The sequence below is a fragment of the Centruroides vittatus genome, unplaced genomic scaffold (genome assembly GCF_030686945.1).
Source record: "Centruroides vittatus isolate TY-2023 unplaced genomic scaffold, ASM3068694v2 contig_628, whole genome shotgun sequence".
Taxonomy (NCBI): Eukaryota; Metazoa; Arthropoda; class Arachnida; order Scorpiones; family Buthidae; genus Centruroides; species Centruroides vittatus.
In genome coordinates, this window is record NW_027122385.1 from 3,988,031 (window position 1) to 4,047,850 (window position 59,820).

General features: G+C 30.8%; 2 protein-coding genes across 2 annotated transcripts; one reads left to right on the forward strand and one right to left on the reverse strand.

Annotated features, from left to right (window-relative positions):
- The first annotated feature begins 10,230 nt into the window (after positions 1–10,230).
- mlt (tubulin folding cofactor E like protein mlt) lies at positions 10,231–40,953 on the forward strand. The gene is made up of 6 exons (XM_067275565.1): positions 10,231–10,393; positions 19,862–20,136; positions 27,471–27,646; positions 33,988–34,330; positions 35,463–35,614; positions 39,474–40,953. The coding sequence occupies exons 2-6, from the start codon at positions 19,873–19,875 to the stop codon at positions 39,787–39,789; spliced, it is 1,251 nt and encodes a 416-aa protein (XP_067131666.1). The 5' UTR covers positions 10,231–10,393; positions 19,862–19,872; the 3' UTR covers positions 39,790–40,953.
- A 5,780-nt stretch (positions 40,954–46,733) lies between these two features.
- LOC136979521 (U5 small nuclear ribonucleoprotein 40 kDa protein) lies at positions 46,734–47,948 on the reverse strand. The gene has a single exon (XM_067275524.1). It carries the CDS (start codon positions 47,865–47,867, stop codon positions 46,833–46,835), a length of 1,035 nt encoding a protein of 344 aa, XP_067131625.1. The 5' UTR covers positions 47,868–47,948; the 3' UTR covers positions 46,734–46,832.
- Between the last annotated feature and the right edge of the window lie 11,872 nt (positions 47,949–59,820).

Below are 59,820 nucleotides of genomic sequence, written 5' to 3' on the forward strand. Positions count from 1 at the left end.
ATAAATATACGTTTTAAATTTCACAAAAAAACTAAATTACTTTTATCTTTAGAGAAGATACATACTTAAGCCTCCACAATTACATTACTTATATGTTATTTACAGGGAAAAAGTCAAGGTATGGTAAAAATTTTAAGTGAATATATAAGAAGTCATCCGGAAGAAAGCTTTTCTACTTTCCAACAAGGAATTCAACACACGCTACATCACAAATATGCATATATTACGTCAAAATATTTTTTCGCTACCTTAAAAATGAGAGAAAATTCATTTATCGTTTCAGAAGATGTATTCATGTCTTATTCAATTGCATTTCCAATGAAGAAGAAATTCAAGTTTAAAAACAAATTTAATAAAATGTAAGCATACTTTTCTCATCGAAGGTGCTTGAAGTGCTTGAATGCTTACATTATTAATAATATTTCAGTACAATAGCGAGGTTAAGGCAGAAGTTTTAAACTCGAAAACGTGTACGTCGGACGTTCAGCGCCGCCTTCCAGTAAGCCTAGAAGTTTGACAATGGCGTTTGGAATGTCGAGCATGATTCCACCGACTGTCCAAACACCATTGTCACATTTTCGCGTTTAAAACTTCTGCCTCAACCTCGCTAATATATCTTTGATTTAATGGAAATTAATTTAACGAACAAAATTCCTGATTATTTAGCCTTAAGTATAAATTTGTTTTTTTTTTAACTTTAAAAATGCTGTTTATATGTAATTAATATGTATGTAATGGACTTTCGGCTTTTACAGAAACTTTCTCGCGCGAATTAATTTTTTAAATGGAGATTTTACTGTACTCTGCAGAAAAGACCCAGCAAGTTATGTATTTCTAAACGTTTATTTTATAACAGATGCAGAATACCATCACGCAAATTTGATTTCAAATTTATTATGAACTTCTAAAGTAGCCATTACGAAGTGTAAATTTATAAAATGTAAAAATTTCTGTATACAGCGCAAATATATTGTCTTCAATCGCCAGTTTTTCATGAATCTATTGATGGTCAATGCTTTGCGTTTGAGGTGTTGTATGTTTGAGAACTTCATCAAATAGTTTTATGTCTTTTGCAGAACTAAAATACCGCTTTAATTATGAACTTATTACATATAAAAACAACTAGTTGTAGTTTAGAAGAGACAAACGGTTTGACTCAGAAATGAACCTTAAAGTTATAGTTTTAAATAAACTAAATTATGTATGCATATATAATATATATATATCTATATATATATAAATATATATATATATGTTCAAAATAAAAAGCACTGTTAGAAATTTAAGACAAACGTCATACTTCAACAGAAAGTAGAAGGGTTTAAGACATAGGATATGAAGACGTGCCAGTGATCTGTTTTAAGACGTGTTACAGTTTCTTATACTGTGGATTTCACATATGCACTGTAAATTACGATAGCTATATTAATCTCTATGTAAAATTGTCAAAATTTTCTACTTTATATATTTCTTTATAATTATTTCTTTCTGTTTATTTATTCAGGTTGCGAAGATTAGTGGATGCTGGAATTTACGAAAAATTGTTGAAAGAAGTAAAACAGGCTCCAGGGATCGATTACACTGACATTCCTCATCCTCTTTCTATTGACAATAGCATGAGTGCTTTCATTCTGTTAGTTTCTGGCTATGTAATTTCAATTTTAATTTTCTTTGTTGAATTGCTAAGAAAACAACGTAATTTTTTGAATGAAGTTTTTAAATAATTGAATCTGTACCATGAACAGCAATTATATTATACCGTTATTCACAGATACTTACATATATTTCATTAGTTAATTTCTATTTTGATAATGTTAAGCATGTGATGTAAGATATTACTTACTTGTTAGTTAAATATTTAGCTAAATTCTTATGACACGATAAGCATTTCAGCATAGAATTTCACATATGAATTAAACTTGTGAACAGTACTTTTATACAGTATAGTAATTATCAACTACAATAAAATCTATGTTTGTTATTTCACAAATTAATAAAGCTGTCACCTTGACCGATAAGTTATTTGCGTCGTTTCGTCTTTAAACTTAATCTACAATTTGTACACGAGTGAATTTAGAAATATAGGGTGTTTCGCTCAAAAGTACTCTTTTATTAAATGACGAATTAAAATAATGGTTTAAGATATATAAAAGCAACAAGCAACATCTGATGGAAAAAGTTTTACACAGTTTTTTCGTACTGCAAGACGACGCAGAAGTCGAATCGTGAACATTACGAGTATTGTCCACTCATGGCTCTGCCACAGGAGAAAGGGTAGGTCGTGATCCGGTATGTTCGATAGCGTGACCTCCAAGATCTCATGATCTGGGGACCTATTCTGAGCTCTTCCGATAACTGAACGAGAGCGATACACGGGACATTCGATAAGTCCCCTTAGCGAAAAGCAGTTAACGAACCTTAGACAAATCGCTATTCTGTGCTCCACGTTAAGTGGGTTTCGCTACGGGTAGTCGGTCGAGATGCGTCTGGGTTCCATGCTATCGACAGCTATTACGCTTTAACCAATCACAGTTTAGTTAACATTGTATTTTTGTCACGTGATCTCAACCCGCCATTTTCTAAGCGAAGCACGTGGTTTTAGCATTGTCGTGTATCAGCGCTAGTGAAATAGTTTTGTTTTAAAATGTCGAAGAAAGGACAACGAAGCCAGCGAACTACAAGTCGCCAGTTCGAGATGCTCGTTAATTTTATGGAAGACAACCCTAAATTAATGTCAGGGAAGTTAGATGCTCCCTTTACCGTAAAAGATCGCCAGAAATTGTGGCAAGAAATAGCCGACCGTCTGAATTCCGATGGAGTCGGCTCACAAAAAGATCCAGAAAGATGGCGAAAAGTAACTGATAGTTTTGAATATAAATGTAAAAATATATGACTATCATTTTAATTTATACATATGCGAATGAAACCTATTTCAGAAATAATGTTCATGCTATAGCTACTTACTTTAAATTTTAACAAGAAGGCAATTACCATATTCATAAACAATTGAGGTAATTATTTTTAAGTAATACAACAACATAGTTTATTAACTCTCTCTCCAATTGCTCGTGAAGTAAAATCATTCTTACACCAAAAGACGCCATGTTGTTTTCACTTTCGTTACGTTCCTAACGGAAGCTCGAGAGTGACCGATAACAAAAGCTTAGTTATCGCAAGTGGCTATCGGAATCGAAAACGAAACGTACGGCTCGGAATAGCATTTTCACGATTGATTAAACGCGAATCACGTGGTTCCGATAGAAACTGGTTTTTATCGTATTCGTTAGCTTAACGATATAACTCAGAATAGGTCCCCTGGTCCACTTAGATTTCTTTGTAGGATTACGTGAAAGATATGGTTTATGCAACTTCGGTCAGACTTCAGATCTTCGGGAGCGCATCATCGCCACTATGAGACATGATGCTAAGACGCACATAGCAAAAAATTGACCGAGCGTAAAGTTGGCAGCCTACCGCTCTGGGGGACCCGGGATCGAATACGAACGGGTCGAATAATCCCAGGAATTTTTTCGGGGGGTGGTCCGTTCGGATATGTCGGGCCCCGTCCCTCACCACCCGGTCGCCCCATTGTGGGCCTGGCCGAACCCATAATGGGCCTACTAAAAAGAGGCCCTCTTAGTGCCCACAGGGCGGAAAGAGTTAAAAAAAAAAAAAAAAAAAAAAAAAAAAAAAAAAAGAAGACATGATGCTGCGCACATAGCAAAAAATTACCTACCGTCTAGTTGTCGTCACAGACTGCTGGACCGCACATAATATGTGATTATTTCACATCTCTATGTTATCTGCGTATTTTATCAATCAAAATAATTTTAAAATTTAGCGACCATTTTCAAGAAGACGAGGAAAAAGTTTAGTGAGAACGTGTAATTATTCGACGAATTCAATTCATATTAAAACAAGATTGGTCAAGCCGATCTGATAACACGCTTCACAAAAGCAAATCAAATATTAATTTTATTTAAAATAAATTTTATAAATTCTTGGAATCAAGTAGTTGTTCAGATGAATTTTTCACTTAATATACAGTAAGGCATGTGGTTTAGAGACATATACGTTTAAATATTACTTTCTAAACTAATGGTTTAGAACAGCGATGAGCAACCTTTCACTATGTAAGGGTCACATTTTAAAACTTTTGAACTGATGCGGGCCGCATACAAGAGAAAAGAAAAAAAAATGTCGATATATCACAATTATTTATTCATATATAATTATAAATTAGCATTTATATACTTAATTTAGCTTTGGAACTGATGTAAACGTAATATACCGGAAATATTCGGTTAAATATCGGTCACTGTTAGTTTTAAGTTAGTTTCTATGTTCCTGTTACCCGGTTTCTTGTTTTAATTTTTACTAAATTCATTGCAGAAAAACAATTCACATACATAAGTCCTAGAAATAACGTTTGTATTTTTGCTGCATACTTCCTTAAGCTGGGAAATTGATATACAGTAATACCCCGACTTACGCGAACTCGGAGTTAGGCCAGCAAGGCCAGGAACACACATGCGTAAAATTCGGCATAAAATCTAGCATAAAACAGAAAGCGTAAAAATTTTTCTGAAATTTTGGCTGAAACAGAACTGAAAAAAGAGTGGAGTATGTCTACTTTTTACGCCAAAATTCCTCCAATAAAGAGAAGTCTTTTCTGTGACGTCAAAGTAGACACGTGGCTTTTATTCTAACAATGGCGGCAATGAGAGTTAACCCTATAATTGTGACGGTCTCAAAAAAAAACGAAAAATAAATGAAATAAAGGGGTTTATTGAATCCGTTCGACCACGTCAGTGTCATGTATAAAGACACTGTATTGCGGCCGGATGGCCGAGCGGTCAAGGTTAGCAGCCTGCCGCCCTGGGGGACCAGGGATCGAATCCGGACGGGTCGAAAAATCCTCAGGAATATTTCAGGGGGTGGTCCGTCCGGATATGTCGGTCCCCGTCCCTCACCACCCGGCCGCCCCATTGTGGGCTTGGCCGAACCCATAATGGGCTTGCTATAAGAGGCCCTCTTAGTGCCCACAGGGCGGAAAGAGTTACAAAAAAAAAAAAAAAAAACACACTGTATTTAAACAACGTTTATGGATGCAAAATTTCAAATAACAGGTAGGTCTAGTAGAATCGATATATAGGCCTAGTATTTAGATAACACGTTCTTTATTTGAATTCGGAATACAAGTGTATTAATTTAAATTTTCTATATTATAGCAGAGGAAGCGGAGAAAAAATGGAAGGTACAGTACAAAGGGACAGATATATGAGAGGAAAAAATTAATAAAATTAGCACTGTTAGTGGCAGTGGTGTTTCCTATTTGGCCAGAATTTTTACGTATGTGTGTTCTGGCATAAAAGCGTAAAACAGAAACAAACTGAAAGCTGATATCTGATTCAGTTCTCTACCACACAATTTTACGCATGTGTGTTCCTGGCCTTACGCGATTTTTAAATCTCGTCGATTCGTCTTTTGTTTGAGCGCCACGCAAGTCTTGATTACTCACTCCCCCACACTATTGTTCAGCTTACATGTTCGGACATGTCGCACGGAATCGACGAATAGTTACAATTTATTTTGTGTTACTTATTTCTGTGTTTGTTATATCCACGGAGACTTGAGAGACTACTATGTCATCCAAACGAAAGTAGAACTGATACCTCTGCATCAAACACGAATAGAAAAACTTTATCTTTGGAATGTAAAGTTCGATACAAAAATGAAAATTTGTGAATTGGCAAAGAAGTTTGATCTACCGGAATCGACGCGTCGATTCCGGTAGATCAAATTGTTCTGACCGTGGCGACGGTCAGAACAATTATAAAAGGTAAAGAAAAAATTCTCGAAGCTGTGAAAACTTGACAGAAGGCCTCAATTCAATTGAAAAGGGGTTACAAATTTTAGAAAATATAGACTCCAACGAAGAGCGCATTTCTTCTACAAAACGAGAAATAAAAAAATTATTAGCAATCTACGAGGAACTTTTGAAAGAGAAAAATAATCTTTTAGCAGTCAGACGAATTTATTAGATTTTATGAAGCCTTTATTAAACATTTCTTTTCTAAATTATTGTTTTCTTTAATCTCTGGCCCCAATTAAAAATAATTTGTATGTATTTATATGGGAAATTATACCCCGACTTACGCGAATTCGACTTATGAGGTTATCGCTCGGTCTCACCTATTGCGTAAGTTCGGGTATTACTGTACAGTATTTATTCATATTTTATGCGACGCGGGCCACAAAAAATATTAAGCGGGTTGCCCATCACTGGTTTAGAACATAATATTTAAACGTTAGGGCCGAATGGCTGTGCGGTCAAGGTGGCAGCCTACCGCTCTGGGGAACCCGGGTTCGAATTCTGACGGGTCGAAAAATTTCCAGGAATTTTTTGGGGGTTGGTTTTCCGTCCAGATATGTCGGGTTCCGTCCCTCACCACTCGGCCGTCCCATTGTGGGCCTGGCCGAACCCATAATGGGCTTGCTTAAAGAGGCCTTCTTAGTGCCCACAGGGCGAAAACAGTTTAAAAAAATAACTTATTTGCGTCACACAGTAGAGTACGACTATGGAAAAATTAACCAAAAGTCGGAATTTTCGAAATGCTGTTTGAGTCACGATTTAATAACTATTTGGAATTTACAATAAAGGATTTATTCACCACCACTATAATTGACTGTTGATATTTCTCCAAAACTGTCAAAATGCGAGTGGTTGCCTTAAATCTTGGAAATGACTTTGAGTGAGCTTTGTTTCTATTATAAAACTGTGTTCATGTAGTGTAATTAGTAGTAATTATTTAACGAGAACTTGATTTCTGTAAGTAAGTAGATTACGATTCTAAATGCTGTAACTTTGAAATTCGTTTAAAACTATAACTACTAAATGAAAGTATAAAAAGATGACAACAATAATATATTATATTTCCAATGTAGTCCAGCTGAAATTTATGTAGTTTCAATTTTTATGCTATTTTTATCTGCAGAATATATTGTTTCCACACTTGTTCAGGAATCAGTTTTAACGGAATTTATTTTAATACAGTAGAATCCATTGAGTTCGACCAGGTCCACAATAGGTCCGCTGGTTGGTGAGAAACATATCCGGATGGGCCATCCCTGAAAAATTCTTGGGGTTTTTCTATCCCAGGTTTAAAGAACGGTAGTCTGCCAGCTCAACTGCTCGGCCATCGGCGTGATGATCGGTCAGCTATCCGAGGCTAACTTGTAAGTTAATACACTACATTTTTTAAAACTAATTCATAAAAGAATGTTTAAAACGTTAACAAAAACAAATGAAAGTTAACATGTATTATAAAATTACCATTTAACTTTAATAACTACAAGGTACAAAAATAACTTAAAATTAACTACAATAATACATTTTTTTTTTTTAATCTTAACAATCACATTACACTTTAACACTTTCTCAGCACTAGTTTAAGTAAAAGAAAAAAAAAAGAAAAAAAAAACGTTTCCGACCCCGTTCAGAGGTCTGCCTCAGGTTAAAACATATTAAAATACAAATTAAAGAAAATAACTCAGTTCTAATGGTAGAAATATAGCTGCTATTTTTAATTTTACAAAATTCGAAAAACAAACAATTTACGTATTTTAAAAGTTCTACAAACATATAATTTGCGTAGTTTTAAAATGAAAACATTAAATAAAAAATAAATAAATAAAAAATAAAATAATTACGCATGTTACTAACAAAAATTTTAAGTCGAGCGTATGTCGTACTCCTTCCTCATCGGGTTATCAACTAGAGACTACCATGCTTTGGATAACGTTTCTTTCTCCTTGAAATTAATGCATTCACTATTAAATTTTCTAGATGCTTGGAATATTTCAAAAGCTTCCATTCATCGTAACTTGCTGACATCAAACACCTTTTTTAATAATTTAGCCTGGTCCCAACATGCTGACACCTCCGGCTCGCTCGCAAACCGGGCAAGTACTGTGATCTGATGAATTTGAAAAATAATAAACGCCGATTTAGTGCAGAAGATATTTAGTCGCAAGCCAAGTTTAAGATCACACCAAACAAGTTCATGTCATGTTATGAGAGTTTTAATTTCTGATTTTTTTTTTTTTTTTTTTTAACTCTTTCCACCCTGTGGGCACTAAGAGGGCCTCTTTTAGAAGGCCCATTATGGGTTCGGCCAGGCCCACAATGGGGCGACCGGGTGGTGAGGGACGGGGCCCGACATATCCGAACGGACCACCCCCCGAAAAATTCCTGGGGATTTTTCGACCCGTTCGGATTCGATCCCGGGTCCCCCAGAGCGGTAGGCTGCCACCTTGACCGCTCGGCCATCCGGCCGTTGATTTTTGTTTAAAAACTGCAGCCTTCTATTGTAAGATCTTAAGAATGATGATTAAATACAGTAAGTGAAAAGAAGATACGACTGGTTCCGCTGGAAATGTAATTAATTGTAATTATTTAAATTATTTTTGGACGTAATTTTCAGTTTGGAAAAAGTCATATTTTTACTTGTAAAATGGTTATCCTATGAAACTTGTTGCTTGATACAATTTCAGACCGGGATCGAATCCGGACGGGTGGAAAAATCCCCAGGAATTTTTCGGGGGAGGGGGTTGTCCGTCCGGATATGTCGGGCCCCGTCTCTCACCAAAAGAGCCTCTTAGCGCAGGGCGGAAAGAGTTTTTTTTTTTTTTTTAAAAAAAGATACAATTTCAGATTGTTAATTAATTAAAATTTTCTCTTAAGATTGACTCAATATTTTGGTGAGTGCACAAGATTTTTTGAGTTGCAATTTTTTTATTTTTTTAAATAATATTGGTTGTATTTATAAATTATGTACTAATCTAACTCTATCCACTTCGTAATCATAATTGGATTTTAGGAATGTTTATTAAAGTTGTGATTTCTTAAACCATGAAACAATGACACAATGTTTACATTTCGAACAATGTGGAATCTGGATATTCATTTATCAAACAAGCATAATATATAGACAAATAGTATGCAAAGAGCAATAATAAATCATTAAAAACTAAAAAAAATCAATTGAAAAATTCTGCACGCATGGTAACGCAAATTTTAATAGTAAACCATGCTAAAAGAAAATGAGAGGAGAAAAAAAGTCCAGGCCTTCGAGCGGGACTCATCAGAAGGATAAAAATAAAAAAATTGTCCATTTTCTGATTTTTTTACAAATAGTGAAATAACTTAAGCCATCGGCTGACATTAAGATTTATAATGATTATTTTTCTACTTCAATATCATTATGTTATTTTGTATACACAGGATCTCCGAAAGGGGGAGAGCCCAAAATGGTTTTTGCACCGACAACTCTCTATTCTCTCGGTGTCCTGAGAAAGTCAAAATCAACTTTAAATGCATTCCTTAATCCAAAATATTTATGCAATTGTAAGGAAACTAAAGCGCAATTAAAAATTCAAAAATTCTGGTATTGAAATGTACTCAGTATATCAAATGTCTTTGTTTTGGACACTCTTGACACTTTGAGTGATTTTTTTCCACGCAATCTGACTTACAGCACATACCGTACACAAACATAAAAAGTGTATTTCAGAAAGTAAAAGTATATATGTTTTTTTTTTGTTATATTTTATTTTTTACTTTTGATTAAGAAAGCATATGTCTATAATAAGAATGATAATATAAAAGTTTAACTAAATTGATTTTGTCCCTATATAAACTTAAAAGATATTGAATTTTCATAAAGTCATTAATGTATATAAATAAATATCGTTGAAAAAATTTAATATTTTGAATTGGTTAGTTATTGTAGTGTCATTCAACTCTTGACATCGATTGAATCCAACCGGTTATCATAACCACATAAAAACTCGCTTTTCTTATACAATAATCGCATCTATATTCAACCAAGTTCTGTAAACATACATAAAAATTGTTATTTATAAAAATAACAGGAATTTTATTTTTACATCACATTTAATTTAGAAAAATCAGACAATCATTCTTAAAAATATGACATTTTTAAAATTAAAAAATTGGCTTGAGGTGCCAATAGAAAATCGAATATCACATATTTAATCACTAGAAATTTGAATCAAAAACTTTAAGCAATAATTTATAGTTTTTAATAATATTTAATTACACGTAATTAAAATTAAATTTTTCTTTATATCTTTAAAATAATTAAAAATTTAAAATTATTGGTTAGAAATTAATTTTGAAAATCAAATAGTGTCGCTTCGATCGTTTATCAGCTGGGACTGTTTACAAACAGCGAAAGGTCGATTATTAGGTCAAGGTAAACGAACGACGTTTTCGCGATTTGAAAGAGAATTCATTTGAAAACTACGAAGTAAATAAAATTTGTGACGTTATTTGACATTCTTAAATTCAAATCATTGCAAGGAACAAGTAAGTTTTTGATTTAAAATAAGATATTTTGATGTAAACGTTTGAGAGGGAAAAAGTTGCTTGCAAACAAAGGGAGCACTTTTTGTTTCAAAATACGAAGTAATTATATTTTGATGGCGAAGATATTTAATTACATACTTAGATAATTGTTAATAGCAATTAAGGTGATTAAGATAACATAACCATGCAAAAATAAAATAAATTAACCGTTAAAACTCTAAAAAATTATATTTTCATATATTATAATTTGGAGATAAAGTATGAATGTAATATAAACATATGGTTTACTTTAAATAATAATTTTAAATATTTAAATATTCATAAGGTTAGTAACAGTATGTGAAAATTGTGTTATATAAATGCGTTGATGAACTTATAAATAATGCAACTGTTACTTTTGCTTTGGGTAAAATTACTGTTTACATTTTTTTTTTTTTTAATAAATTCTCTTATTAGTGAACCTATTACTTATTTATTTATTAAATAGATATTTGATATTAGATTTCTTATTATATTTTATTCTATTTATGATATATTTTATATTAAATTAAAATTTTTCAGATATTAGGATTGTAAATATAAATTTTTAGTTTTAAAACCACACTGTTTATTATAATGCTATTGATACATTTTGTTATTTTCCATTTATAAACCTAGTTATCGGTTTAATATTAATAATGTTACTTATTTAATCTTGTTGATTATTATATCTTTTTGCTTGATTAATTTGGAACAGATAAGAGTAACTGTATATATATATATATATTTTGTATGAAATATAATTTTTCTGTTAATTAAATTGTAATTTTTTATAGAAATCAAAAGATGGCAAGGTATTTAAAAATTTCTTATATCAAATTATTTCATCTCTTTACTAGAAGTATGTTAAATTTAAATTTTGAATTAAAAAAAATATTTTTTAAATAAAATAACTGATTAATTAAAAGAATTATGAATAATTTATTATTTAATTGAGAAAATTATATGCAAAATTTAATTTTTTCAACATCAATTTTTCATCATTGGGATATCGTACTTTAATTTTTAAATTAACTTAAATTTTTTCTTAAAATTAAACAAACAAAAAAAAATCAAATTTAGGTAGTGAGTGTAATTAAATATTATGAAGGTATAATAAATTTAGAAGTAAAATTATTTTGAATTTCTAAAATAAAAAAAATAGATGATGATACTCTTTTGTTTTGAGAGTTTATTTTTATCAATACTTGATTATGTGTATTATTAATTTACTAGTAAGTATAAGTAACAATTTTCACATTTCAATTGTATTTACATATATTTGGTATTTGTTTATATTGAAGTAGAATTATTGTAATATAGCATTGAGTTTTTAAACAAAATAAATTTCTAAAATTGGAATGTTAAATATCAATACTACCTAATAGTACATTCATTTATGCCATTTATAGACTGTATCTGAAACCTGTGTGTAAAATTTTAAAATTGATTGAAGAGAGTGCCATTTTATTCATTTAATGTCAAGTATTGAAAGGCTTTGTTTTAGAAAAAATGAGCCTAAAGTATATTGACATTATTTCTTGTTTATAAAATGTATTCTTGACATATAGGCCTATTATGTAATTGTTAAGAAGATAAAATGAAAATGAAGTAATTGAATATTCAACATATATTGTGTAAGACGGAAAATCTGAAAATGAAGCTTGTAAACATTCCTTTAGTTTCAGCAAAATTATAGCAATTGTTTGAAATGATTTTTACTTGTAATGCACACTTTTGAACAGACATAATGCAAGTCTTTTGATTTATTCTGAATCTGTTGAGCATTATTTCACTCTCTCAACAATTACATAATTTACATCACCCACATATGTTTTATATTAACAGAATATGACATCACCAAACTTTTCTTAATTCTTTACAAAACAAAATTTATGTAGTAATTTGTTATTTATGGTAAATACTTGAATTGATATTTTTTGTAACTCTTATGATTTAGAAATAGATTTGAAGTCAATCTATAAATAATGTTTTAATGTTTACGTTTTAAATTATTTATATTATTTTCTTTTGCAATCTTAAAAAACACTTCACTTATTACACTGTATTTATGAATTGAAATTTACTTTACTTATTTTTTCATTACAAGTACTCTGTAGAATAAACTGAATATTAAAACATTAAACAATAAGTAAAGAGAAATCAAGATTTTAGCAAAAGCAATTAGAAATAAGAACAAAATAATTTCAAGCATTGTAACATTATTTTTCTGGTTAGTGTTGTTAGAATGGTATTAGATTTAGAATACATCTTGATATAGTCAGTATAATTAATATAACAGAATTTTATTGACTGTGGAAAAAATTGTAAAATAAGATAAATTGTCATGCTTTTAAACAGCATTAAGAACTTTGACTTAAATATTTACAATTTAATTTATTTGTGAAAAGAAATATTAAATATTAAATAATAATTCGAAAGATGGTAGAATATCTACACCGGAGAACAGTAAAGTTTCACGTATCTAAATGCCTTTTACCGGTGCGCGTATCATCCACAATACAGTACAAAGAAAATAATACTTTTAATATTCAGCATAAAATTTACAAAAGAACAAACATTTTCCACTATCTTAATAGCAGTCATCAGATTTGTAAGGATACTGTTCTATATTGTGATAGTATCTTTCTATATTTGATTGAACCTGATGATGACTAATTAAGTTATCCAAAAACAATTGTTCTTGTGTAAATTTTATAAAGTATAGTTTAAGTTAAAAAGTTTTTAAATAATGTGATATTTTGATTTTAAAAAATTTGTAATGTATACTAAATATACAAAACATCCTACAAATATCAAAATAAAAATGCAAACTTAGAAACAATTTATTGACATATTTTAATAGAGATATTATGACAAACTTAAATAATATTGCTAAGTATTGAGATCAAAGAGAAAATATTGTAATCTTTCATAATTTTTAATCATAGTATATAATTATAATCAGTAGATATTAAAATTCTATTTTGATAATTTAGATTTGCGAGAATATCTGTTCAAAAATTACATCTTAATTGCATTAATTTATTTTAATTTTAAAAATAGCATTTTATATAAACTTAATAAACTAAAGTTTACTCTTAAATAAATTTTATTTATTTTATGTCAATAAATAAAGTTTAGTTGGCAGAACAGTATTTGTTGATTGATTTGAGATTATCTGTCCTCCTTTTATTTTGAATTGATTTAATTAATTCCCTTATTGGCTTAGATCAATTTTATTTGTTATACAAATTTAGAAAGATGAATATGTTTCTGTTTTATATTTAAATAGTTTTAATGAGGTTATTTAAAATTTCTAAATCAAATACTGGTACACTTAACATTTATCACTTGCAATCTTAAGTAAGTTTATTTTGGAAAGTTAGCTAATTTCAAGTACTTAAGATAAAGCATAACGAAAAAAAATTATATTTTCTTTGTTTAATATATTTTTGATTTTGATATTTGTTTCTTTAAAGTTTTATAAAATTGGTCAGTGATTCTATTGTATAATAATTAAAATTAAATGTTTTTAAACTTATAAATATTTTAATATTTAATATCAAGAAATAGCTAATATGAAAATTTTTAGGACCAAAATTGTTTTAAAATATTATATGAAAAGATTTTTAAATATTATAATATTTAAAAATCTTATTTAAATTTAAATAATATAGCATTTAATAGATTTAAAATAAATAACAATTTTAAATAAATACAATTACATGCTAAATTATGAAACATATGATTTTTGTATTTTTGTTTTTCTTGTCATTTTTGCAATATTGTTATGAAGTCTTTCTAAAAAGTTTAAGCAATGGAATAAGATATTTAAAAAATAATTGAAATAAGAATATTTATTATATATGTGTTATATTAGTTAAATATTTTTACACCCAAAACACAAAAACTGTTTTTCTGTAGTTTATAATCCTAATGCTTTTTGGTTTTTCAGGGACAACCAACACAAAAATAGTATAACAATCAAAACAAAAAATCACACTTCAAGAATTTCAGTTGGAAAACAAAAGAACTATCTGTCTGTTTAACACAAGTCTAACATAAACACATTTTCTTTCCTACATTTATATTTTTACATATAATTTCTATACAGAGTTGATAAATTAATTATCATTGTAAATAATAGAAGAAAAACAGGGAAAACAAACCTTGTTGAAGAATTATAAGCAGAAATATGAACTACAGTATTTATGGGTATAGCTTAGGAATAATTAATGAAAATGCCTAAATTGGAAGAATTACTTCTGAAGTGAAAAATAATAATGAAAGAGATTTTTAATCAGGAGTATAATTTATAAGGAGATAATTTCTTGCTCATCAGACCATTATTATTTACAGTTTTTTATAACATAAAATAAAATAATATGGAAACTCAAATCCAAGAAAAATTATATAAGAACTACCATATATCATTATGACCAAATTGTTTAGTGCAAAGAATTTACTGAATTTTATCAAAGGGGATAACTAAAAGTCCAAATTTCAATTTAGAAGACAAATTCCAAAAAATTATAGAGAATATAGAGGATTTCGTAGGGTGGTTACAGTGCAAAAAATGTTAATAAGACATTCTGAAAAAGAAGTAGACTCTTCAATATCTAAAGATACTATTCATAAAAAAAATCAAAAACTATTTATAATTATACAGTTTTTGATTTTTTTATGAATAGTATCTTTAGATATTGAAGAGTCTACTTCTTTTTCAGAATGTCTTATTAACATTTTTTGCACTGTAACCACCCTACGAAATCCTCTATATTCTCTATAATTTTTTGGAATCTGTCTTATAAATCGAAATTTAGACTTTTAATCATCCCCTTTGATAAAATTCAGTAAATTCTTTGCACTAAACAATTTGGTCTTAATGATATATGGTAGTTCTTATATAATTTTGTCTCCCATTCTAAAGATACAATTTTGAAGTATGATAACTTTGCCTAAAATATTTAACTATTACAGTTTTAGCTTTCATCAATGAGAAACAGACAATTCAAGATTATTAAGAGATATTAATACTTCATTACTATTTTATTACACATGTGATGTTTTCTACCTTATTTAAATATGTATTGAATTTAATAAAAAATCATTTTTATAATATATTTATTTATTGTAGCTTACATATAAACACATTATTTCATGAATCATAGTAATAAAAAATATCCATAAAACCTTTGTATCTCCAGTTGTAAAGTTTTTTAATTAGCAACTAACATTTTCGATCTTAAACAGATCTGTGAACATTTTTTTATTACAATTAAACCCAGTTCATTTGTATTGACATAGAAATATGAATTGTAGTATTTATCAATTAATATTTTGCATTTATAAGATTAAACTGTAAAAAAACTATACTATCAAGTTAGAATGTATTAGTTTCACTTTTGTTTGAAGTTATAAAAAAGTAATTTGATCTTATCGAATCATACAAATTGAGAGAAAGTGATAAACTGGCAGACTATTTTTATTTAAATAATATCTTACAATAACAATTTTTTAAAAGATAAAATAACAGAAAAACTGCATACAATTTTTCCTATAAGCTTATGATACGGCCAGAATAAAAACTTAGTTTTTTTTTTTTTTTTAAACTTCTTCATTAGGAATTCATGTGATGAATTTTATGTCATAAATTCTGGTTAGAATTCATTGCTTGATTTTTGTTAAAGCAGTTTAAAATAAATGAATTTTTATTTTTATTGCATTATCTAGTAATCTAGACATGAAAAACTTAATTAGCCTTTTTTTTATTGTTATATATATATATATATGAATTTATGAATTTTATTATAATTTTTTATAGAAGACTTTGTTGGTTTATTTTAGAAATATTTATTCATTTTTCTGTTAAATAGAAAGATATAGAAACTTACAAACATAAAACTAATTTTAATAACTGTATTTTAGATATTTATTCATTTTTTATCACATTATCAACAAAATTATATAAATTACAAAGAAGGAAATTTACTCTAAAATAAAAATTCCTTAATTTTTTTATGATCAACTAAATGTGCTAGTCACCACATTTTTTAAAAATTATTTAAGTATTTTTTCCTTCAAATAAGTTAACTTCTTACTTTAATGCTTCTTTAATCAGTTAAAGTTTATATTATATTTATGAAATTTAGCATTTATTTCATTGATCTTTGAATATGTAAAATTTATAACTTAATTTAAAAACATAATTGACTGTCTACAGTTATAAAAATAATATCATTATATTGCAGTAAGTAAATAATGTTTTTTTATTATACTTATTAGATTGCTAAAATTGATAGATATCATTCATATAGTAAGTAAACAAAGCAACATATGACATAAGTTATAATTCGAATAAATGCAATATATTTTAATTTAAGAATATATGAAATATCAGTTACTTCATCATTTTATATTTGAAAGCTGTGTATAATTAATAATTTGAATATTACTTCATTGAAATATGGAGATATTTTTTGAGGATGAAGAAATAATATGCAAAAAACATTTTAGAATAACAAATATGCTATTTAAATAGTTAGTGTAATTAAATATAAATTAGTTAATTTGAATTAATATGGTTTGTAAGAAAAAAAATCTCTTTCATATCAAAAACAATTATTGAATAGTTTTTTAGTACATTATAAAATATCTTAAAATGTTCTCTGAAGAAGCAACAATAAATTTCTGAAAGCATACAGACTTTATATTGTTCTATATATTTTACATCAATTATTGTTTAAATAAGAAATGAAAAACTTTATATTCACTAAATAAAAATAACAAGTTACACTTGAAAAAATAATTCTTTGTATCTAACCATTACAAATTTTTGGCAGAGAACCAAAACAGTAAGCAAGTTATTTTGAATGAGTTCAAAAAATTCTGAAAATGATTGAAATTAAAATAGTGTTGTTTATTATATAATATTTTTTTTTCTATAAGAAATAAGTAAATATATTTTTTATTCTTTATAATAGCTCAATATCAAATTATTTGTACATCTTTATGAAAAATAACAACAATTTACTGAATAAAAATTTTATTGCAATTGTTGTTTTAATAGAAAATACTTATCACTTTAATTTTTAATTTTTATAAAGCAGACTTAGAATAAATTGTATATGTTTTAGAACAAAATATTGGATTAATGTAGCAATCAAGAAATTTTATACTTTACAAGTGACTGATAAATGCAAGCATTAATTAAAAATATGAATAATATATCACTTCATCAATATTTTTAGATTTGCAATCAGTAAGCTGTAAAACAGCCTTTATGTTGGAAATTGAACATAAAGGTTGATTTATAATAATGATAACAAAACTTGTTACTGTAATGATATGAAATTAAACAAATGAGATAAATGCTTAGTTTTGGAAGCCAAAAACTTTAATAAATGAAATTATGACAGAGCAATAACAGATCTATGAGGCCCTTAGATGTCTAGCTACATGCACATTACACTGAAGGAATCAACGTACATTTACCCATCTGGCAGGATTGGATAATCCTATATGAAATGTTTTCAGTCAATTACATGATTATCATACAACTGCATAATTTTACATCATTCAATAAAATAGAATAATGTAAAATATAATTTAAATATATAATAATTACTTGTTTAGAATTCATGTTCTAAACAAGTAATTATTGACTTAAAATTAAATTTAATAAATGTAAAATATTTTTTAAAATAAAAGGAACAAGAGTTTGAACTGATATTTAAATATTAATAATTAGTTTTAGTTTCAGCACTAAGTAGTTACCTCAATTACTGTATTTACTTACATGACAACCAACCTAAATTTGTTTGTAGATTTGATTACGATTTTTATTTTTTACATTATGAAACCAAATTTCAGGCTGATTAGTTAAAATATCAAGTAAGGGTATATAAAAAATTATCAGCAAAAGCAAAAAGTGAGCAGTTAGATCTAGCATAACATATTTAACAGTATAGATAAAAACTAGAAATCTTTTATAAAGTGAACATTCATTCAATTAATTTGGGAATACATGCAATGTATTTGAGAGAACCACATGCTTTTAATTTTGAATTTTTTAAAACTATATTCTCTGTATCTTTGAGCCAAAATTTTTGGTATTCTATTATCATTATCTTTCAAGTACATTTGTTCTTCTTAAAGCATGTTTTTGTTTAACAATGGCTTCAGGTGGAAAGTTGTTCATGGCACATAGTTAGGACTGTTTTCTGCAACATGGAGATGCATGAACAGAAATTGTACAATACTGACACTGCTTTTGATATTGTGTTGAATACTTATCGAAATAAAAAATCATTCTGTACACATGATTCAATGATCAGGAATACCTACCTATGTTGTATTATGTTTCATTCCAATTTCTTAAAAAATATTCCAGAGTAACAATAAAATACAATTCCTTGGAAATAATACTTAAAAAAGCCACAATAATTAGCAAAAATACTGAGGGTATCTGATAGATACATTATGTGCACTCACATCACATTTCCTATTGCATTCACTCCACTGTTAAAATAAGATAAAACATTTTAAAATGGATTTACTCAAGTTGATTTTTCTTTGAATAAAGCATTTTCATTAAATCATATGAACATTTATTTAAAATCAGATATATTGGCCAATGCAACAACAAACTATTAAGCTTACATTCAAAATTTTAAATAAAACTCAACAGCCAAATATCAGAAATGTTGCCAACATTCTGCATTCCCTATAGGGTTGCCAACTCTCCTGGACTTGCCAGGAGAATCCTGGAATTTGGCAAAAATTTTAAAAATTTCATACTTCTAAATTGAGTCTTATTCTTCCTGTATTTACTCAACATGATGATCAACTTTTCGGTTATATATTAAAACAGATTAAAGAATAGGCAACAGTGTTTTGTTATTGTTGAGAGTAAAGTGTCAAATCCTCAAAATTTTTTTACTTTTGGTAAAGAAAACTCCCACAATCAACTCTTTAGAAATTGGCAATTTTTTGAAATTTACTGAAGAATTTGTTTTTAGTGAACTTAGTCATGATATATTTGCAAAATTTTCAATTAATTGAAAGAAACTAGACAGTAATTTGTTGCTTATTAGAACTGACTAATCATTTCTAGTAGTAACATATTTATGGTTTAACTTACAAAATTTTGAATTTAATGCCTTATTTATTGATTTTATATCATAATCAAAATGTTCTTTGCATCATGAAGAAATGAAATAGAATCAATTATAGCATTTTATAATATTTAAACTTAAGAAGTACAATGATTTTATCTAAAAAGATGGTCATGAAAGGAGACATTCAAAGTTTGAAATGTTTATATTTAGTATATCTATAAATTGAATGTATTAAAGATTATATTTAAGTTTTCTTTCTACTTTAAAATTTTTATTAGAATTAATTTCTAATTTATAAATTTTAAAATATCATTTATGTTCATTATAGCCAATAGAGCCATGCCGTGCTGCTCCTTCACGGATGCTCTATATGCAAAGTATGGAGAAGAAGGGGACGATAAAGGATGCAATCCATGTGAAATATTTGTAGTTGGGAGTGCACCAGGTCGTTCAAGTCCAAGTGGGAGGCTAATTATACCTCGTGCATTAACATTGAATTGTTGTGGAATAGAAAATGCTGGCTCACAAAGGACAATTGAGGAACTCTGTCATGATGTTGAAGAGTTGGATTTAGCTCAGAATCAACTTAATGATTTAAAAGAAGTATGTTACTTAATTATTTATAGATATATAAATCTAAACATAAATTTTATTATTAATATATATTGAATAAATGTAGCTTATACACATTATAAAAGTATGGTTTTTTGAATTAATTGTGATGATATAATCAAAGTTGTTATAAAATGTTTATTTGAAAGAAAATATAAGTATAGAAATTATATTTTTAATATTGCTAATGTTTGTAATCTGTGTTTGCTACTTGAATTTGTTTCAGTTATAAAAACACATACTGGAACATTTTCATGTTTTTCTAAGCACTGAAATATTTTTAACAAGAAATCATTTACAGTAGAGCATCAATTATCCGACTCAATTGGGGACTGGGGTTGGTCGGATAACCGAAAAGTATGAAAAAATACATTATTAGTATAGTATGTTAGTATATCCCATGTAATTAGTATATTAGTATATTGCTATTAACCTACTTCGCGTTGAATTTTCATCAATGATAAGCCTAACAAAATTTTTTTAAAATAATAATCGTCGCTGTTGTATCGTTAAAATTATTTCTTTATTTTGCACAAAATAAATACAAAAATAAAGAAAAAATAGAAAATTAAGCCTGGTTTAAATACTGACCTCCCTTTAATGGTCGAGCCAGTGTTGCCAGCTAAAAACGCAGAAATTTAACAAAATAATATTAAAGTAGCCAAGACATAGCCAAATATTGTAGCACCATATCACTAGTGGACATTTGAAATTGCCGACTAGAACGCAGTCGGTTAACCGATGTGACAGTTGATCGGGGTCAGATAATTGATGCTCTACTGTATTTCTTTTATAAATTAAAATCAAGAACTGAATATTTCACGTGTTTATAAGGTTGAATTAAGTTAATATATGATCTTACTATATAGTGATTTGATTATCTTATAGCATAAAGAATCATGAAGGATCTGGATATAAATTTTCATCTAGTTTGTATGGATGCATAAACCATCTGTAATCCATTTTGGCTAATCCAATTGCCAATTTAGCCAGTCTATAATTGCAAAATTGAAACCATTGTATAATCTGAAGCTCTGAATATATGAGTATTTGAACCTTTTCCATAAACTTTGGTGGCAAGTATTATTTGAACTGACTAATAATAGTCACGATTTATATTTGGCCATTATTTTTACCATAGAGATATTTAGTTGTAATTTGAAGTATAATATCAAGATATTGTGGCATAACAGCCTACCTCTATCCAAATTACCTTATATCTGATCATTAAAGTAGCCTTAATATAGTCTGATAAATAATCTGACAGATTGTTTGGTGACACTAATTTGAAGTTTAGTTGAGAATTTAAGAAAGTATACAATTTTAAGGAATTTATGTGAATTAACTCAATCACATATTCTCATAAATCTAATTACTTACAAATAACTACCAGATTAAATTGGGCTACTTTTCTGCAATCAATTAATTAATTAATTAGTTATTTGGTTTATTACTAATATATTGGGTTTTAAATTGTTTGTATATATAGTTACTTATTTCTAATTCAGTTTAACTAAGAAAATGTATATAAGATGTTAAAATTAAATAATTGTCACACTAAAATGTTCAAATATTTATTAAAGTAATGATAACCTTAATTTTCTCTCCTAAATAAACATCTTCAAATGTATATAGTAGAATCTATTTGTTGTAATCTGGGACTTGCCTATACTGATTATAACCAACTAATAATATTATGTGGGACAACATTTAATGGAAATTCTAGTTTTATAGATTCTGGCATTAAAAGGACATGTTAAAACAATTCACAAATGTAACTTTAAGATTAATTAATTATAGTTATTTTTAATTCATAGTAATTTATTCATTAGGTAGTTGAACTGATAAATACCAACATTCTGAATAAAGCATTTAAATAAATTATTTTTAAACTATAGTACTTTGTACAAGTAATTATTAACATTTATACAAAAAATAAAAAAAAACTGGATGCAAATACTATAATTAAGTACAAAAAGATCAGTAATCCAGCAAAAAGTTCAAATTTATTACTGAAACAGATATTTTCTACCATATTTAATGGTCATCTTCAGATTTTTGGAATGGAACATAGAATATAGAACTTGAAATATAAATTTAAATACAGTTGAATTTAACAAGTCCCAATATAAGTAGTTCACAAGTACAGAAGAGTAGTATTAAAATACCAGACAAAAATAAAAATAAACATTAGCAAATTGATTAACATATACAAAATAAATAAAAAAAAATCATGAACTTAAATGAAGTAAGAAATACATTTAATTTAATACAAAATTAATTTTAAACTATGTGGGATGTCTTTGTAAATAGCCAGTATTATAGAAAAATTAGCTTGCCTCTAATAAATTAAATTAAAGCATCTTGCCTCTAATAAATTAAATAAAATAATTATCTCAAATAACCAATTAGTAGACATGTACGAGGCTGATCAAGCTGTAAAGGAGACTAATTTTATTTGTGAAATCCATTTCAGTTTCTCACTAGATCCTCTTCAGCCACAATTACATAAATACAGATATCTAAAACAATTGCAAAAAACATACATTTAACATTTAGCTTAACATACAGTATAAAAACAAAAATTTACAAAGGAGAAAATCAAACCTTCAATATTTAACTATTAAATTAAATATTGTGGGGTTTGTTTTTCTTACAAAGGAGAATTGCTGTTAACCAATACTACAGACCCATTTAACACTGTGTCACATGAAGAATTGTCTGTTTGCACTGTTTGTAGATTCATAGTAGAAATTGTAACCAGATTGATGTATGAACAGTAACAGTTAACAGTATATACCCATATAACCTTTAACTATTAAGTTAAATATTTCAGGATTGATTTTTCTTTTGTAAATTATTTTAATGTATATATTAAGCTAAATATTAAATGTAAGTTTTTTGCAATTGTTTTAGATATCTGTATTTATGTAATTGTGGCTGAAGAGGATCTAGTGATGACCGAAATGCATCTCACAAATAAAATTAGTCTCCTTTCTTGATGTGATCTCAATTACATTTATTGATAAGTCTTGTATATCTCTAATAATTGGTTATTTGAGATAATTATTTAAAGAAAATATTATTCAGAAATGAAAAAACCCAAGTTGTTAGATGTGGAAAACCAAATACTTATATAGTTTTTACAGTGTAACTCTTTTGACTGGATGCACATAAGTGTTATGTGCTACCTGTCACAGTAATGATATAGTGCATTTATATATATATTTTTTAAAATTATATCCTGTTTGTATGAAATTATATTTAGTTTCTTATTTTTTTTCTTTTAATTTTTTTGCCAAAAGATGCTGCTACATGTAAGGCCAGAAAGTCTGATGTAGGCAGAAATTAATTGATATATAGAAATTAAATCAATATTTCAGGGTGGTATGTATGACATTATCTAAGTTAGAAGTATTTTAACATAACTGCCGAGTTTTGTAGCAATTGGTCAGACAGCTTAGGACTGCATAGTGAACAAACAAACACTCATATATATATACATACAGTGGGTGATCGGTTGATGAACATAATCCATTCCAAGACTTTGTTCGTTAACTGATTATTGATTTACCATAGGTTTTTATGGGAATTTGATTAATTTGTTCTGGAGACTCCAAAAAATAAAAAATATATACTTTTTTACTACATTTATTTATATGTAATAATAAAAATACATATATACAGTCTTGCATTTTTATTAGTCATGTTTTCTTGTTTGTGGTTGTTAAAGAATCTGTCTAATGTTGATTGCTTTTCTTTCTTCTTCAGAATTTTTCAGAAGTAATTAATAGCATTGTAATTGTAGAGAATCCTAAGCCTATTAACCTCATTCTGGTTTGGATGCCATTTGGATGACCGTTGTTCTGACATCCTCCCACTTCTTCAAAAGATCTTTAATAGCAGATGTTAGCATTGGTCCTCTTTTGTCTTCCTCTTTTTGAAAAGAAAACACATCTTGCTGAGTTTCTTGTGTTCTTCATTTAAGAGTTCTTGGAGTTCTTCTGTCGTCAGATCAGTTTCAGGTTCCATTATGAGCGCTTCAATGCTCTTTATTTCTCAGATGTGATTTTCATTACAACTTTAGCTGCTTGAGACTTCTTGGTATATCTTTCATAGCTATGATTGTGCCTACTGTAGATCTGTTCAAGCCATACTGCCTAGCAACATCAGACATCTTGTGCCCACTTTCTACCTTGACTACTATCTCTTGCTTGGTTTCTACAGTGAGCACAGTTCTTGACACTCCACTCTTTTTAGGCTCCATAATATTATCAGTTTCTTTTTTAAATAAAAAGTTCAGAAAAGCACTTACAAAAATTCAGAGAACAGAAATCAACTAGCACACAAAAACTTATTTAAATGCAAGGCTGGATGAAATTTGAAATTTGGTATTAAAATGTTAATGAATATCTAATGGGACAGTTAAACTTCACCTTTCATAAATAAAAACCAATGCAAAACTTAACAAGTACCCGCTCGACAGTCTCGTGAAGACTATAAAAAAATTATTTGTCAGAAAGGTAAACAAAAAGCTGGAATTACAAGAGAGAATTTTAAAATTCAAGGAATAGGAATACTATCCGATCAGTATCAGGTTGAGCATTGACGTTGACATCTTCAGAGCTCCAAAAAGTTTTGAATTGTCATCTGGAGACAAGGAAAGACCAATCAGTATTCACTATTTTATGTTGCTTTTTTTTCTATTTGTTCTATGAAGTGTTCATTATCTGAACATGTATTCATTGTCCGAACATAAAAATCTTTCATGAAAGTGTTCGTTATGCAATTTGTTCTCAGTCCAAACTGTTCATTAACCAATCACCCATTGTATATTAATATATATTATATAAGGGATAAACTGTAACCCTGTCAAAGTGATGGGAGAAAAAATAAAACATGTCAGCCTTTTTGGTAAAATTGGTAAGGTTTTTAAAAAACTTAATGGTGAGCAAAATCTCTTCAAAAAGGACAAGAGAAGAAATAATAAAAATTAAATTTTACTTAAAATTATACAAACTTTATTTTTTGTCACATTTTTCATAAAGATTGTGTCTTCTCTTAATAATCTGCTCTGTTGTCCTAAACCAAAAATATAAACTTTTAAGAGTTGAGTTCCTCAAAAATCTTAAAGTTATTTCTAAAAATTAAGAAAAAGTAATTCTTATTAAATCTTTTAATTGATAAATGTATATTGTGACAATCTTTTTCAAAATTCATAAAGATACATGAAAATCATATATCAATTAAAAACTTCTAGAAACTCATACAAAATAAAGTTGATAACAGTGAATTAAAGAAAAGCTAAGAATATGATCATCACAATGTATAAAAGACTCAAATTACAAGAAACTTTTTTATATATTGATATATTCTTTAAAATGTAAACAAGTTTGTAAAATGTTAAGGATGCTATTAGTAATAAGTTATTTTATTTAAGATTAATAAAACAAAGTTTAGTATCTGTAAAAAAAACTTTAAATAGTCCATATAATATAATTTAGCAGCTAAATAGAATAAACAACTTTTAATTTGGTATTAGTTACAATTAAATAACAAGTTTTATGGTTTTATTTATTGGTTGTCTTCAGCTTCTTAGTACAGGACAAAAAATAAAATGAGTGATTACAAGCTAGATTATCAAATCTACACATAAATATGAAGATAGCTGATAATTTCAGTTGAAAATGTTTATTATTTAAATGTGATTAATTCATAACCTTTAATCCAACAGTTGTAATTAATTGTTGGACTAAAAGTTGTTCCTTATTTCATTCTAATCATCACTTTTAATATTCTGCAGTTTCAGTTTAGCAGATGAAATAACAAAGTATAAAGTTATTTTGTATCAGAATTGTCACAAAGGACTTTGACCATTTGCTGCATTATTCTGTTTAATACTTCAAGCATATATCCTTCTTGCTCAATCAAATGTATTATATGAAGTTCTATCTTCCTTACAAAATAGGAAATCAAGAATTATTTACAAATATATAATGAATAGAATTTTAACTGTCATTAGAATTATTAAAGTGAAAATAATGTCATGAATGAGTTTAGTAAACCCAGATTTTTAAAAATAATTTCTAATTTTTAAAATATTTTGATATTCAATGTAAGAACATGTTATATTGAGTCTGATTTCACATTTATTTGACAGAATTCATCAGCCCACTTGATTCATCTCACATGCTTCTTGATATTTGGATGACACTAATTTGAACTTTATATTTTAAGAGTAGTATTTAATAAATGAGGAAATTCAGATATTAAATCATTTTTGTAACATCTGCTCATTGTAGCACTTTACCACACAGTTTTTCTATTCTTCTTTTTATACTTTCTCTCTTATTTACATAATTTTTTAACAGGATCAATGATCAACTAAGTTTTTACATAATGAAAATTTATTTTTATGCTAAATATTTAAAGACTTTTTTTATTGTATTTTCTAAAAAATTTATTAAAAATAAATAACAAATAGAAAATAATCAAAGCCTGTAATTAGCAGCAATTAATTTTTGTAAAAACAAACATTTTTAAGAACTATAACTCAGTAATTCTTAAACTGTTGGATGCACCTCCTTAATAAGGTATAAACTGTTTTTAGAGTTCACAAAGAAATGATTAACGTTACTGCTTATTTTTGGGTGCAACTCCAACATGCACTCAGTATTCTATCCATAGTTTCAATACAATATAGCATTAAAAACACTTATATGTCTTTTTTTTATTTTATTGATATTGTTGGGCTGCAATTTGAAAAAAATCATAGACCTTTAAATTCCTATTGTTGTTTGTCTGTCTGTCCTTCCTTAATCTCAAGAACAGAGTTAGACAGATGAAAGTTGAGATTAGATATGGAAAGCTTAGGAGCAAGAGGCCCTGATTAACTATATATGAATTTTCCAGTTTGCCCTGGAAGTCATGTTATTTCAATTCAAAAATTTATCTCTGAAAGGTGTTAGATAGATAACCCGTGTGACTATTCTAATGGGAAAGTGTGACGTATATAGGCAAGCTACTACTATTTTGAGATGGAGAGCATATATTTTAAATTAAATAAATTAAAAATATGATTAAAAATTGCAGCCCAGCATTGTGATGATGTCACATTAAATAATTGCTCATTACCCTATAAATTATTTTTTCAGTTCTGACTGTGATGTACAGTACTTATTACAATTGTTATGATGTAATAATTACATTAATAATCAATAATTTTGATCATGCATCAATAATCATGATCAATAATTATTAAATAATTTAAATAAAAACAAATTATATTGTAAAATAATTCATTAATCAGATATATATGTGAATAGGTAAATTACATCATTTCTAAAATGCCCAATCTCTGGTTCCTTAATTTAAGTCATAATGATATGGAAGATACTGTTCCAGTTCATATGGATAAAGCTTTAAATGTAAAAAGTTTAATTTTAAATCATACCTATGTACCTTGGACAGTGGTCAACAGTTTACTTGATGCAATGCCCAAGTAAGTTGATTATTTTACTTTTTTTTTTTAAAATAAACAAAAGACTGTTTGAATAAAATAAAACCTTAAATTTTCAGTGAAAAATAAAATTTAATGATTTCAAATTTCTACATTTTTGAAACAGGTTTTATTTTTCAATATCATGATTGTCCTTCTTAGATATTGAATTCATTTTTCTCAACAGTCTTTAATTTTTACAATTAGATTGAATATCAATAATCAAAATGTTAACATAATTACAAAAAATATGCCTTGATCATTTTTTTTTTCCTGATTTTTTACTTTCTTGGCTGTTATAATATAAAATTGCTGTAATATAATACAAAGAAAAGTATAATAATCATTCAAATTTTTATTTTCCTGGCTGTTATTATATAATATTGTAACATTTGATCCTCTGGGTTTTTGGAATTTTTTGATACCTCTGAACCTGAAAATGTCAAAAAAACTGATACCTAGAAGGTGTGCATGTATTGGCATCTATTTTATGTAATATTTCAGAATGTGTTAAAGATTAAGAAACAAAATTTGGCACGGTAACTTATATATAAGGGACATTGATGATATTAAATTTCGATGATAAAAGGTCGAGAAGTGAGGAGATAGAGAGGGTCATGTGTCTCGGATGGGATCGGACGTAATGAAAATTTTAATTGTCATTGGCATTTACAATATTTTTAAAACTCATCCCTATCCTCAAAATTAAATCTTTTGTCTTTTTGTTATAATTAATAATATAAAAGTTATATTTTTAATAAAAGCTCATAACAGCATGGAAAGTTAAGTAACTCTTTGCTGGATTTTTTTCTTTCTATAAAACTTTTTGTATCTTGCTTCCTATGATTAAATAAGGTTAAAAAGAATGAAGATCAGCTTCATTTTTTTTAATCTTTTGTTTTTTTTTTTTAACTGATTAGAGTAAATTATGTTTTGAAATAATTTTCCAATCAATTTATTGATACTGAGCATCATTTGCAGAAAAAATATTATTTCATTTATTTATAATTAATAAATAATTATAAAAATATTTAACTTTATAAAACTTAAAATTCCTATTGAAAAATTAAATTACAGAATTTTTTAAAATTAAAAATTCAGTTTTATTTTTTATTTCTTTATGAATTCTTGTTATAGAATATGATATGACCTGTTTTCCAGGTGTTAAATTAGAAGGGGGAAAAAATAGTGAAACAAGTTTAAATTCAAATACGTTTGTTAATTTTAATGTCAATGACATCAGGAATCAGTTGTTACGGAACAACATGTAAAATTTTACAAAGCAATGTGAAAGATGCTGTTTATCTAGTGTGTGGGTTTGGATTCCTGAAGATGCTACATCAAAATCAGTGAAAGTACTTGAATTTAAACTTGTTTCATTGTTTTTCTTCCAATTTAACATTGAAAACAGGTTATATTGTATATTATTAGCAGTAAATGGTGTTCATGCAGTCATTACTTTGATTGATTCTTGTTAGTCTTAAAAGAATGGTTATATGCAAGTTGATGATAATATATTCCATTAACTTAAAAATTTAATTTAGTACATATTTGCCAATGTAACTAATTATTGTTTTGGGTTGTTTAGATTAGTGAAGATTTTGGATTAGTGGGATTCTATGTAAGTAAAAGCAAACCAAAAAGGATGCAGATAAACACAATGTTTTATATTTAAAAAATTTTTAAAATTGTATTTAGTATATGAGTTACATTAATATACGTAGTATATATTAATTTAACAACATCATCACATATGTAAAAAAAGTATTCTGTGATTTATATTGTTTTTGGCTAGAACATTTAGCAGCAAAACAAACATAATTGCTTTTGTTGGCACAAGTTTGGATTAGTAAAACTACATTGCATTTTTTTTCAAGTCAAGATGTTTTTAGTCCAAATATTAAATATAGTTCGGTTTAAAGAAATGAAAAAACTTTATAATTAAACGTTTTATTAGGAACAATTATTGATTTTTATTGCTTAATTGACTTAAAAACTTATAGGTTGCTATATATTCATAAATTAATACTTATTGGTATTTGGCAATTTCTGTAGAAAGAACTGTTGGACAAATCTCAACCAAATGTATATACTGCTATCCTGAGTAGACACTTTTGATTTTTCAGAAAAACAATTTTACTACAAAATCACTTGCTAGATAAAAATTTTGCATTGCTGTCTCTTTGATGTGCATATTATCTAATAAATTTTGGAAGTTAAGAAACAAAGAAACAAAGCGCAATAATTTTATTTCAATGTATAACATATATAATAACATTTACAGTGGAACCCCAGTTAACGAACTTAATTTGTTCCACAAGTCCGTTCGTTAACTGAAACAATTTTTCCCACAGAAATTAATGCAAATACAATTAATTCATTCTAGCTGTTGGTATTTTTGTAATTTTATTCGTAAAATGGGTTTTCTTTGATGAAAATATAAGCAAATGTAGTATCTGTCATTATAGCAACAAATATGTAAGCTTTATTTAATAAAGTAGCACCATACATACCTTCGTTTCTACGAAGCTTAATGCTTGGAAGAGGAATCCCCTTCCATAAAAATATCGGGTATCACTGCATCAGGAGATTCTTCGAGTCGAGGTCTCTTTTGATAAGGAACAAGAAAGTAGTCTAAAGTTGATTGTCTTACTCTCTTAATCAAAATTTTTCTAAAATGCGATAGCACAGTGTAGTTCATTAAATTAATGACCCTATTAGCCACCACTTTGTTAGGATGGCGCTCCTCGATAAATTCCTGCACATTATTTCATTTTCTGCAAATTTCCTCGATCTCAGCACTGGTGATTTTTTCCCTAGCCTGACAAATGCTCTTTTTGTAAGACTTTCATCTGTTCTTCCTGCATAGCAACCAGCTCTTCTGTTGTTAGTTCATTTTGATGGTCTTTCAGCAACTCCTCCATGTCTGCATCATCTACCTTTACTCTCAAACTCTTGCCAATGGACACGATTTCATGCACTACATCAAGAGAGCTCTCTTCTTCAAATTCAGCAAAGTTTTGCTCTGGGACACAAGTTGGCCAAAGTTTCTTCCAGGCTGATTGCAAAGTGTGGTGAGAGACCTCACTCCAGGCTTTGTCAATAAGGTTGATACAATGCAGGATATTAAAATGCTCCTTCCAAAAAGCTCTAAGAGTTAAGTCGGTATCATTGGTAATCTGAAAACACCTGGTGAACAGTGCATTGGTATACAGCTTTTTAAAATTGAAAATCACTTGCTGATCCATTGGTTGCAGTAATGGAGTTGTGTTGAGTGGAAGGAATTTGACCTTGATGAAGTCGTGCTCACTATCCTGGTCTTCCTCCAAATTTGGTGGATGTGCTGGAGCATTATTCATTAAGAGAAGACATCTAAGAGGAAGATCCATTTCCTGAAGATAACTTTTAACAGTTGGAGCAAACACTTCTGTGAACCAATCCATGAATAAAGTCCGAGTTACCCATGCCTTGCTATTTGCCTCCCATTGTACAGGCAGTTTGGACTTTATCACATTTTTGCTTTTAAAGGCACGGGGATTTTCAGCATTGTAGACTAAAAGTGGCTTGATTTTGAGGTCACCACTGCATTAGCGCAAAATAAAAGAGTGAGTCTTTCCTTCACGAGCTTGTGCCCGGGAAGTGCTTTCTCTTCTTGGGTTAGGCATTCTTGGGTCTAGGCATTCTTTTCCAAAAAAGACTGGTCTCATCACAATTAAACACTTGATTCAAGACATATCCTTTACTTTTTACAAACTCTGCAAATTCATCTACAAATGCTTTTGCTGCTTTTTCATCTGAACTTGAAGCCTTTCCATGTCTTAAGACACTGTGAATGCCAGTTCATCAACGAAATCTATCAAACCACCATCAGCTCACTTTAAAGTCCTGCCTGTCTGCACTTGTACTGGGTGTCTGGGTCAACAAGTCATTGTATAGATTTTTAGCCTTTTTACAAATTATAGCTTTACTAACACTGTCTCCAGCAAGTTGCTTTTTATTGATCCATATTAGCAATAGTTTTCAACTTCATCTAAAACTTTAGATCTTTGTTTCAATATCACATTCACTCCTTTAACCACTTCAGCCGGCTTTAATTCCTTTTTTTGTTTTTAATAATTGTAGAGATAGTTGATTTTGCCACATTATATTCTTTAGCAATGTCAGGAACAGGAATGCCATTGTCGTATTTTGCAATAATTTCTTTCTTTAATGCTACAGTAAAACGTTTTCTATTGCCACTATCACTTTTCTCTTTCTTTGGTGCCATATTGATTAAATATATAAATAACAATACTAAAAAACGAAGTTTAGCACACTCGAAAAAGCAACGCTTACCTCGCACATGCCTAAAAGCAACTGAAATTTGTGAGGTTCCAGAATGGCTGGAAACTATAATTTAATATCCACATGTTAAAAGTGAAAACACTATTGTTAAGTCAGACCAAAGTTCATGTTAGTTATGTAAGGGAAAGGTAAGGAAAAAAATTGAAAACGAATGACGTAACATATTAGGTGGATCAGGTGGAATGTCCACAAGGAAAATGGAACTCTGACAGAAGCACTCTTAAACAGTCGATCTAGGTTAAATTTTTGGAAAAGGGGAAAGATTTGACGAGTATAAAAACATCGCATACAATCATTAAAGTTCTAAAATGACAGATAGCAGAAACAACGGGCTAAATTATGAGCACAAGGCTTATAGGTTTATCAACAATCTCTGATCAGAGTCAACAAACAAGTGTCAAATAAACACCTCGGAACAAACCTTTCTCGTGACCTGATCTGGTTTCAGTTTTCACCTGGAGACAAAGAAGAAAACAATCAAGAAGTGAGGAATGGGATGCAGGACTAATCATAACATGAGATTTAAGGAAGAAATACTATAAAAATCCTGAATTTCAAGGTCAAAACGCAGTTCTCCTAAAAATTCTATGGCAATTAATCTGTGTTGTCTTCATCTGGATTAAGCCTGAAATCATGCCTGTTAAAATTTGTGTTGTGTCTCGCGGACCACACTCCATCACCTACCATCATTTGCCACTCACAAAGTACCAAGTGAACCCATCTTGTCTGCTCTGGGGCTACGACTGATCAGCTTGCACTGTCAGAGGACCAGTGATACACCACTGCTCAGTGCCAGGAGAAAATACTGTAGATAAACCATTTCCAACCAACTCAAATATGTAAGTATCTTCCCGTTCTAATAAATGATTTTCACTGTAAAATACTTGTTATTTTTGTCTCCTCCACCACCACTAACGTATGAATGGACCCTAGAACATCACCGATGTACGACTAACTGATTCCCCCTAAAAGTCAGCAAGCTTACAAATTTGACACAAAAAACTGTTAAGTTCATTATCCGAGACAAAATTTTTGCAAAATAAAAGTTTGTTAACTGATTTGGTTGTTAACCAAGGTTCCACTGTATATGTATGTATATATATATAATAACAATTCATAACCTAATTTAATTAATTAACTCTAAACAATCTGCTGAATTAATGGGCCATTTTTGGGATGTGTTAATGATTAGTTACTAATTAATTTGACTAGAAGTAGGTGGATATGCTGCCATCTCATATTAATTTTAAAAATTATAATAAAGTAATTTTTAATTTAGAAAATTCTGTAAGAAAAGAATCTGGCCAGAGCAGGACTCAAACTTGCAAGTTTTGCTTACTATGTAGATGTGTTGCCACTTGTGCTACCCAGACTTTAGTCAGATCTTTAGTCAAATTAATTAGTAACTAATCATTAACATAGTCCAAAAATAGTCTGATAATTCAGCAGATTGTTTGAAGTTATTCAATTACAGTTGTGGTTACATAAGTAGAAGGTAGGATTGATGGTAATTTTAACCATGGCAAAGTGAGCACCATGATTATTCACCTGTTTTGCAACTCCTTATTTATTAAAAAAAATGTATATAATATGTACTGTACATTATGGGGTTAGCAGTGCCAAATTTTGCTGTAGTGGCTGAATTTTAAAGTAAAATGTTTTGTTGAAAATTGAAACCACATATTCAGGACAGTATGTATACCAAATTTGTTTGAGATTTTCCTAATAGTTTTTCTACAGAGATCTCTGAAAACCAACTATTTAATTATGATCACCCTGTGTATTTTTGAAAAATTTTTAAAATAATAATCAAATGATAGAACTGGATTAACAATTGAACTAGAATCTGCTCTACCATTTGATTATTATTATATTTTGGGGTTAGTTCTTTGGCTTGGAAGACTAAGAGCCAATGTCATGAGCATTTGCCTTTGATATTGGCCCTTCTCTATATATTTTTTTAAAGTAAATTATTTATTTGAAATTTATTATTTTTTCAGTGTTAGAGAACTTCATTTAAGTTTAAATGATTATGAATCAGTTGATTTGGATCCAAAAAGGCCTTACAATAATTTAAGAACTCTTCACATAAGTGGAAATCCTTTACATAGTTGGGAAGAAGTTACTCATCTTGGACAATGTTTTCCTTTTTTGGACACTCTTATAATGGCTAATTGTTCCATAATATCTATACCTGATCCAAGTTTATGGAGAAATAACTTCCAACATTTGAAAAGTTTCAGTATGAAAAATAGTGCATTAAAAGAATGGAAGGATATTGAAAAATTAAATTCATTTTTTAAATTAGAAGACGTCAGATTACAAGGTGTACTAGTACTTGAGGTTAGTTAAATTTTTTTATATACACTAAACTTATTGTTTTTTATGTTTTTACATAGAATATAGCAAAAGATTTGTTAAAATAGTAAAAACAATTTAAAATATTGTACATTAAATTAATTAAGGCTAACCAACAAATAATACCAATGTGTTCATCTTATTTTATAAACATGTCGATATTAAAGAAATGAGTTTAATAGTAACTAAAAACTAATGGTAGTATGATCTTGGAAATTCTAAAGTTAGAACTGGTGTATTTGGATAATAATAATGTCACTGCATGTTTCAGAGCATTGATTATTATTAAATTTGTAATAGTTTAATTGAATGCAGATGTGTTTAAAAAGTAATAATTTAAAACAATGTTCAAATCTGTAGCTCTCAGTATGAGTCATTGTTAGTTATTATGTTTGGATATTCCAACCCACATAAAATTAAGCCTACATTATTTGGCATCCTATCAAATCTCTTAGCAAATCTAATTATTCATGCTATTAGATAGCTTTTCAATAAGAGATTATATCAGCTTCCACTGAAAGATGAATATATTTTTTCCGAGTCTTGATTTATTTCTTTGGGTGTATTTGTTTTTGCATTAGGATTTACACTTCAGTTGTTATTTGTTTACATGCAAATATGACACTTAGAATTTTGTAACACAATTTATATTAACAATTAATAATAATAATAAAACATATTAATAAATAATAATCTGTAGAATGTTACAGTGTAATTTATTAGAAACTGATAATTTTGTTTTTTGTTTCTAAGAAGGTTCATAGATTAATTTTTAAGTTGAATTATTAATTATTTATATTATTTGAATTATTAATAAAAATCATATAGATTTTTATTACAGAAAAAAATGTTTATATTTACTTATAGTGATGTTTCTTTAGATGTCAAGAAAGTTAATTTTAAATTAATTTAATATTGAAAGATTTTATATGTAGAAATTTTAGTTCATATATAAAAGTCAATATTACTTGTATATAAAAGTCAAACTTGAAATATAATTTAGAAAATGATGTGAATATTCTTTTATATATTTTGAAAATACTTAACGTAAATTGTAATAAAACTTTTGAACTTTGATATATTTTATAACTCATTGATATTTAAAAATATTTATTAGGAGCTTTCAGAGAGAGAACGTAGGCAACATCTGATTGCAAGACTCCCACATGTTAAAATATTAAATGGTAGTGCTATAACAGGAAAGGAACGAGAAGATGCTGAACGAGCATTTATCCGATATTTCTTAGATAAAGAAGATCGACCTCAAAGGTAAATAACTTTATTGTTCATTATTTTCATCTTTGATTTGATTCCTTATTAACATGATTTATCAGTATGATTTAATAAATTTACACTTTTAGTATTACCACAGCATAAGAATTTTCATTAAATTATATTGTTATTCTAGCTTCTTGTTCCATTTTAATTTTTGTTTCAAGATTCAAAGCTTAGAATATCGTTTTTTATGGACTTATCATATAGGAAACATTGGAAACAACAGGAATGAATTTAGACTTTATTGATATTACTTACAAGAAAATGTATTTTGGGTGTCATACCCTTCATCAGTTCTTATCTCTTTAGTAACTATATTTTTTTATAGAATTTTTTAGTTATACTATTTCTGAAACAACCAGATTTTTCTTAAACATATTATAATTAGGCTTACCAGACATCCCGCTTTGATCAGGAATGTTCCACTTTGACAATGTGGCCCCTGTGTGCCGGCCAGTTTGTCATTTTGTCCTGGTTATTTGGTAAAATTTTAAAGTGCTGAATATACAAGAAGTAAAAATAGTGCAGTCTGGGGTAAAATGGCAATTTGTCAACCAAACTAGCCTCTGTCACACTCACTGTTGTCAATCTAAATATTTTGTATCTAGATCTAAGTACTTTTAATGTTGTCTAGATGTTTTCCCCCAAAATTTATAGCATGTGGCTTAATGAATTTGGATGTTTTATTTTTTCACAGAATTTATAATAGCATGTAGCCCATAAAATCCAGATATTTTTTAGATATTTTGTTTCAATTAGAGTTGGAAACACTGAAACTTACACTGGCCATATCATTGTTGTGCATGTCATATCTTAGTTGAGTTCAAATTGGTAGTCGGCATTTGTGATTATTCTGTACTGTACATGAAATTAATTTAATCTCCAAAATACCAAAAAGAAACGGTGTGTTTACTGATGAATTAAAAAAGGATTATCCACTTTTGAAACAAGTTTGTTATCATATTGACAAAGTGAAATGTGAACTGTGCTTTTCAGAATTTTCAGTAACTCATGGTGGGCATTTGGACATTAAAAATCACTTGAAATATGTGAAACATAAGAAAAGCCTAGTAGCAATGGAAGGAATTTCCTCAAATATATTGTCATATTTTAAAGGTACTGATTTATTTTCTGTTGTGAATATTTTCTCAAAATTGTTCTGGTTTGAGAAAAAATATTATGGTAAGCCTAATTATAATAATAAACTTTAAAAAACACATTTAAAAATAAATTGTCTTTTATCCCTCTGATCCATTTATGATTTACTTCTTTACAGATCTTTTCATTGTAGCAGGAGGAGGAAAAACATTAATTCATGTTTTCCTCCATCTGTTCAATGAATTGTTTTAGAACTTCCCATTTGTTTTAGAAATACGAGGGCTGTTCAGAAAGTTCGCAGCCTCAAATAGAAGAACAAACAAAATAATGTTAAAACTGTTTTTATTTTTCAATATAGTCTCCTTTGTTAGCAGTGCACTTATTCCAGTGATGTTCTAGCTTTTTTTATGCCATCACAATAGGTCGATTTGTCAAGGTGTGCAAAATACTCGTTCACTCCAGAGATGACTTCGTTATTTGAGTGGAATCTCTTTCCAGCCAAGAATTTTTTTAGGTTTGGAAAAAGATGGAAGTCACTGGGGACCAAATCAGGTGAGTACGGTGGATGTGGAACTAATTGGAAGCGAAGTTCATTTATCTTTTGTTCATCTGTGATTCTGGTGGAATGTGCAGGTGCATTATCGTGGTGGAACAGAACCTTTTTCTTCTTCAAGTGTGGCCTCATTTCTTCGATTTCTTTTTTCAGTTTTTCCAAAAGTTCACAGTAATAGACAGCATTGATGGTCTTTCCTCTTTCTAGGTAGTCAATAAAGATGATGCCTTTAGCATCCCAAAAAACGAGGCCATCACTTTCTCTGCTGATGGAACTGTCTTTGCCTTCTTTGGTGGTGGCGATCTGTGGTGTTTCCATTGCTTCGACTGTTCTTTTGTTTCAGAAGTGTAGTAATAGATCCACGTTTCATCAGTAGTCACAAACCAATGCAAGAAATCCTGTGGGTTTTTCTGGTAGAAGTCCAAACACTCCTTTGACATCAATGTGCGAACACGTTTTTACTCGCAGGTCAGCAGATGCGGCACCCACCTTGCTGAGACCTTTGTCATACTCAAATTTTCAGTTAGGATGTGGTGCACTCAGTCGACAGAGATACCTGTTGTCTCAGCTATCGCATCTCAGCTATCTATGTTTTCAAACGGCAATCTGCTAACACCAAATCATGAACTTTGTCGATATTTTCTTCAGTGACAGCAGTTGACAGTCGTCCACTGCAAGGGTCATCTTCCACACTCTCTCTGCCAGATTTAAAAAGGGCTGTCCATTTTTCACAGTGGTGTATGAAGGAGCAGACTCTCCCAAAACATTCATCCATGTCAGCTTTGATTTCAGATGGAGTCAACCCTTTTTTTGTCAGGTATTTTATGATCACACGAGTCTTCTCCATTTTTGAAAAAGCACGTGCACACTGACTAACTGCTAAGCTGTCGTGGCAAAACTTTACGACAAATCAAGCGAAAATTGGTATTGTATCTTTAGCAAAGATGGCTGAATTATTCCCGCCAAAAATTAAATTGATTGCAGCACCGCATATAGGCAAGGCCACAAACTTTCCGAACAGCCCTCGTAGTACAACTAAAAAAAGTCAATAAAAATACAGGTACTAAAGAGATAAGAACTGATGAGGGATATGACACCTGAAATGCATTTTCTTATAACTAATATCAATAAAGTCTAAATTCATTCCTGTTGTCTCCAAGGTTTCCTGTATGACAAGTCTATAAAAAGCAATACTCTAAGCTTTGAATTTTGAAACTGAAAATAATATTATAGAATTTATAAAGAGCAATTCTCTTTGAAAGAGTGATATAATTACCATACTGAACAAGTGATATCTAAGTTGAAAAAATATTTTAAACAAATATGTTTGTTTAAAAATAAAAACTACTACCATATAATATAAATGTATTAGGAACACTAATATTCAAAATTTCTCTGAATTTGCTAGATTCCAGCAATAGAATGACACATTTTTGAGAAATATTCTCAAATGTTCTTTAGATGCCAAAAGAGATAAACAATACCATTAAGCCAATACCATTTAGAACTTAAGAAGTATTTCTAAGAATTTTAATGTTGAATAGGAACAGTTTGTGAAAATAAAATTTAAAATATACCATATAAAATGTATTTTAAATATATATTTACTGTAATTACAGATTAACATAGTCATCCTTGCAATACATCGTTTCGTCATTCCTTTGAAATTCATCTCTGCTTTGTCACACTTTTGATACATCATTCCTTTGATATATCCATTAAAAATATAGTTATAAGAATATTTTAAAATAATTTATATTGTCATATTAAGGTTCAGTCTTTTATCAGATATCATGAGTTTTTGAACTTCGAAAAACTTTTTAAATTTTTCTGTACTGCTGAGATTTAGTAATGCTTAATCCAAAGAGAATTCTCTGTGGAAATTATGAGTAATGCTTTCCCGTGTATTGTGAAAACTAGCCAAATCACACAAAATAAAAACAATCTCATTATTATAAATAATTTTGAGATATTTACTTTTTTCTAATTAAGTCTTTATCAATAAAATTCTGCTGGCAAAGGCTTATTCAAGAAGTTTTGAACAAATTTGAAACAGACTTACTATTATATTTTACTGTCCATACAGTGTTTACAAGACAAGACTGCTTAAAGAATATTTTTTAAAATTTATTTAAAATTTTGCACAATTTGAAATAATAATCCTACTTTCTAATTTTAAAATATATTTATTTTACTTTCTAGGTTTTATGAATTAGAAGCCATTCATGGAAAATTAGATCCTCTTGTAAATATCGATTTGTCTCCGAAGAAAACAGCATGTGTTCATATACGATATCAGGAGTACCGTGAAACACGTGTGATAAATTTACAACATTCAGTTCATGACCTAAAAGTGCAATTTAGTGAAATATGCAATATATCACCAACAAAAATGAGAGTTTTTTATATTGATAAAGAATTAGTAGGTCATGGACCAGAGGAATTGCGCTACAATACTAGAAAACTGTATGCATACATGATTCAAGATGGTGACGAATTTCTTGTTGATAGAAAATAAGATTGGAGTAGAAAAAGTGTATCAACACAATTTTAATTGTAGAATAAGATTCTGATACAAATCAGTGTTTATAATTAAACCTAGTAGTAATTTTATTATCTACAAAAAACTACGAGTACATTTACATTCAGTAATATATATATATAAAAAAATGTATATATATATATATATATTACATAAAATTCTGTAGAATAATGTTTGGATTGTTGAAAAGCTAATAGTTTAGCCATTTCTTAAACCATGTTTACAAAAAAGCTAAATACAATGCAATAAAGCTTCCTTTCGTAAGGCGTTCTGATTTAAAATTAGAACAGTTATCTTAAATATGATATTTAAGTATTCAAGTACCTGTTTTCTAAAAACTGAATACTTAATCATTTATAAGGATGTATGTATTTGAAATAATTCTTAACAAATATACAATGCATTTTTTAGTCATCAATAATAATTCAATTCATTATTGATATAAATAATATTTCAGCTTTGCTGATTAATATAGAATTTCTGAAGTGCTGTTTAACATTTATCAGTAATTTATTAGTAAGTTAATACTGGTATTTTTCATTTTTGGAGGATTTTTCCAAAAGTTTAAATGTAATTTAACAATGTTTTTTAAAAAGTAATAATATAAAATTCTTAAAATTTCTATCTTTTATTTGTAAATGAATATAAATATTCAGATGAGGTTTTATACAAAACAATAAAATTAATAATCCTTCTATGGAAATTATTCAAAAATATTTTAGATTGTATATAGATGTCTCATTGTTAACAACATCAAGAGTTTAAAAATCATTTATTGAAAACATTTAATGAGAATTTTTGATTTAAAATAAAATAAAATTGTACAAAGTTCTTAAATGTTTTCCTACAAAATTCTTGTATATTCTATATACAGTAACTCTTAAGTTTTAAATTTTATTTTTATTTTCTTTTAAATAGGTAAGTTATAAATGTAAAGAAACACCTATTTATTTTTTCTGAATTTCACCTATTTCGTGAAAATTGATGTTTCATGTCTTTACAATAATTAACAATTAAAATTTCTATAGGCAGATAAAAAAAACTGTGTTACACTCCAAGATGAAGACTATACATAATTCATTTTGTATAAAAATTTAATTTTTAATTATTGCAAATAAATAAAAAGTTATCTTCATGTAATTCTTTTCAATTATTTTTTTAGTAAATCTCTCAGATAACCTTACTATGGGGCCATCTAGTCATATATTAGCTTACTACTGTGGGAAATTGGATTCAGACCTAGTTCAAACTCTGGTAACACAGATCAACACACCATTCTCCATCTGAATGAATCTGACTTGAAAAGGTTTGCCTATGGATGGTGAACTTGTAGGTCAGGTCCACCTGTAATGGGTGAAATTGTAGCTAACTATATAACTTAAGGAGATGGTGCCTCACATTAATTAAATTCAAATAACATAATATTTAATACAGATCAAAATAATAGAATGTTTTGGTTGTTGCATATCTGAATACTAAATAATATGGCAACAATTTTTCATTTAAAAATTGTTTAGTCAATAAATCCTTATCTTTAAAGTTTATATTCTTATCTTTGATTAAAAAATTAATTATAAAAATTTTCCAATGAATTTTTTGGCAATTGTGGTTTATAAATATATACAAGGTCTGTTCAAAAGTTCCTAAACTTTATTTATTACAAAAAAAATACTTCATTTACAATTTATTGATCAGGGTCCCCTTCAAAGTAGTCTCCTCCCCAATGTATACACTTATCCCAACGCTGTTCCCACTTTTTGAAACAGTCCTGGAACACTTCTTCCTCCGTCGAATTTTTCTCTATCTTTGGAATGGTGACAAATCTTTTTCCTTTGAGTGGGTTTTTTAGTTTGGGGAACAGGAAAAAGTCGCATGGGGTCAGGTCAGGAGAGTAGGGTGGGTGGGGAAGCACAGCAGTCTTGTTTTTGGCCAAAAACTCACGAGTTCTGAGGGATGAATGAGCCAGCGCATTGTCATTGTGAAAAAACCACTCGCCACTCCTTCAAAGTTTGGGCCGTTTTCATCTGATTCTGTTTCTTAGGCGTTTCATAACCCCCAGGTATTACTCCATGTTGACTGGCTGTAAGTAAGTATTTGTGATGCACAACCCCTTTGCATTGAAAAAAACAGTCAACATCACCTTAACATTTGAGCGAATTTGTCAAGCTTTTTTGGAGTGGGAGATGTTTCACCTACCCTCACCATAAGTCTTGGTAATCAACTCAAAAGTTTCCATGAAGGATTTCCCGAGTTAAACACAGAATTTCACAGAACAATGCTGCTCCTCCAAACAGCTCATTTCTGCAGATCAAGTTTTCACCGAACCCCACAAACACCCCTTCACATAAACGGCCATAACTAATCACCAAAACAAGATATCAACAAATGGATTGAAGTAGGTTACTCGGGAGGTTTTTGCAGACACAATTCCTCCAAGCAGACCAACTGGAGGCACGCTATTCAATAAGTTCGAACAGAACTCATACAAACACAGTAATATTACTATGTTAATGTTTGTTGTTTCATTTAAAAGTTGTTATTTAACAAAAACTTAAGATATTTTATAATTATAAAATTATTTATTCTTCATTAAACAAAGAATAATGTAACAAAATAATCACAAAGCTAATTACAATATTCCAAAATCATTTTCTAATTTTACTAAAAACAAATTTTTTGTATAAATACAAGAAAAATATTTTTCATTTTGAACAGGATTAACAGAATAATTTAGATACTTATTGTCTGTAATAATTAAACTGGTTATTAAACAAGTAGTTTGTAAAACTTATTCAAGACCATAATTTCTCTGAAATATAGTCTCTTCATCATCAACCTTTCATATTCTTAAGCCAAGTGATCTGTTCCAGACTCTTGCTCAGTGGTGTAGCATAGTGGGGGCAGCAGGTGTGGCCCGCCCTGGGTGGCACTTTTAGGAGGCGGCAAAATTTCACAATAAATAATAATAATACAATACACCTGTACAATACACAATAATAATGATCGTTCTTGCCGAAAAGTTCTTTAGAATTACTGTATATTTTAGTCTTTTAAATTGAGATACCTAAATAAGAAGGTGGCAGAATTTTCCTCCACCCCGGGTGGCTGACAACCACGCTACGCCACTGCTCTTGCCATCTGTTTTGTTATTGGCTGTTCTTTCTCTCATTTTCCTACTGGATGATAACAACTTGGGATTCTCTATCCAGGCACATGGGCAGGGAAGGGGCTCCTGGGGCTATAGCTACCTTCAAATTTTGGTAGTACAGTATACTGAAATTCAGAGATAGCTTTAACACCATAAACCCCCACTCTGCCTACTGATAGTTAGCCTTCTGCAGTAGCAAAATGGCAGCTGAAGGCTAAGGCAGTTAAGTTTCAGCCATGGTCACTGTCAAATAAAATTCAAGGAATGATTTCCCTGAAAGAAAATTCTGGCTAAGGCCTACCTCTGTCCATTCTTTGAACATAGTCATATGATCTTTTTCTATATGTAGTAATTGTAAGATCAAATGGGGTAATTTTAAGAATATCTTGTTTTGCTGTTTGTAATCTTATTATTGAATCTATGGGCAGCTGTTTAATGCAAAAATCTCATTTCTGCACACTATTTTTTCTTTATATTATGCTATCATTGACCAGATTTGTAGAATAAAGTGAATATTGCTATTGTTTAGTATATTTTTGTTCTTGTATGTTTATGTATTTTATTACAGTAATTTTAAAAACTATCAGACCAATTATCTTTTGAAAATTCAAAATTTTGGGATCTATATCAGATTTGTCTTCATAACAGTATCTGCAACTTGACTATCAGAATTTTTACTTACATGTTCTATTATTTATTATATACTGTATTGCTATTTTGTTATAGATTGGATTGATACCTTTAAGAACCATTACTTTTAGTTTTATTGGATGATATTTTCATTTTATATTCATTAGCTAGTTCATTTAGACTAAATATTGATCTTTATAAATCATCCTCAATTTTTCCAATGACTGATCATCTGCAAAAAGCAAAGTTTCTAATTTTAGCTTGTGATGTATATTTATGCCTCCTTTATTTACTTTCATTATTTTATTATTTTATCTGGGTACATGTTGAATAGAATTGGATACATTGGGATTTCTGTCATATTCCTCTATTGTTTTTAGTTTAACAGAGGGAAAGTATGGAAATTGGTCAAAAAATGATCCTCCCCATGATTTTTACGTTTTTGAACTCGGACATTGAAACATTGAGAAATGAAAAAACAATTTGGGGTTTTTTCTGTACATATGGATATTAGTGTGTAATTTTGTTCACCCTCTTTGAAGCTTAATAACTCTGGTGCTTTTTATTGAAAATTTCTGAAATTTTGCAGGGAGGTGTTTATTAGTGGGATTGATGCTATTAAATTTTGGTGATTAAAGGTCAAGGGGTGGGAGACAGTGGGGGGTCATGTGTCATATCTTGAGTAGAGTTGGACTTAATGATTTTACTCATTATTAGCATTTACAACTTTTATAAAACCCATTCCGACCCTCAAAATTAAGCTTTTTGCAATTTTATAATAGTTAAAAAAAACTTTTTTTTAATAAAATATGATAACAGATGGCCCACCAAATGTTGCCGGGATGTTGAGCAATTCATTGCTGGATTTTTTATATAATGGTATTATCACAGCTTTGTTCCAGACATTTAACATTTTTCTCTTTATTAAAATTTCTTAACATGCTATGTAAGTTATTTAATAATTCTATTCTTGTGTATTTGATAAACTTCAAATTTATCCCATCTTCACATCACTCTTTGGTTATCATACATTGGGTTACTGCATCACTTAACTCTTCTATAGTTATTGATTTAAATTACTTCATTTGCATAATTTTTGAGAACAATGAAATTAAAACATTTTAAAAATATACTTAAATGATAAAGTCAGACTAATAAACACCCTTTAAAAATAATTTCAATTTGGAAAATACAAACTGAAATGATATTATGATACATTCAAGACAAACAAACATATGAATGATTAAATGTTTGATCAGTATATTTTTATAAATTAAATTAATTGTGAAGATTTGAAATATAACTGATAACAGATATGAAAATTTATATAAAAGCAATACTGACCTTTAAGGTTTAAAAAATAAAAAGATTTATTAAAATGAATAAAAAATATATCTTCTAAAAGCAGCAGCACTGTAAATGAATAACCAGAACTGTTGTTCTCATTATGTAGACTGATTCAATTTGTTATACAAGACATATAGTCATTAAAGAAAAGCCAAATTCAAAATTGAATTTGCCAATACACAGAAGGGATTTTTCAGCCGAAACTATTTGTGATAAATTATAACGTTCCACATTGGATCCTTATAATTTGGTTCATTTTAAATTTGTAGATCCAGACTGGATTGAACAGAATGCAATATCTTGCAACACAAATGAGATATTTCCATTACATTGAATACTAAAATATACTAAAAAGAAACATGTTACGATTATAAATGAGATGGAGGAAAGATAGAAGTTGAAAATTATTGCCAGAAAAATGCAGATTGCCTTATTAGAACAACAAAGTATTAAATACATCTATATGTGCAAATAAGCTGAAATTTCCCACTAAAGGCAATTTAGAATAATAGTCAATTTAAACTGTTTTATTTTACAATTTATAATATGAATAGTACTGGTATGTTTAAATTATTTCTAAATGCCATGTAAATAATATAAAAAATATATTGTTAACAAATAAAATTGAAAGTTCATTGCATTATATTTTTCTCTGATAATGATGCAATAGAAATAAATCTCCAGAAGTTACATAAGATGCACATACGTGAACCACAGGCAGTTAAGTTGACAAGGTCATGGAAAGGTTGAAAACTATTGGTATAATCATGGACAAACAGCTGAATATTTTCTTAATTTTGGGGAATCAGATGTGTAACACTTATCCCTTTACCTTGTATTTGTTCCTAAACTTTACCATTAGATTGTTCAAATCTCCAATAGCATTGCAATTGTAATCTGACAACTTTTTTAATAATTCTATTGTGTTTACTAACTAGAAAGTTAAAGAACTGAAATATAATATAAAATAATCATAACCTTAACTTTGGTAGGATCCAATATGATGTAAATATGGATTTTTCATTATTGGCAAAAAAAAAAAGTCCATATCAAAATTCTAATTAGAAAAACTTAAACTTGTATCAATTTTAAAGATGACAAAGCTCACAGAATCAGATTAAATGAAGAAGCAATCATAAAAGTATAATAAAGTACATAGTAATAATCAGAATCTAAATTTTTAAGATCCAGAATATCTAATTCTTACAACTTTAATGTTATTTTGGGAAAACTTGGATCATTTTGTTGGCAAAACTATTATCAAATTTTCAAGTTTATTTGAATTGAGGATAATTACAATAAACAAAATGCAGTAAAGTTTATTATATGGTATCTATTACCAATAAGACAGATGAAAAACAATATTTTGCAAAGCATAGAAAAAAAAATTAGAAAAATACTAGAGATGGTATTAACAGTGGAAATTTTAGACAACTCTTCACTTGAATAACATTAAACATTTGTAGATTGGGTCAGGAAATAATTTCTAAGCAGTTCAACTCACATTGGCAAACATTTACTGCTCATGATTATTCAATTGACTTTGTAAATAGCATATTGAAAATAGCAATTGAAGTTGTGAAGAATTAGATATTCTAGATCTTAATAGTAGATATAGATTCTGATTATTATTATTATTATTATGTACTGTACCTTATTATACTTTTTATGGTTGCTTCTGCATTTAATCTGATTCTATTTTGTCATCTTTAAAATTGTCATCTTTAAAATTGATCAAGTTTAAAGATATTAGGAAAATTGTCTACCACAATGAGATTAAAACAGGTCAGAGAGATTAAATTAAAAAATTTATTTTATTTGGCTAAAAATGTATGGATTTATAATGTATAAGAAATACAATCAAATATAGTATATTACTATTTTAAAATAGTATTTACTCAATTTCACCTAAATAAATTTGCTTGTCACTTGAACAAGATAAAATAATTGGTTCTTTTGGATGAAAATCGACATCGTTGACAGATCCATTGTGTCCCGGTAACTTGTATAAAATTCTTCTTGTTGTCGTATCCCAAATATAAACAAAACGGTCCGCGGAACCAGCAGACACCTTACTACCATCCGGCGACCAGCAACAACGAAGCAAATTCTTTTCAAAATTATGTTGATGTCCTTGTAAAATTTTTACACATCTCTCTTGAGGTGCGAACGGTCTAATATCCCATATTCTTAACATATTATCCATTGCATTCGACAGAACGTAAGAACCATCCGGACTGAGCGAAAGACCGGTAATGATATCAGTATGCCCGGCCATTTTATAGAGAATACCATTTTTACGCAGATCCCACACTTTGACATTTCCGTCGATGCTTCCGCATATAATTTGCTCGGCAGTGTCGTTAAAAGTAATGGCAGTAACTTGATATACTTCTTGAAAGGTCTGAACGGATCCTCTCTTTCTTTCGTCCCATAATCGGATGGTACAATCGTCGCTTCCGCTACAGATCAACTGCGGACCTCTGCGAGCGCTGTGACAGCAGTTCACGTAAGAAGTGTGTCCTCTCATCTTTTTAATTCTGACTCCCACATTAGTATCCCAAATACAAACAGTTTTATCTGTAGAAGCTGTGAAAATAAGATTACCATCAGTAGAAAAATTTAAATCTAAAACAGCTCCAGTATGCCCTGTGATTACCGAAAAGTTCTCACATTCTCCGTAAGTATTCCATAAAAATATTTGTCTATCAAAGCCACTAGAAGCTAGAAGGGTTCCATTTGGGTGAAATTTCGAACAGAATATTTCACCTTGATGTCCAACCAACAGCATTATTGGCGATAATAAATTAGACGTTCTCGGTGGTTCTGTTTCTATAATGGCCGTCGACGTATCATTTGAAGGCACTATATCAGTTCTCATACGTTTTATAGGCACAACAATGCCTTCTGCTTTTCTCTTTGCTTCCATCTTCTATGAAATTAATTTATCTTTCGCATCTAGTAAGCACGCTTCTTTCTATTTGATGCCGCTATAACGGATGCCCCCGAAATAGTTACGCAATTATAGACAAAAGTACAGCCAAATGTCGCTTGTAAATTCTTTTTTCATATTATAAATAATTAATTATTTAAAATAGTTTATTCAAATGTAAAAAATTAATGTCATTTTCATATTATAAATAGTTTTTAATAATTTGTTTAAACCGTCGATGATAGTAAAGTGGCGCTTATTTTTTGAGGTTTCCGCAAGAGGCGCTGCTGTCAATCTTTGTGCTACACTGGCTGTATCATCCTATGTTTATATTTGTTTTAAGTGGGATTTTTAAGCAATGTACTGTAGCTAAGTAAAAGAATTTAGATCGATAATAAACCATATCACAAGCAATCAATTATTATATAGTATTATTTTATTCAAGAAATTCGATTAATGCTAATTAAGATTCTTTTTAAATCAAATAGCCTACACTGTATTGTCTATTTTTACATTACAATTGTTGAGTACTGTACAAGTAAGTATTATTTAAAGTACAAGAGTAATCTACTTTTGTTATTACCAACAAAGTTTATATTTACTAAAAAATACAGAATTTATCATATCTTTAATAATAAAATGTTACTTTTATATGGCTTTGTGAACTTCTTCCACTGTGAAGGCTTAGAATAGAACTTATTAGGCAAATGCCATCAGCTACATAATACTATATACTGTTCATACAGTATTATGTAACATAGTATAAAGCAATATCAAAATTACAATTAGATTCTACACAGTATATAAGATATAAAGGCAGAATGTTACTTTATTGTCCTAATATAAAATTACAAAATTAAGTATGTAACGAATAAACGATTATTAGCCTACTGCCAAGTACCCACGCATATAAACTAAACTTTTTAATGTGCAGATGTTTCTCGAAAACGGTGCAAAATTCATGCTACTACTCATACACTGCATATTTAAAAAATCTCTGTTAAAAAATTACAGATTAATATGCATGTAGATTTCCCACCCTTTTCGAGAAAAAGAAAAGAATTAAAAATTACGATGGAGTAATATCTAAACAATAAAAATACGCAAGTCAGCAAAATAAAAATTTGGTCAGAAACTTGGATGAAATTGCTACCGTAGTGCAACTGCAAAATTAGGCTATGTGATTCGCCTGTGCTTTAGATAGAATTTTTGCTTTCTAATGTATTATTTAGATTTATTAGACCCTTTATGAGAAAATGTAATCTAATCAGTAAGTAAAATTTTACAATATATTTAGTGACAATTTTTATTATGTTTACTGCAGCCAACTAGATTGATACGTTTCATTGAAATTAAATCATTTAAAACATCTTGTACAAAATTATTGTGCAGTTCTCTTACACTGAATGAAAAAGTATAGTTATCTTCTAGTTTCATCATTAAAAGTTGCAGTTCTTTGGTGGGATATGATAGACTACCTTTATCGAATTTCCTTGTAAATTCCGCTAGTGAATTTTCAGTTAGGAACATCAGACTCAAGCAATATGTTAAAACAGTTTTCACAACTCGAACAAACTGTATGGATCTGATATATTATATATATATAATATATATATATTGGGGCTCCAGAAAAGTGGACTGGAACCACACTAAAAATAAAAAGAAAAAAATTTTTTTTTGTATAATTTTTTTTTATAAAGCCAATTAAGAAAAGGGTATAAACTTTATGCCCATATGCGGATATATTTATAGAATTGTTAGAAAAGAGAGTCTCAGGTTAAAACAATAAATGAATGTACGTCCTAAGATCGAACATCTTCGAAAGGGAGCGAATTCTCAGTCAGAGTTGACTCTTCCCGCGACCAATTGGAAAACGGAGGCGCGTAGGCATCGACCTATCTAAATGTTTGGTCTGGGATCCGAAAAGAACTTATAAAACGGGCATTTTCAAGGACGCGGAGAGCTTCTCACTATCTTCCTATTGTATGGCACCATACGCTGAAAAAGAAATCGCCTCTGCATCTCGGTATCGAACTGGATTGCACCTCGACCTCGTGACGGACTTTCTCCTTACAACGCCCCTGGTTCTGCGACCTACCGAAAGGGATCCGAAAGAATAGTTCCAGTGGGATTAACCCTTCGAGGGAGGAAGAAACAAATTAAAAGACCAGACTTCGCCTATTGTCAACTGTTGTAGCTGTAAGCTTATTCTTTTGGTTAATAAACCAGGTAACTGTTTGTAACTTTGGAGTTTGTGCCAAACACTCCCACTCACGCTCGGACATTCTGACGTCACTCACACGCGTTTGGCGACCTCACACTGGTGTCAGAAGTTGGATGTTTAAGCCCAATCCACACCAGTGCTAAATCCACACTGTCCTCAGCAAGCGGGATTTTCTTTTGATTGTTTTTGCAATAATTGCAAACAATTTCAGTCCCACAATAATCGTTGAGGAAGTCGACAGAAAAGTGGGAAACACAAACAGAGTCTTCAGCGCGAACATGCGACTTAGAAGGCGGCTCGCTTAGCGTCTTTTCAGCCTTTGGGGGATGATACCTACTTTTACGGGAGACGCGGGGCGCGTAACAGATTTTTGTGATACGTTAGGAGAAGTAGCAGGATTAGCGGGTTGGACCCCTAGACAATGTTTAAGCATTGTTAAGTGTAAATTGACAGAGATGGCCAGAGATTTTGCGTGGCGCGACCTACAAATGAAGGAAGTAACGGAGTACGCCAGCTTTAAACGCCTAATGATAAGTACAGTACATTTGATCGCGAATCATATTCTATTAGGGTACAGAAGTTCTACGGGTGTGCGCAACGTAAAGACGAAAGAGTCCAAGAATTCGTCATTAAGATGCAAACTTTACCTAGCGCGATAATTATAGAACAAATCGGGACAAACGAGCAAGAGAATGCCATTATCAAACGGTGTCAACGGCAAGAATTGGACGAGAAGCTCCGCATTCAATTCTTGCGCGGCTTAAATAAAAAAATAGAGCGCAACGTAATGACCCATGATCCAGATACATTTTCAGAAGTTTTAAGAATAACGATTAGAGAGGAAACAATTGAGCAATTGACTAACAAACAGCGAAATTATATAGGAAGCGTAGAGGAGTCGGCAGAGAATTCCCCAACGAAAGCCGACAGAACAAAAACCCATAAGGAAGAGGCGTTAGAAGCGAAAATTAGTCAAATCGCTAAATAAATAGAAACTTTAGGGAAGAGATTAGACAATCAGTCCTTGAACTAGTACGCGAGAAGAAGAATTCAATCAAAATAGACGACTGCCATATCTGTGTTGCCAGAGAGACAGGAAGTAGGAAGCCTCAATACCTATTCGAGCTCTCCACGCCGTATCACGCAGACTCAACACTTACAACAACCACGTTTTCCTGCAAATAACCGACTGTCGTTGAATTATTCCATCCAAACCCCTTCGAGACGATACTCATGATATAAGTCACTTCCTTTTAGGTCGAATTACGAATGGGGACTGACAAATTATCGGCAATTTACTCCAAATTAGTTAGAAAGTAGAATTTATGCGTCGTCCCCACTACCTGATTGGTATGGAGGAAACACCATCCTCCACCCAGTCGTGGGGAGTGAAGAGAAAATCCTAACGCTCCTGTCATAATAATCCCTTTTTGTCGCGATATCGGGAACAAATGCTCTTCTATCGAGAACAGTATAGACCAGGGCAAGGGCGTCGCCAGCCAATGGGCCAGGGGGGGCAAGATGATATAAATTGATAGAGGATATGAATTGTATGTAGGTAAAATAAAAACGATTCATAAATTTTAAGAAGCTTAAGAAGATTATTTTAATTAAAACATAATCTTCTTGGGTTTTTCGCGCGGGAATTATAAATCGGGCAATAAATGACTTAGCATTTAAATAATATTTTTCGCATGTCTAGGGAGAGGCAACTGCCCCTCTGCCCCTCTGGCGACGCTCTTGGACCAGGGGTGGGCAAGCAAGAGTTCAGTGGGAGCCGAAATGTAGGTTTTGCAAAATGCATGGGAGCCGCAATTCTGTACTGTCGTGGCGGATAGTATGGTAAGGCTGGGAAGGATAGCACTTTCAGCAAGAGCCCCATGTAACTCAAAAAGAGCCGCATTTGCCCATGCCTGGTACAGACAGATGGGACATAGAGATGATCAGAACTTTGCATATTTGCCTTTTAACCGAACGCGTTACGTACAAGGCTGGTTTGGAAACAACCCTAATGCCGAAAGGGCTCTAAATAATGCGACCGTTCCTAAATATTTAGCGTTGCCCAGTCCAAAGGAAAGCCCTCGGCAAGGAAATAATATATCGCACGAGTTAAATAAGGATAGTGTAAGATTTAATCGTGACAGAAGTAGAATAACTTCGGTGAAAACGAAAAACAAAATGTCGGGATTTAGAGCAAATAGTAGATTATCCGCGCGAAGCCACTCGTTTATCGGGTGTTAAAGAATCTAAATTTATGGATAGAGATTTACCCCTTCAGGGCCCGCTCTAGGGGCGGGCAACCCGAACATTTGTCCGGGGTGCCAAACTTTAAGGGCGCCACTGTAAGTGCGAGAAAAATATTGATGCGTTAAATACTCAATAGAAAATTTCACGTATCGATTTTTTCGTTCTCTAAAAATTTACAGTGCGTATCGTATTTATATTGTTTATGTATAAAAGCTAAAAATATTTACACTATTATTGAAAAATTAACGCAGAATTTGTAAAGGACGATGCTTGAACTTGTATGAACATGCATATACTGTACTTCTCTGAACAGAATAGCATTAGCACGCGAGCAGAGCACCGCTTCAGCTTGTGTTTGAACATGCATAGACTCGCTTATACTTACTTCTAATTATAAAAAAGCGGTTTCATTACACAATAGCATTATTCTTGCTATTAGATAGGTAGTGGTAACAAGTGGAAGTTCATAAAATTTACTTAAGTGCGATTTCTTAATTTTTAAAGGTAAGTATGTACTGTACTTTATTCGGAACAATTGACATTCCATTCTCGTCTATTTTATAAATTCTGCCAGATGGAAATTTGTAGCACCATTAGCTCAGATAAATTACCGGAAAATACGTCCAGTCACACTATATTAAAACTCATGATTCTTACAAGACTTGTTTGCTGAGAAATTCTCAAACACAAACTATGATTTCGCATGAATTTTAAAGCCCAGTTTTTCCCTCCCAACTTAAACTCCTTATCAAATGAGCAGGATTAACTTTATACAGGGTTCCTACTCAAATTTTTGTATTAAATTCCATGACATTCCCTGCAGTGGCGTAGCGTAGTGGGGGCGGCAGGAACGGCCCGCCCCGGGCGGCACTTTTAAGGGACGGCAAAATTTCACAATATATAGTAATAATACAATACACCTGTACAACACACAATAATGATGATTGTTTTTGCCGAAAAGTTGTTTAGAATTACTGTATGTTTTAGTCTTTTAAATTGAGATACCTAAATAAGGGGGCGGCGAATTTTCCTCCGCCCCGGGCGGCTGACACCCACGCTACAATACTGATTCCCTGACCAACTTTGTGCAAATTCTCCAACAATACGGCACATTGACAAAATAAAACAGCATACCATTTACTATGCAAATATGCTATTGCTTCTTTGACCTTTCAGTCAGTTATTTTTTCTAATTAACAGTTACATAATTTATATAATTGCTGAATAATTAAAATGAAATATAAAATGTTTTATTAAATTAATCCACAACCATAAATTTATGTGGCTTTGAAAAAAATAAAAAGCCATTATTAATTGATCCATGTAAAAAGTATATATTTATTGAATTTATCTCTTAAGAAATTTCCTGGACTTTATAAAATATTAATAAGATCAGAAATTGTTTTTATAACAAAATCACATAACAGATGGCGCCACACACGATTCTATTTATTATATCGTGGTTAAAACACAAAAGTTATTTTCTAAATAATATCTCACAACAGCCGAGGAAGTTGCGCAGCTCGTTGCCGGGTTTTTTGACTATAAAAAGAAAATTAAATCGTTCGTTTCGAGCAGTAGGCACTTTACCCCATTTCCGTACAAGAACAACTATAATATTTTGATTCCTTGGTGTAGAATACGTACACGATATTTTCTTTGGGGCAGATAAATTCATAAAATTCGCTTATTTAATATATAAGTCACTTTAATTAACGTTTACGTAACTAAACTATAACACGCATATTTCATATAACCAACGTTCGATGACGTCAGGTAACCGCTTTTAAAATGGCGTCGGATAAACGAAATATTACGAAATTTAGCAAAAATTGCGCTGTCGGTCAATCGGAGAATACTGGACGAACGAGAGGAATGATTTGTTCTAGTTTTGGGGGGTGGCGAGGTAAAGATGACGTTCGATTATAGAAAATCTTGCTTCTAACCCCTTGTGGAGAATGGAAACGGAAAGCGGAGGGCGGTAGGGAGTCTCTCGATCTCAATCCGTCGTCATTCGGGGGATAGAAACGTAAAAAATGCAGATATTTAGCCTTAAAATTCAAAAAGAATCCATTACGTCAATCGCATTCGAATTCGTTAAGCGCTTTCTAATCTCCATAGAAACGGCAACAATTGCCGTTTCTATGTTTCTATGGAAACGCGTATTGTTGCAACACGATTTTGCGTCACTTTGCACGTTTTTCGCTTGCCGGACGGACGTGTGCGCTCTTTGCTCCTGTTTTCGGTGTGTTTTTTGCCTTTTCTCAGTGTTTTTTGCGACCCGAAGTGGTTTTAAGAAGACTTTTGGACGCCGACAGTACACAAAGTAAGATTTTAATTAGAATTTAGCTAGCTGTAAGATTTTATTTTCGTTTCGTTTAATCCAACTTACGGAGACGGCATCGGCCGGCGTATTTGCGTTTAAATCTGCCATCGCTTGTGAATTAGGACTTTTAAACAAGCCGCCACATTGGAAAGCGACCGAAGCGCCGAAAACGGATTAAGTATTTGCTCATTGGTTTATTTTCGTAATTAATTCATTTATATTTTATAAACACTGTCAAAGAATAAGGATTATTTATAGAAATTCAATTAAAAATTATTTAATACTAACTTTAAATACGAATTCCGTCGTAATTTTAACTGAAATATACTCTGGTAACATTGATGGACGGAGACGGCATTCTGAAGCATGGGATGTTCCTTCGACAGGTCAAAAATTTCGCCCTTTGACCTCCGACTTCTCCATGCAATTTATGTATTAGTTACAACGCTTTTCAATGGCTTATTTTGCCAGAATTAAATTGTCTGCAAACACGTCTAATACTAATACACTTGACAGTTATCTATACAGGCTGGACACAAAGAATTCTTTTCCTTAGGCTCTTTGTGTCTTTCCACGAGGTGGTCTTTTCTGAGTGCAGTCGATCTTCCACACTTACGTAACCCTCTGCCAATGCTTTGTGCCACTTAAACGTTCGTGTCCCGAATGGCGAGTTCGGCTGTGGGCACGTTTCGCTTCTTCGTACGTTTGTCTTGTGTTTTGGACGACTCGTTGGCAATTTCTTTGCACGAAACTCTTTTAAATGCCGTCGTTGCGTTTATGCGACATACACGTTAGGGTAAATTGCTCTATAACGAAACACTTGTTACGACTTGGGCTCGAGTGCCTTTTCCGCATGGCTACGTGCGGCGTGTCTTTAATTTTCCGTCGTACAAATACAAATTACATGTAAGAGAGTTTCTTCGTTCCGGGTCGGTCGTCTCTACTGCAAATACAGTTGGAACGTTCTAGCAATTTCCGCTAGGATCTAACGCGAGCTATCCGAATTCCGATTCGTCGTGAACTTTTTCTGCGTTAAGTATATCCGAATCCCATTAATATATATATATTTGTTTCTTTCTTTACAGAATGAAGGACTGGCGGTTTTGGCGGTGGCTGCGGCCTAAGAAGATGAAGAAGATGAAGAAGTGTGAAGGGCGTTCTCCTTCCGCGATGGATGAAGAGAGGGACTTTTCCCCCTTTGAGCGGGGAGAGGAACTCTCTTCCATCAATTGCGGAAGGGGTTCTTTCTTCACCGGAACGACTTCAGGAATAGAAGATGTCGACAGCATTCTCTGTTCCGCGTTGAACGGAGAGGAGGCATTTCGCTGTTCGGACTTGTTCCGAAAAGTGAAAATTCTCCATGTTGACGACATCATCTTTGCCGCACTGGGAGGGGAGGAATGTTTCGATCATTCCTCCCTTTTCCAACGAGTGGGATCCTCTCGTTCGGTGTGGGCAAGGATGCAAAGGAAAAAGCGTCGCTTCGCAAGAGATGTGAACGACTTTTTCCTCTGCTATTTCTGAAGTATCATTTAAATTTAAGGTTTTAGTTTCAATTTACTAACGTAGTATAAGAAGGCAAGAGGTTTTTTAATTTTTTTTCCCCTCTTGTCGTACTAACATTAAATTTAAGATTTCGGTTTCAATTTACTAACGTAGGATAAGAAGGCAAGAGGTTTTTTAATTTTTTTTCCTCTTGTCGTACTAACATTTAAACTAAAACCTTAAATTTAATTAATTTTTTTTTCTATTTAATCTTTACCGGATTAGACACTTTTCACCCGGACTCGACACCTTTTCCCGGACGTGACCCACGGACTTGTCTCCCGAACGTGACACTCGGTCGACGACAACGGATTTGACTCCCGATTGTGACCACCCGGACGTGACACGTTTCTTCACCGGAATCGACATTCGGCTTACCTTTCTTCCCAAACAGCTGTTATGAGGATTGAGCTTCCGGTTAGGGTAGGTTAGGTTAGGCTAGGCTAGGTCAGGTCCTTCGCTCTTCTCATAACACTGTTCGGGAAGAAAGACTGTCTGATAAAGGTAATCATCTTCACTTTAGGTAATGAATGAATCAACTTCTGCTTTTCTCACTGTCTTTGTGTTTTGTAGGAACATTTGGGAGGGAGATTCTTCTCCCTTCCCAACTTTACCACGAAGAGGACCAAGTGGACATATGAATATTTTCCGAAATCTTCGATGGTAAGAACTCTTTCGTTTCATTTTTTAACACATCTTATTCTCGTATCGTAATTTACTGTTTTTCTGTTTATAGGCATGCCGAATACGTTCTTCGATCACACACACACACACACACACGGACACGACATCACTGTACACGAAGATATACACCGTTTAACCTTTACTCGAATTCTCGCACTCACGCACTTACACGTCAAGCGCCACGTTCTGTGTAATTCGACACAATGAAACAACCCGAACACTCGCTTCCCACAAATCCAACCCCTGGGTCCTCGTCCCGGGAAGTGGAAACGCCAATTTTAAAGATTAAAAGACTTTAAATTGGCGGCCGAAGGGGCTCTGGTATCACACATCTTGCATGGATTAAATAGAATTTCAGACATTAGCATCAATAATCGTTTTGTGATAAATTTTTCTGTTAAATTTACTGTGGTAAGAAATTATCTGCGCACAAATCTCGCTCGTATTTTAGTATTGCTAACTCTTACCTAAGATCATTAATTAAAGATCTTCGTGCTCATCGTATATTTCATCACACTTGCATATATGGCAGCTGGTGATTCTTTGTTTTGTTTATAGAGGGCCGTTTTAATCTTACTCATCGTCGATTTCTGAAGATCCACAATTTGGGCTGCTGGACTGTCTTGACAAACTAGGTACAGATCGTCCCGGGTTCTTCAACAGCCCGAAATCGATCTCAGAGCGTTAGACTGAAGTCTTAATCGCTCAAACATCCGGCCGTCACCTTGTTATACCAGGTGTTGAAAGTATAACAAGTAGCGACACTTTTATATAATTCGTTAAGTTATTTTGATACATATCACGAGTGAAGAGTTGGCATGCGTATTAATGATATAAGTTTATTTTTAATTTTTTTATAAGTTTGTGATCTGTAAGGGTCGAGTTATAAACTCCGTAACGTAACCGTATCCGTAGCTGTAAGCGTATCCGTATAGCGTGGTTATAAACTCCGTATCGTATCCGTATGTCCGTACCGTATTCCGTAAGAAAAGTTTGGATCGATCAAACTTTTACGGCAGGGATACGGAGAATTGACCAACTGCGCATGCGGTAGGTCGCCGTCAGTAGATATACAATCGGAAGTTCTGCCGGAAGCAACCGACGAAACTTTCACAAATTGGTTAAAACGTAACTTTTGCCCGAAAATGCTGCTTCTGAATAATATAAAATTTTAAGATAAGAATTACTTTAGTCATAAAAAAGTAGAAAAATAATAAAATGAATAAATAATTATAGTGTTAGATCTGGCAGTAACTACCGATGATTTTGCGCATGCTCACGATGGACTACTTTGTAAATCGTAAAAAAGTTTGTTCCTTTACGGATACGGAAAAGGCCTTACGGTAGTTTATAACTATTGCTATAGATATCCAGTGTAGCAAACATTTACGAATACGGATACGGTTACGTTACGGAGTTTATAACTCTACCCTAAATCTGCCGTTAAGAGATCGCGAATAGAAGCATTTTAAAAAAGTTTTATTACGATTGGCGACGTTTGTTCAAATTGCGACTGCATTCGACTGTAACGGTTCTTGAAAAAGGTTATTAAAAATAACCGAAAACGTTTGAATTGTAGCAAAACACGGCTGTGTGTAAAAAGGTGTCTAAGAGTTTGTGTTGTTAATTACTACATTTATTTCTCTTATCGTTTTCGAAAATTACAAAGAATTGGCAAAATAACTATTAATCAGTTATGTTCCCAATTTAATAATCTATTAAAGATCTCGCGGGCCGGATAGAAACTTTTCGCGAGCCGTAGCTGGCCCGCGGGCCGGGGGTTGCCCGCCGTTGATCTAGTCTACTCATGATTCACATAATCGGTCGAGGGCGGCCGAATATCTAGCAGGAAGGCGGCTAACAGCCCAGAACCGGTCCGGGATATAAAATTGGATGCTTTATGCGTGTGTTGCTTCTACCAGCTAAACCGTGACGTTGGTGCTCTGTAAGAGCCGCCGCAAACTAGCACTTTGCGAGAGCAAAATGCTAGCAAACGTGCCCTAGCACAACCGATGACGTCAAAGGTTCCGCCCCTCTCTTCTTGCTCACGTGGTTTTTCCTTTGCTAGAGCAGCGATACCAGAGTACTCTCGCTGTTCACAGAATTCAACAACAAGAGCATTACGCTAGCAAGAGAGAGCGGGGGAAAATGGATGACTACATAAACATGCCACATGTCGAAAAAGAAATAATAGAATTTTATCGATGTACGGTAAATTACATGATTAATACATTCAGTATTGAAAAGAAAATCGTATAAACGTTGTATATTTATAAATAGTAAATAGCTATAAATAGTAAATAGCTAACCCATGGGGATACCTAACAAAATTATGCACTAACAAACTACGCAAACCCCAAATTTTAACTACTGCTGATCCGGGATCAACGAATCAGCTTTACTGACCGTTGTCTCCTAGATTCCTTAGAACGGCAAATAGATACCTTCTGCATTAATGACAATGCTGAAGAAGATACCCCATGGCAAAGGCAATTAAGACTGGATATAACCCCGTACACCAATAATGATCATTCTCCAGATTTTACGTATGATGAAATAAATAACGCTTTTTGCAGACTCAAAGATGGTAAATCCCCTGGAATTTGTGCGCAGATAATTTCTTACCACAGTAAATTTAACAGAAAAATTTATCACAAAACGATTATTGATGCTAATGTCTGAAATTCTATTTAATCCATGCAAGATGTGTGATACCAGAGCCCCTTCGGCCGCCAATTTAAAGTCTTTTAATCTTTAAAATTGGCGTTTCCACTTCCCGGGACGAGGACCCAGGGGTTGGATTTGTGGGAAGCGAGTGTTCGGGTTGTTTCATTGTGTCGAATTACACAGAACGTGGCGCTTGACGTGTAAGTGCGTGAGTGCGAGAATTCGAGTAAAGGTTAAACGGTGTATATCTTCGTGTA

Bases quoted from the DNA above. Each gene is read 5' to 3' on its own strand.
- mlt (XM_067275565.1), top strand. From the start codon at position 19,873: ATGCCGTGCTGCTCCTTCACGGATGCTCTATATGCAAAGTATGGAGAA. The intron at 20,137-27,470 runs GTATGTTACTTA...ATATGTGAATAG, and splicing joins AACTTAATGATTTAAAAGAA to GTAAATTACATCATTTCTAA. The intron at 34,331-35,462 runs GTTAGTTAAATT...AATATTTATTAG, and splicing joins AAGGTGTACTAGTACTTGAG to GAGCTTTCAGAGAGAGAACG.
- LOC136979521 (XM_067275524.1), bottom strand. From the start codon at position 47,867: ATGGAAGCAAAGAGAAAAGCAGAAGGCATTGTTGTGCCTATAAAACGT.